This window comes from Zingiber officinale, chromosome 2B, assembly GCF_018446385.1.
Source record: "Zingiber officinale cultivar Zhangliang chromosome 2B, Zo_v1.1, whole genome shotgun sequence".
NCBI classification, from domain to species: domain Eukaryota; kingdom Viridiplantae; phylum Streptophyta; class Magnoliopsida; order Zingiberales; family Zingiberaceae; genus Zingiber; species Zingiber officinale.
The window spans coordinates 38,041,451-38,113,539 of NC_055989.1; the positions used below are offsets into that span (position 1 = coordinate 38,041,451).

At 40.3% G+C, this 72,089-nt stretch overlaps 1 pseudogene; it reads right to left on the reverse strand.

The window, feature by feature from the left end:
* Positions 1-12,656: 12,656 nt before the first annotated feature.
* On the reverse strand, positions 12,657-37,630 carry LOC122045596 (annotated as a pseudogene).
* Between the last annotated feature and the right edge of the window lie 34,459 nt (positions 37,631-72,089).

Here is a 72,089-nt window from a genome sequence, read left to right on the forward strand (position 1 = left end):
ATTGATAAAAATCGTTGTCAGATAATAGTTTTTTTTTTGTATAATATTTTAAAACTATTGTCTTTGATAAGAAATATCTATGATTATAAACAATTATGTTTTCAAGAAAAACTATTATATATTTAAAATATATATATACATTCAATTCAATATATATGTGCATCTTATCTCAACCAAAAACTGTTATCTAAGTACACAACTTATAAACATTCACTTCAGTTAAGTTTAGAAACTTCTACAATTACTACAAATATCTCCAACATGACCACAAGTATCCAATCATGACAACCACAAAAGATAAGACCATAAAATTAATTTTATACAGAAGCATACCACAACCTTTCTTCGATCCCTTTTCTGTATACTGATAATCTAGAATGTCAAAGACTTGCAAACCATGCTTTCTCCCTTTTCTGCAAAAGAAAATTATAATAGTCAAAAGAAAGACAAATTTGTGTTACTAGAAGAAAAAAAGACAAATGAAGCAAATATGAAGTTCAGTGTAAAATTACTCATCAGAAAAGGTACATGATATAACAACTACAAAAGATTTTCTTAAAATGGGAAAAGAGAACACAATGAATTGGTAAGATGAAGTTTCAAAATAATATATAAATCTTCAGTGTCTACCTCTAGGTAGTCTCCAGCTAAGGAATAATTTGCGTGCCTCAGATCAGCATATATTCACACCTGCATGACAAAAAAATGACAGTGGGGAAATTAATAATACCTTAATCCAATGATAGGGCCTTGTTGAACTAGTTTTCCACTTTTGTTCTGAACACCAAGAAAAGATGGAGACTATAAATGCAAGAAGAATGAAGTTTTAAAATGAAAGATTTCATTTTGGTATTTTGTTTCTCTTCTTCCAAACCATAGGATAGCATGAGTTGCTCCAACAGAAAAATCAAGCAGAAAACATTATGTCATGCAAAAGAAATCAAAAATAAAATCAAGAAATAAATTTCAGACTTAAAACTGGAAGGCATTATTTTCTTTCTTTATTTATGTTTTGGAGAAAAAGAAGTCACATAATATATATTCCTTGTCCGGTTCTTGATCAGCCAACCATTCCCCTGCAAGAAAAATGCCCATTACACATCTAATGGGAAACTATATCCATCGCATTTGGTTGCAAATTATTACCTTTAGCTTATAATAATCAAGCTTGATTTGATCCATCAAAATGGAGCATTGCAAGTTTTCCAACACAAGTTGGTAATTTTAAGATTATCATTTGTTTTATCCTTTAATAATAGTACATTTGCACTATAGCACTATAGAACTGTCTTATATTAATTACGCATTTTCCTTTTCAATTGTGCTTCTTGTGCAAGTAGGTCATCAGTATTACTTCGCCCACAACTACAAAGCACCCAATTCTTTAAGAAGAAGGCAGTTGAACAGAATCTTAGAAGCAGTTGCAAAAGTCATGACCAATTCAAAAGTTATCGAATGGAAAGGGAAAACAAAATTTAATCCTTTTTCTAATCAATCTTGATAAAGTAAAGCACTTGAACGAAGCATGATGGTAAAAGGAAGTTAGCACACAAAGACAGATACATCAAACACAAAGTGATTACATGAACAACAAGGATATTGGCTCTGGTGCCAAGGGATTGATCCTTTCTTTGCCCAGTGATCCACGCGCGGAGGCCTTTCAGCATTCTCCTTAGAGGTCTCACTTTCCTCACCTAGCAGCATTCCTGGTGACCATCTTTAGAAAAGGAGAAGAGGCCTTTGCTTCTAACAAGGGCATGTACTTCCCCTGCATCAGGAAACATGTACTCGATGTTGATCCTGTAGTGCTTCTCTATGGTATCAAAGAACCTGTATGTCTCAGGAATCAGCCTCCCAGTATTAAGGCTGAAGGCTCTAAATGGCTGACCAGTTAATTTTGCATATTCTATCAAAGCTACATCCTCTGCTTCGTTGTTCCAAAAAACTCCCGTGTCAGTTATAATCTTCTATCTAAAGGTTTCCAAAGACGAGAATAATCTATGATTCATACAAGAGCATAACAATCAAAAGCATAGGATTAACCTTCTTATGCTTATCCAACAAATTATTATCCTGAATCACCTTAAATCATAAATAAACAAATCATACTCTTTTACAGTGAAATATCTTAAATCATAAATATATGTATCAAGCTTTAAAACTTTGATACTATAGTCTTCAGCAAGACAACTAAGGAAGGGGACTCATTGAAAAAGTCACCTCTATGCATTCTCTTAACCAAGATGATCTGAATCTAAGAGTTCTTCTATATTGCTTGTTTAATCTCTCAAAGTGTTTGATTTGTTGATTTATAGACATTCTCACCCTTGCCTTAAAACTTAAATTGCAGTATCATAGTTTATCAAAAATAAAAATATGAATTAGAAAGGAAAATAATGTTGTACTAGACAGAAACGACATACTTTTGGTGCAAACTACAAATAATCAAACAAACAAGTGTTGTATTGAATTCATAAATAGTATTGTTTGTGTAATTTGTGGTATATTCAAATACAATCAATATCCAAAACAAAACGAGATCAGCAGATGCCAAAATAGAGAGGAGAAAATATGGCCAAAATAATAATAGATAAGAAATAAAACCTCTAAACTTGAAAGTAATGGCGATTTCGTTGTCGAACATCTCCAGAGCCCGATCTATGATCTCCAGCGGCGAAGCGATCTCGAGCTCCTTACCCAGCTTCTCATAATCGACGGTGTCTTCCTCTCCCACTGTGGCGCAGGATGCTTCCACCGCTGCCATGGCGTGGATGGCCGAATCAGCTCTCTTGGTAGGATCCAAGGCACGGCACGACCACGCCAGCATCATCCGCCCCCGAGACGGACGGGAGCTGCCGCTGCCAGGGGCGTAGCTATATAAAGATCAGGGGGTGCGGTCGCACCCCCTAGAATTTAAGAAAAATATTAATACTTGGAAAAAATAAAAGAAGGTATAGTCATAAATTTTGAAACTTTCTCGTCTTTTTAGTAAAAAATTTCAATTAAAACCCTTTTAGCCGAACGACTCGAACCTAATTTACTCTTTTCCTGAGTCAATTTTTTTTTCTGTCTATTTTTCTTCTTCCTCCTCTAATCCCGAACTTTTATTTTCCTCTTTTTCATTTTTTTCTTCCTCTAATTTCTTTCATATTCTTTTTTCTAACTCTAATTTAACCCGAAAAATCTTCCGCGGCATGTCACTGACGTTATAGCCCAAGTCGCTATTGTCGCACACCGATTGCTACCATCATCGCTGTCATTTGTTGCATGGTCGTCGTCTTCACTTGGCTAATGTCGTCGCTTCACAGATGCTCCATAAAAAAATACCTTTTAATTGAGGTAAAATTTTCTTGATTGATTTATTTCGCTTAACCGACGTCATTGTTTGCTGCCAGCATCACCGTCATCATTCGTCGACTCCGTCGCTTTGCACCTCCTGAGTGAAATTCCTAGCTACGCCACTGGCCGTTGTCGTTGTCGCTGCCACAACCGGTGCATCCTGCCGCTTGACGGATCCAACTACATAGATCTGACAAAAAAAAATTCAAGAATTTGAGAAGAAAAGAGGGAATCCACAGAAGTAGAGAGGCGCTTGTACCTGACGATTCTCATCCATACAAATCTATTATCATTTCATTTCCTGAATCGTTTATAAATTTACAAGAAGCAAAACAATAAAATATCATATATATTTTCATAATGCACATGGAACTTATCTTTAGTTGTTCTTGAAGTTGTTTTTGCACCTTCATCTATATTTTGAATGCTTCGGTAATTTGTATCCCACTGAAATAAGAATATGATAGTCAAAGAGAAGAATTTTTATTTTTTAAAAAAATAGATAAAATGACATTCTGCATAAGTTAGATGTGTAACAAAACAAAATATGTCAGTAACATAGCAATAAGAATATTCACTCAAAAAAGAGTGAAGGTAAAAAAGGAAAAGAAAAAAAAAGTGAAGGCATAAACTACGTAGTTATGAAGGAAAAAAGAAATAATATGAAAGAAAAATACTCATTTTTGTATATTTTTTCCATTCTCAAGTTATGAAGGACTAGTTCTCATATCATATATTCAACCAATGGTTTAGAATATAAGAAGGAATATCAGGATGGCTTCCTCACACACTGCAAAAGATCAAATGGTCATAATTAATTTTCATGAGAACAATAAATTAATATACAACAAAGAACAATAAGAAAGCAAAAGATCCATTTTTTTCTCCTTTGTCACTAACATGTTTTTTGAGATTCTTACATTGGAGTAAGCAACAGATTGGAACTTATTGATTCCTCCGTGTGGTAGAAAGTCTTCAATGCTTAGCCGAGGGGGAGGGGAGCTTCGTAATGTAACAAACTACTAGTACTGGACTTTTCCCCACCTTTTGACTCAAGTAGATTGAATCAAATGAGAACACAAAAAATGAAGATGCAAAATAAACAATTTTTACAAGAAAACATAAATGCTAATCAATTACTACGTCCTAGGAAAAAAGCAACCACATCAAACTACGATCCAAGACGAAGGATAATACATCGACGCAAGTTTACAAAACTAAACAAACGAATATATTTAACAAATAACAAAAGCAGCAACGTAGAAGCAAACTATAGAAGCGACGTAGAAGCAAACTATAGAAATCCCTAAAATAAATAAAATCTTACATGCTACAATGCACTCGAAATAAACTATTGCACAAGAAAAAAAGATCACCACAAATTCAGATTAACCAATAACACATCAAGTGATGAAAAAAAAACTCAGAAAATAGCAAGTTGAGGATTCGTGATGTTAATCGAAGAACAAAAGAATGGGCTATAAAACAACAGAAGAATATCGTACGAGGCCTTATGAGTCTGATGCTGCTTTGCCTATATGTTCCTGATCCTCTCGCCTCTAAAGCCATGGAAGAGCCTTTTTGGTAGAAGACTCTTGCAGAAAGAACACAGATAAAATGAGGATCGTGAAGAACAAGGAAGCCCTAGAGGCGGATGGATGTGGTGGAAGAAGAGGCCACGAGGCCCCTTGTTGTAGTAGGAAACGCCGAGGAAGGTGACGTCGTAGCGGAAGAGGTTGATGGGGGTGATTGTGTCACGGATGATGGACTAGGAGAAGGCAATGAGGAGCCTATCCTTGATGACGCCGACAACGTTCATAGTGAGCGCAGTGGTCTTCACGACTAGCAAGAAGATGGTGAGGTTGAGGGTGAAGGTGTAGAAGGAGTTGGTGCCAAAGATGAGAAGATCGGGGTGGAAGTCAGCCTGACCGCGGAGGAGGGGCAACTCAATCAAAGACCAGGGAAGGAGGAGGAAGAAAAAACATGGGTTAGGGTTCGCTGCGTGAAGAGATTGTATAAGAAGAGGGAAAGAAAAATGGGTTAGGGTTCGAGAAGGCTAAGGGGGGAAAACATGGCGCCAAAAATTTTTAACAGAAAGGGAAAGTAAAACACGGTTGCAATAAAAAATGCGAAGGGGAAAACAACGAAAGAATAAAGTCAAAGACAACTATTTATTAAAACCGTTATCTTTGACTATATAAAACAATATAAAAACACAACGGTTTATAAAACTGTTGCCTTAACCCCTAAAAAGTATTTAAAGACAACGATTTTAGATAACCATTGCAAAATATGTTGTTGATTTAAAATAAAATTGTTCAACAATAACGGTTTTCACAAAACTGTTGTCTTTTTTATTTTATGGGAGCTCAAAGATAATGATTTTATCAAAAATTGTTGTCTTTTATCAAATTCACAACAGTTTCTTCCAAAATTGTTGTCTTTGTAGTGTTGTCTTTTAACATTTTTGTTGCAGTGACTTTACTTTTTGCCTCTTTGATATCGTTGAGTATTTGACATCTAAAGTAAAAATAACTTGTCTGGCGGCAGCTGTTGGATGGCGTCACAAGAAAGAGCTTCTACGTTGTGGTTGACGGCCGTAGAGAAAAATCACAGAAACATAATCGTTAAGGAAACTTTTTTTTTTGTGGAAGAGAAACATAGAGATTAAGGAAGAGGAAAGAAAAACAAAGGGGTTGGTGGCCGAAGAAAACAGAGAAGAACAAGAAAATTAAAATACGTAGGAAAGAAGAAGAGGTTCGAGGGAAAAAATTAAAAAAGTTCGTTGTTTATTGGATCTTCACCTCAAGAAGTTGAGGGAAGATAAAAAAAGATGATTTTGATACTATATAAGAAAAAGAATAAGGAGAGAGCAAGAAATAATATGAGAGTAATAAAATCTATTGTTCATTGATATTTGCCCTAAGGATAATATAATATATAATATTCAAAAAATACTTGGTCAATTGACGAATTAATAAACAACAGAATTATTCTAAGAATAATTCTGAGAATTATTCTAATAATTATAATAAAATTATTAGAATAATCTAAATACTAATTTTGATTTGATTTTATAATTTAATTTAATCAATTCTCTTTTATATCTCCTAAACGCCACAATTTAAAATTCTTGACACACCCTTTTAAGTTCTCAAGGTACCCATTTGGATGGAATCCTCATCACTCTTTTTTGGTATCATAATCATCGACTTAATTTTACTAAGCATCGACTAAATATCGTCGGTTATCAGATCACACCTTCAAATGGAAAGACCTTTATTGTGTGAGTAGAGCTGCTAATTAATTAATTGAATAGTATTTAACACCATCTCAGTTGTGACTTGCGCCGCTTGCATCCTATATTTTTCTCTCTTTGATTCGTTGTCATGCAAAACCTCAATTGGCTGAACGAGTCCATGCTGTCCGAGATATAAACACAATAAAAAAAATCGTATTCTTTACGTGAATACATGTCGTTGTCATCACCTTGCGAAACATAGCGACGCATTTTCTGCGTCGGTGAACGCAGGAGCGTAGCTATATAAAGATCAGGGGTGCGATCGTAGCCTCCTGAAATTTAAGAAAAATATTAATACTTGGAAAAAATAAAAGAAGGTATAGTCATAAATTTTGAAATTTTCTTGTCTTTTTAGTAAAAAAATTTAATTAAAACCCTTTTAGCCGAACGGCCCGAACCTAATTTACTCTTTTCCTGAGTCAATTTTCTTTCTGCCTATTTTTCTTCTTCCTCCTCTAATCCCGAACTTTTATTTTCCTCTTTTTCCTTTTTTTCTTCCTCTAGTTCCTTTCATATTCTTTTTTCTAATTCTAATTTAACCCGAAAAATCTTCCGCGGCATGTCACTGACGTTATAGCCCAAGTCGCTATTGCCGCACACCGATTGCTACCATCGTCGCTGTCATTTGTTGCATGTTCATCCACTTGGCTAACGTCGTCGCTTCGCAGATGCTCCATAAAAAAACACCTTTTAATTGAGGTAAAATTTTCTTGATTGATTTCTTTCGCTTAATCGACGTCATTGTTTGCTGTCAGCATCATCGTCATCATTCGTCGACTCCGTCGCTTTGCCCCTCCTGAGTGAAATTCCTAGCTACGCCACTGGGTGCACGTGCAACTCAATCTATTTCAAGTGCTAATGAAGCAAAGGCATAACAGCCCAGATTTCTTGATCATAACAAAAAATGAATTAAGAAGGGATTATTTATAATTATAACTGGATTATGGCTGTGATGTGGTCGTAATTAATTATTATCTCTTTCTAAGTTCATCGTCTCTCTAAATTATAATTTGGATTGAAGTAGATGGTCGGAAGTTACTCAGAAGTCACATGGTGTCAGGCTGCCTAACCACTTGCTCATTGCCGGTAGCCTCCAAGTGACCTCCGACCACTCATCCTAATCTAAACTATAACCTAGAAGGGACGATAAACTAAGAGAGAGATTACAATTAATTATAACCGGATGATGACCATACCAATAATAATTATTATTAATTCATCCTTTAGTCTAATTTTTTATGGAGTAGAGGATCTGCTCCCAGGCAAAAGCGCTATTAACTTGTTTAACGAAAGGGAATAAGTGTTTTTAAAACCAAGCCAACAAATTGGATGATTCAAACGATTATCTCAGGAACCAAACATTTGATTAGTATAGTTTATTCAATAAAGTAACATCTATTAAGTGGCGTTCGTACTAAAAGGAATTCCAGAAATTGATACATCGCTGCGAAATTGAATTCCAGCGATTGCCCCTTATTTTTCAAGTTAGTACTAAAGGGAAGACTTGGCTTCCAAATTCAATGACTTTATATTCTTTACCTTATCTATTAAATTTTCTATCACGAGAATGAGAATAATAAAAGAGATATAACATAATTATTCAAATTTACCGGATCAAATTACCAAATTAAATCATATTAGTATTTGGATTATTCTAATAATTCTGTTATAATTATTCTCAGAATTATTCTTAGAATAATTCTGTTATTTATTAATTAGTTATTTGACCAAGTACTTTTGAACATTATATATTGTATTGTTCTTAGGGCAAATAACAATGAACAATAGATTTTATTATTCTCATCTTATTCCTTCCTCTCTCCCTATTCTTCTTCTTACATGGTATCAGAGTCATCTCTCTCTCTCTCTCTCTCTTTTTTTATCTTCCCTCAATTTCTTGAGGCGGAGATCGTATAAACGGCGAATTTTAAATTTTTCCCTCAAGCCTCTTATTTTCTCCTACGTGTTTTAATTTTCTTATTCTTCTCTATTTTTCAAAACAAACGAAAAATAGTTATTTTCTTCCGCTGCCAACCCCTTTGCATCTCTTTCCTCTTCCTTAATCTCTATTTTTTTTTTCTACTACCACCGGACAAGTTATTTTTTACTTTAGATGTCAAATACTCGACGACATCAAAGAGGACAAAAGCAAAGTCCAGACCGATGTCAAATTTGTCACATCGTTGGTCATACTGGAAATATATGCCCTAAAAGACTTGATTGGTCTAGGGTAAAATGTCATATTTGTCTTGGAATTGGACATTTTGGTATTCAATGTCCTAGTCCATTTGATTCAAATTTCATTGGTGGTCCTACAGCCTCAAGACAACCATCTATTTCACAAGTATATCCTAAAGTTCTTTCGTCTGTGCCTACTTGTGGTAAAAACCCAGAGTTCTCATCTACTGATTGGTATATTGACACTGGAGCAACTCATCATGTCACATCAGATTATAATATCCTTACAGACGTAATGTCATATTATGGCTCAGATACGGTGCAAGTAGGCGATGGTTCAGGTTTGCAAATTGCTAATCTTGGAAACACATATGTTCATTTATCTAATCGAACTTTTCACATGCGCAATGTCTTTCATGTTCCATCTATCACTAAAAATTTACTTTCTACACGCCAGTTTTGTCTTGATAACAATGTCATTTTTGAATTTCATCATAATCATTATCTTATAAAGGATAGAGGAACAAATGCTATTGTGTTTTATGGGAGAATCAAAAATGGCCTCTATTGTCTTCAGAGTTCTTCAATCAAAGCTTTTGTTGGTGAACGCACAAATAAACCAGCTTGGCATGCTCGACTTGGTCATCCTTCCCTTCGTATTGTTCAGTCAATCATCAATAGGTATGGTTTACCTACTTCTATTACCTCCTCTCCATCTTATTCATGTAGGGTCTGCATGGAATCTAAAAGTCATAAGCTACCTTTCTCTTTATCTGATCATGTTTCTAATTTTCCGCTTGAAATAATCCATTCTGATGTTTGGGGCCCTGCACCTATTTTGTCTAATCAAGGTTTCCAATATTATGTTACATTCATTGATCATTTTAGTAAATATACTTGGCTTTATCCTATGAGAAGGAAATCTGATTTATTTGATATATTTTGTAATTTTCAAATTCAAGTTGAACGATCTTTTAATCGTAAAATACTCTCTTTTCATTCTGATTGGGGAGGCGAATATCAAGCTCTCCATCGTCATTTTGTCTCTTGTGGAATTGTTCATCGAGTTTCTTGTCCTCACACTCCAGAACAAAATGGCTCTGCTGAGAGAAAACATAGACATATAATTGAAACTGCCTTAGCTCTTCTTCATCATGCATCAGTTCCGCGCAAATTTTGGGATGAAGCTGTTAGCACTGCAGTATATCTCATAAATCGACTTCCTACACCATTGCTCAATCATAAATGTCCTTTTGAAAAACTTTATAATCAAACCCCTGATTACACTTTCCTTCGAATTTTTGGTTGCGCATGTTATCCATGGTTACGCCCCTATTCTAAACACAAACTTGACTCTCGTTCACTACAATGTGTTTTTCTTGGTTATAGCAATTTGCACCATGGTTATCGTTGCTTGCATATACCAACAGGACGAATTTATATTTCACGACATGTTACTTTTGATGAGTCTTTATTCCCTTTTTCGGTAGCTTCTTCAATCTCTCCTCCAGATACAAGTGGCACCTTCTTAATGCCACCTAATATTATCAGAAGTGATGGAATTCTAGGTCCTGCTCCGGAGCTCTCTAATAACTCTCCTATACCATCAGAATCACCTCCGGTTGCTGCTCCAATCTTAGAAGTCTCGTCGATCGAAGATAATATGCTCTCTGGTTCCTCGGATAATGCAAGTCCGTCATCTACATCACCATGTCAGCCTACTTCCTCGTCGTCATCAACAAGTGATTCAGATGATAATGCTCCTCGTCGCATGCTTCCCATTAGTGATATTTATGAGCGTTGCCCACCAAATGCAACTCGATATCCCCTTCCACGAGCTTTAGTGGTTTCTTCCAAATCTATTGAACCAACCTGTTTTACACAAGCAAACAAGGATCCAAACTGGCGTAGTGCAATGGCTACAGAATTTGATGCACTTCTTCGCAATGGAACATGGACTCTAGTTCCGCACACTCCCTCAATGAATGTTGTGGGCTCTAAATAGGTATTCCGTCTTAAGCATCGAGCTGATGGTTCTCTTGAAAGATACAAAGCTCGACTTGTAGCTAAAGGATTTAGTCAACAGCCAGGTATTGACTTTAATGACACTTTCAGCCCAGTCATCAAAATTACATCTGTCAGACTATTATTATCAATAGTTGTTAGTTCTAATTGGCTTGTACGACAATTGGATATTTCAAATGCATTTCTCCATGGTCATCTTGAGGAAACTATATTTATGGAGCAACCACCTGGTTTCATTCATCCACAATTTCCATCTCATGTTTGCCAACTCAAGAAATCCTTATATGGTCTTCGACAAGCTCCTCGTGCATGGTTTCATCGATTATCTAATTGGTTACAAGCTCAAGGATTTTCTGGATCAAAGACTGACTCGTCTCTATTTCACAAATATAATGATGAAAATATGATATTTTTTCCTTATTTATGTGGATGACATTCTGATAACCGGCAATGATCACAAGGGTATCACAACTTTATTAAGTCTTCTCAATCAAGAATTTCCTACTAGAGATTTGGGTATTGTTCGTTTTTTTCTTGGTATTGAGCTTATTCCATATGAGGATGACTATCTTCTCTCTCAGAGCAAATACATTACTGGACTTCTTCAAAAAGCCAAAATGGATGGAGCACGTCCGGTCTCTACGCCAATTGCTATAAACAACTCTCCAACTTCATCCTCTCCTGCTCTATCTGATTCACAAATTTATCGAAGTATTGTTGGGGCCTTACAATATGTCACTATCACACGTCCTGATATTACTTTTGCGGTAAATCGTGCTTGCCAATTCATGCATGCTCCAACCGAACAAAATTGGGATAATGTAAAAAGAATACTTCGCTATCTCAAAGGCACTATTCTACATGGTATTATTTTATATCGCCAATCATCTCGAGATTTACATGCATATAGTGATGCGGATTGGGCAAGTTCTCCTGAAGATAGACGCTCTACTAGTGGTTATGCAATATTTCTTGGACGAAATCTTATCTCATGGAATTCGAAAAAGCAACCTACGGTATCTCGTTCAAGCACTGAGGCAGAATATAAAGCTATAGCAAATACAACGTCAGAAATTATTTGGCTTCAATCACTTCTCTCTGAACTTCATCTTGCATCAAATATTGCACCAAAAATTTGGTGCGACAATATTGGAGCAACATATCTTACAGCAAATCCAATCTTTCATGCTCATACAAAACATGTGGAAATTGATTTTCATTTTGTTCGTGAACGTGTGGCAACTCAGCAGTTATCCGTCTCTTATATTTCTGTTGAAGATCAAATCGCTGACATCTTTACTAAGCCACTATCCAGACAACGTTTCAACAAGTTAGCAAGCAAACTCAACGTCAGAGATCTCCCGCTGAGTTTGTCGGGGGGTAAAAGAGATATAACATAATTATCCAAATTGACCGGATCAAATTACCAAATCAAATCATATTAGTATTTGGATTATTCTAATAATTCTGTTATAATTATTCTCAGAATTATTCTTAGAATAATTCTGTTATTTATTAATTAGTTATTTGACCAAGTACTTTTGAACATTATATATTGTATTATTCTTAGGACAAATAACAATGAACAATAGATTTTATTATTCTCATCTTATTCCTTCCTCTCTCTCCCTATTCTTCTTCTTACAAATAGCATATTAAACAAAGCATGCATCGATAGCAACATATAAATGAGGTAGATTTGATTACTACGAACCCAGAATTGCAGAAAGAAATGAAAGAAAGGGAAGGGAATAATAATCTACTAGTGGGAAAATGCAAAGACAGACAAATACCATAATATCGCCATGAAGTGTCAAGCAATATCCTCCTCGTTATCGTACTCACATTCGTCATTAGCAGTGGCATCCTGGTACTGCTGGTACTCAGTGACAAGATCGTTCATGTTGCTCTCAGCTTCTGTGAACTCCATCTCATCCATGCCCTCGCCGGTGTACCAGTGCAGAAAAGCCTTCCTCCTAAACATGGCAGTGAACTGCTCGCTCACTCTCCTGAACATCTCTTGGATGGATGTGGAGTTGCCAATGAAAGTGGATGCCATCGAGAGGCCCCTTGGTGGTTTGTCACAAACACTAGACTTGACGTTGTTAGGAATCCATTCGACAAAGTATGACGAGTTTTTATTTTGGACGTTAATCATCTGCTCATCAACTTCTTTTGTGCTCTATCTTGCCTCTGAACATGGCAGAGGCTGTCAGGTAGCGACCATGACGAGGATCAGCGGCACACATCATGTTCTTAGCATCCCACATCTGTTGAGTTAGCTCAGGGACGGTCAAGGCACGGTACTGCTGAGATCCACGTGAGGTCAGGGGAGCAAATCCAACCATGAAGAAGTGGAGACGAGGGAAAGGAATCAAATTCACTGCTAGCTTTCGAAGGTCAGAGTTCAATTGCCCAGGGAACCGGAGGCAGCATGTCACACCACTCATGGTTGCAGAGATCAAGTGATTCAAGTCTCCAACTGATGAGAGAAACTAAGAGTTAATTTTCCAATTGACAAGTATATGATGAAGTATGCAATATTATTATGAAAAAAATACTTACAATCTACTCGATGTTTATGCATAATTGCCTAAAAACAGAATACAAAATGTAGCATCAAATAGTATACAAAAGACATCTGGCATCTCCTTTAACTTAATAGAGAAAAAAATGTAGCCTAAAACTAGTATACACTTCAAATTTTTACTAGTTGGCACACTCATTTGATGTTTAGGTGGGAAAATATAAGCAAAATGAAATTGTTTAAATAAAAGGAAAGGAAAAGAAATGGAATGAATAGTATTTTCCCTCTTTTTTTATTTCATTCCAGTATTATTTACTTGGATGGAATTGACCTATTATTTCCAACTCAACAGATTGGATGGAATAAAATTCTTTCTTACAGTCCGTTTCCTTCCAAGTAAACAAGAGAAATTAATGATTTTAGTTCCTGTCCCTTCTTTTTTTTTTTTGCCTACTTTGGTCCAGCTAAGACAACATTAGTTCATATAAATATCATATTTTTCTGTTAGGAAAAATACCAACTTCAGGCTCATAAGTTTGCAACAAGATCCAACAAATAAATGTCAGGGATTAACTTACAACTGGGAGTGGTTAATTTGAGAGTACGGAAACAAATATCATAAAGAGCTTCGTTGTCCAGCACCATACATTCATCTGCATTCTCAACTAACTGATGGATAGAAAGGGTCGCATCGTAGGGTTCAACAACAGTGTCAGAAACCTTTGGCGAAGGGAAAACGGAGAAAGTAAGCATCATTCTGTCTGGATACTCCTCTCTGATCTTTGATATCAGAAGTGTTCCCATTCCTGAACCAGTACCGCCACCAAGAGAGTGACATACTTGAAAGCCTGATGAGAAGATCTGTATTATAAGTAATTACTGTGAAAGCAAAGTCTAGACGAGAAGTTTACAACGATCAACAGCAAAGGCTGTTAGTTAGAGCCCTATAATCAATCATATGATGATTGTTATATGGACTCATTGTATCATATTATATAAAGACATTTATTTTGATTATTATACTTACTTGTATTGGTGCCAAATAACTAAGTATAATAACGTCCTTGAGTAGAAAGTTCTTATCTATATCAATCGATTGAGAGAATCGATAGTGAGATGATATAAAGAACACTACTCTTAATTATTCCTAGTCAAGTACTAACATTCAGGGACAATGTTAATGCGATGAGACTAGCATGTAGGTCAACTGGATGACTTGATCTCATAAGTCATGGATATAGAGATATCAAGTTGACACATGAATATGCATTGGAGAATGTATACTGAATGACCCGCCATGAGAAAGTATCATGGATCGTTATATGAGTGTCATATACTTTCTCATGTGACTATTAGTATGACTATCAGTCCTTGGACCTGAAGTCACCATGGTTTCCTACATAAGGAGTTACATAATTTGTCTTCGTCAAACGTCATCCGTAACTGGGTGGACTATAAAGGCGATTACTGGTATGTAACAAATTATGCGGAGGGATATGAGTGATGTAGATGGGATCTATCCCTCCTATATAACGGGAGTGACATCGTTATTCTTGATAGAGTGACACCACTAAGTGCATGGTCATGCCCAAATGAGTCAATATGAGATATTGAGCTCATTTAATTATAGTGAGTCTACTTGGAGTTCAAGATTTAGATTGATTAGAGGATGACACGGTCTATGCCTCAAATTGATCAATCTAGATGTCAGAGATAGAAGGACATTATCATATATTGTGAAGGGTCACAATTAGTAGTCACAAGATGATGTTGGATCTCAACATTCTTGTAACTTGGGTAGCAATGATGTATTGCTAGATGCCGCTCATTGTTTATGTTTCTAAATAAAATTTAGAAACATTAACGTTACAAGAACCTATTGGGTCACACACAAAGAACAAGTGGATGAAGATTAGGTTCATATGGTGAACCAATTAGATGAGGTTCATATGATGAACCAAAATTGGATTAAGAGTAATCCAAATTAGACTTATTGAGTTAGACTCAATTGGATTCAATTGTTGAATGAGTCTAATTAAGAGTTGATTCATTGAGTCAATTTAAATTAATGAATTGAGATTCATTAAATTGAAATTGACTTGAATCAAAGGTTGGATTTAACTCAACAAGGAAGAGAAGTGGTCAATTTTGACTTGACCAAATTGGAAGTTGAAACATCAAGTTTGACTTGATGAAATGACACTTGGTGAAGGTTGACTCATCCTACATGGCATGGCTAACCAATACATCCTTGCCACATCATCTCCACATCATCAAGGGAGAGCTAGAGGCATGGAATGCCAAGAGCCAAAGACCCTTGGCATTCCATGAGTGGCCGGCCAAATGAATATGTGATTCATTGGCATTGAATGATGATTTATTGGTTGTTGTCTTCTTCCTCCTTAGCTCCTTCTTGTTCTCATTCTCCTCTTGGCCGAGAGTTCTAAGCAAGGAGGGTGAAGGTGAGTGAGTTTAATCCAAGAAGAAAGGGTAAGTAGAGAGTTTAGAGAAGTGTATGAGAATCCTCTTCTTCTTTTTCTCTCCTTTCTTCTTCCAATCCCATCCGAGAGCCCTTGGGAGTGCTAGCACACTTGTGGTGCTCTCTTCTCCATCTAGAGTGGTTTGAGAATCACTTCTTGTTCGTGTGGATACTACTAGAGGTGTGTACACTTGAACACACTCGAGATCCGGCAACACTTGGACGAGCGGGATTTGCGAAGGGCTTCGCTTCAAAGATATACCTACTTTCTTGTAGATATAGTGTAGATCTAGGATAGGAAACATGTACACAAAAATTTTAATCTTCGCATGGATCCAGTGGCATGGAACTTCGGGGTTTCCGCAACGCAAAAAGCGATTTTTACGGCCCGAAAGTCCCAACAGTGGTATCAGAGCCACGTGCGAAGCGTGTACGTGTTTTATTTTGGTTTTTATGAAAAACTACAGATCTGTAGGTTTCTGTATATTTACTGTTTTTATGTATTTTATGGGTATTTTTCTCGTAGAAGCGAAGCAACAAGTGTTTGGTCACTTGTAGGCTTCGACTACCGAGAAACACCTTCCGAAACGGCAAGGTCTCGCCCAAAATGTTTCGGGACAGCGGCTAGGGCGCTGTAAGATCATCGTGGGACACTCGTGAGACTCATTTCATGAGAAGGGGTGCTGCCCCTAACCCCGCAAGGGGCATTGTCCCGCGATCGCACCCGAAAACCGCTAAACGGGATTGCCGAGAAATTATAACTCATAAAATTGTAAAAATAGTAGAAAAAATTAAAGAAATTTATGGAAATTACATAATTTAGAATTATGTATAATTTTTGTGATGGTCATGGCCCAAATACCCAATAAGATTGGACAAAATGTGTTGTAATTCATATTATGGTCTGCGCGCCATTTTGTGTGATGTGCGTGTTGTATTTTCTATGCGACCTGCACATCGTGTCTTTCTCTATTTTAATATTCCTGTTGTAAAATAGTTTTAGACTAGAATGTAACTCGAGTTTCAAATTTGTAATGTATAAAATTGGAGTGGTGGAAGGTCCACTCGAGGAGGAGTTACGAGGAGGGTGCGAGCAACACATGGGGATCAAAGGGAGGAGCTTGTAGAAGCTGTTGACCCTAGGTTGACCATCCGATCTTCTCATTGGCTTGAGAAGATCGTAGTAGGGCCATGACTAATCACAATTTAATTAATTGCTTGTGTGTGTATGTGATGCATGCTAGAGTAGAGTAATTAATTAGTGCCTTAACGATTAGATTAGATCTAAATTGCGTATATGATGCACCACGATTAGATTAGATCTAAATCGCGTATCTGATACACATCAACGATTAGATTAGATCTTAATCGCGTCAACTCAAAATGCCTACTATGCCGTGATACCCATCACTACCTCGATCACATGTTGTTGTTGAATCTGCAAAGCAGAGCAACGCATATTATCTTGGTAGGGTGCGAAGGGACAATCTTGGTCCCGCCTATCAATGCCTGGGTGAGTACAAACTCAATCAGATTGAATAAAACTAGTTAAACTCAATTGGATCGGGTTTAACTATAGGCATTTTCCAATGGTTGGTAGATATGTCAAAATCACATTTATATTAACTCTTCGACGATTTAGCCAAAGCTAACTCGAGTTTTAATATACATGCGGATCTTGATCCTATAAACAAGAGTTGCATAGAGATGTAATTGGTAATTAGTTACCTACCGATCATACTAAGTCTTGGGCGATTTAGCCAAAGCTAACTCAAGGCGTAGTATGATGTGGATCTTGTCCCACAAGAATTATAGCTAGTTGGTTAGAATCTAATGAGTGTGGTTTGACCACATCCATGACTCGATTCTATAAAAATTTCTATAATTCAGTGGGAGCATCGTTTAATTAAATGTCTAATTAAATGATTAGTGGAATATGATATTTATTTTCTGCATTTTTCTGTTGTAGATTGCCATGTCGACAAACACGAACACCTTCTCTCTGCGTTTTGTCCTCGATAAGGACAAGCTCAATGGAGCTAATTTCCTAGACTGGTACAGGAACCTGAGAATTGTTCTCACTCAGGAAAGGAAACTGTACATCCTGGAGACGCTCATTCCCGAGGCACCTCCTGCCACTGCCACGCGAGCTGACCGTAATGCTTATAAGAAGCATCAAGATGACGCATTAGATGTGTCTTATCTCATGCTCGTGACCATGAACTGATCTGAGCTTCAGAAGTAACATGAGTTGATGGGTGCTTATGATATGGTTGAACATCTTCGTCAACTATATCAAGGACAAGCAGGGCACTGGAAGAGGAACTGCAAAGGATACTTGGAAGATCTTAAGAAGAAGAGAAATAAGATTTCTACTTCAGGTATACATGTTATAGAAGTCAATCTCTCTATTTCTTCATTGTGGGTATTAGATACCGGATGTACTTCTCACATTTGTACTAATGTACAGGCGCTGAGAAATAAGAGGGCATTGACGAAGGGCGAGATAGACCTACGAGTAGGCAATGAAGCACGAGTTGCTGCTGTTGTTGTAGGGACTTACTATCTATCTCTGCCCTCTGGGCTTGTACTAGAATTAGATGAATGTTGTTATGTGTCTGCTCTTACTAAGAATATAATTCCAGTTTCTTGTTTGGACAAGAAAGGCTTTTCGTTTATCATAAAGAACAAATGTTATTCTGTCTATTTAAACGATATGTTCTATTGTAGTGCATCTCTGATGAACGGACTCTATATTCTAGACTTAGAGAACCCCATCTATAACATAAATACCAAAAGGTTCAAATCAAATGAAATGAACCAAACCTAGTTCTGGCACTGTCGCTTAGGTCATATAAATGGCAAACGCTTATCCCAGCTCCATAAAGATGGTTTGCTGGACTCATTTGATTTCGAATCATATGAGACATGCGAGTCATGCCTACTGGGCAAGATGACCAAGATTCCTTTTAGTGGATACAGTGAAAGAGCGACTGACTTGTTAGGACTTATACATAATGATGTATGTGGTCCTTTCAATGTTGCTGTCAGGGGTGGTTATAGGTACTTCATTACATTTACTGATGACTTCAGTAGATATGGTTATGTGTATCTGATGATACATAAGTCAGAATCCTTTGAAAAGTTCAAAGCATTCAAGAATGAAGTACAAACACAGCTTGACGAGAGTATTAAGATACTTCGATCAGATCGAGGTGGTGAATACCTTAGCCATGAGTTTCGTGACTATCTAGCTGAGTGTGAGATTCTATCCCAACTCACTCCTCCTGGAACACCTCAGTGGAATGGTGTATCCGAAAGGAGAAATCGTACCCTATTAGATATGGTACGGTCTATGATGAGTCACACAGATCTTCCTATGTTTCTTTGGGGCTATGCTCTAGACACAACAACCTTCATACTCAACCGTGTTCCATCCAAGGCTATGATAAAGACACCATATAAGATATGGACTGGGAGAGATTCCCAGGTGTCTTTTATGAGGATTTGGGGTTGTGAGGCTTACATTCGACGTCAAGTCTCGGATAAACTGGGATCCAAATCCGATAAGTGCTACTTTATAGGATATCCCAAGGAAACGAAGGGATATTACTTTTACATTCATAGTCAACACAAAGTAGTTGAGGCTAAGACTGGAGTTTTTCTAGAAAGGGACTTTGTTTCTAGAAAGACTAGTGGGAGTACGTTCAATCTTGAAGAAATTCAATATATGGACCATAGCATTGAAGCCTTGATGGAAGTTGAACTGGAACCACAAAGTGTTGTGGATGATGATATTGTTCCACAAGGAGTTGAGGAACAACAACCAGTTCAAGTAAACATACCTCTTCGCAGGTCTGATAGGGTACGTCGTCAGCCTGAGAGATACTCATTTCTCTTGTCTGATCATGATGACGCTATGCTCATTGAGAATGAGCCTACCTCCTATCAGGAAGCTGTGATGAGACCAGATTCTGAGAAATGTCTAGAAGTCATGAGATCCGAAATGGAATCCATGTACACCAACCAAATATGGACTTTGGTTGATCCACCTGAAGGGATAAAACTCATTGGGTGTAAGTGGGTCTTTAAGAGAAAGACTGATATGGATGGACTGATATATAAGAGTCGTCTGGTAGCTAAAGGTTTCAAACAAATTCATGGTATTGACTATGATTAAACCTTTTCTCCAGTAGCGATGTTTAACTCCATTCGGATCATGCTTGCTATTGCAGCATACCACGATTATGAGATCTGGCAGATGGATGTCAAAACCGTATTTCTAAATGGAAACTTGCTCGAGGATGTGTACATGACACAACCTGAGGGTTTTGTAGATCCACAGTATACTGGCAGAGTATGCAAGCTGCATAAGTCCATTTATGGACTAAAGCAAGCTTCTCGGAGCTAGAATCTTCGATTCGATGATGCAATCAAATAGTTTGGTTTTATCAAGAATGAAGATGAACCCTGTGTCTACAAGAAGGTTGTAGGGAGCACAGTTGTCTTCCTTGTATTGTATGTGGATGACATGCTACTCATTGGGAACGACATCCCTTTGCTATAGTCTGTAAAGACTTGGCTGGGGAATTGTTTCTCAATGAAGGACTTAGGTGAAGCAGCCTACATTCTAGGCAAAAAGATCTATAGAGATAGATCTAAGAGATTGCTTCGCCTAAGTCAGAGTATATACATTGACAAGGTATTACTACGGTTTTCCATGCAGAATTCCAAGAAAGGTTTTCTGCCGATGTCACATGGTGTGAGTCTTTCGAAGACTTAAAGTCCCTCTTCTAGAGAGGAGAGAGACCGCATGGATAAGATCCCTTATGCTTCAGCCATAGGATCTATCATGTACGCCATGCTATGTACTCGTCCTGATGTTTCGTATGCTTTGAGCATGACGAGCGGATACCAGTCAGATCCAAGTGAAAGTCACTGGATAGAAGTCAAGAATATCCTTAAGTACTTGAGAAGTACTAAAGAATATTTCTTGATATATAGAGGCGATGATGAGCTAGCTGTAAAGGGTTAAAGTGATGCTAGCTTCCAAACTGACCAGGATGATTATAGATCGCAGTCAGGGTTCGTGTTTTGCTTGAATGGTGGTGCTGTGAGCTGGAAGAGTTCGAAGCAGGACACAGTTACTGATTCTACAACAGAGGCCGAGTATATTGCTGCATCAGAAGCAGTAAAGGAGGCAGTTTGGATCCGTAAGTTCATTACTGAGCTTGGGGTGGTTCCTAGCATAGCCGATCCGATAGAGCTCAATTGTGACAACAATGGAGCAATTGCACAGGCTAAGGAGCCTCGCTCACACCAGCGGACCAAACATATACTACGGCGCTTCCATCTCATTCGAGAGATCATCGATAGAGGAGATGTGAAGATTTGCAGAGTACCCACAGAGGCTAACATAGCTGATCCCTTGACCAAGGCTTTGGCATAGAGAAAGCATAATGGACACACTAGGTCATTGGGTATTAGACCCTACACTGATTGACACTAGTGCTAGTGGAAGATTGTTAGTTAGAGTCCTAGAGTCAATCATATGATGATTGTTATATGGACTCATTGTATCATATTCCTATGTATATAAAAGTATTTGTTTTGGTACTTACTTGTATTGGTGCCAAATAACTAAGTATGATAGCGTCCTTGAGTAGAAGGTTCTTATCTATATCAATCGATTGGGAGAATCGATAGTGAGATGATATAGAGAACACTACTCTTAATCATTCCTAGTCAGGTATTAACATTCAGGGACAATGTTAATGTGATGAGACTAGCATGTAGGTCAACTCGATGACTTGATCTCACAAGTCATGGATATAGAGATATCAAGTTGACACATGGGTATGCATTGGAGAATGTATATTGAATGACCCGCCATGAGAAAGTATCATGGATCGTTATATGAGTGTCATATACTTTCTCATGTGACTATTAGTATGACTATCAGTCCTTGGACCTGAAGTCACCATGGTTCCCTACATAAGGAGTTACATACTTTGGCTTCGTCAAACGTCACCCGTAACTGGGTGGACTATAAAGGCGATTACTGGATATGTAACAAATTATGTGGAGGGATGTGAGTGATGTAGATGGGATCTATCCCTCCTATATAACGGGAGTAACATCGTTATTCTTGATAGAGTGAGATCACTAAGTGCATGATCATGCCCAAATGAGTCAATATGAGATATTGAGCTCATTTGATTATAGTGAGTCTACTTGGAGTTCAAGATTTAGATTGATTAGAGGATGACACGGTCTATGCCTCAAATTGATCAATCTAGATGTCAGAGATAGAAGGACATTATCATATATTGTGAAGGGACACAATTAGTAGTCACAAGATGATGTTGGATCTCAACATTCTTGTATCTTGGGTAGCAATGATGTATTGCTAGATGTCGCTCATTATTTATGTTTCTAAATAAGATTTAGAAACATTGTCAACGTTACAAGAACCTATTGGGTCACACACAAAGAACAAGTGGATGGAGATTATGTTCATATGGTGAACCAATTGGATGAGGTTCATATGATGAACCAAAATTGGATTAAGAGTAATCCAAATTAGACTTATTGAGTTAGACTCAATTGGATTCAATTGTTGAATGAGTCTAATTAAGAGTTGATTCATTGAGTCAATTTATATTAATGAATTGAGATTCATTAAATTGAAATTGACTTGAATCAAAGGTTGGATTTAACTCAACAAGGAAGAGAAGTGGTCAATTTTGACTTGACCAAATTGGAAGTTGAAACATCAAGTTTGACTTGATGAAATGACACTTGGTGAAGGTTGACTCATCCTACATGGCATGGCTAACCAATACATCCTTGCCACATCATCTCCACATCATCAAGGGAGAGCTAGAGGCATGGAATGCCAAGAGCCAAAGACCCTTGGCATTCCATGAGTGGTCGGCCAAATGAATATGGGATTCATTGGCATTGAATGATGATTTATTGGTTGTTGTCTTCTTCCTCCTTAGCTCCTTCTTGTTCTCATTCTCCTCTTGGCCGAGAGTTCTAAGCAAGGAGGGTGAAGGTGAGTGAGTTTAATCCAAGAAGAAAGGGTAAGTAGAGAGTTTAGAGAAGTGTATGAGAATCCTCTTCTTCTTTTTATCTCCTTTCTTCTTCCAATCCCATCCGAGAGCCCTTGGGAGTGCTAGCACACTTGTGGTGCTTTCTTCTCCATCTAGAGTGGTTTGAGAATCACTTCTTGTTCGTGTGGATACTACTAGAGGTGTGTACACTTGAACACACTCGAGATCCGGCAACACTTGGATGAGCGGGATTTGCGAAGGGCTTCGCTTCAAAGATATACTTACTTTCTGTTGGATCGTGAAGTGTCGATAGAGGGGGAGGGGTGAATATCGATTCGAAAAAACAACGTTGAAAAGAGTTAAGCGCAGCGGAATTTAAAAGAACAGACACAGTAATTTTTACTTCGTTCGGAGCCTGTGACAACTCCTACTCGAAGGACCGTACTCCGTGAGTACTTTCGTTAGGCAATCACTATCAATTCGAATGATAATTACAAAATAATTAAGTACAAGAATTGACAGAATTAAAATACCGACAAGAGAAGAAGAATTAGACTTAAGAAAGCGCTTTGTCGGAATAGCCTCACGGCGTCGCAAGAGCGTAGAGCAGCAGAGCAAGCAGTAGATTCTCAGTTGATAGTTGTGTCTTCAGCTCTGCCTCCACCCCATCTTTTATATGAAGCTCGAGGCACCCTGGATCCCTTCCGGGCGCCCTGGTGAGACGTGGCAAGTCCAACCAGCGAGCTCCAAGTGGCGACGCGCGATCAGGATAATTTTTGCCTCCAGGGCGCCCGGTGCCTCCCGGGCGCCCGGACCTCCGGGCGCCCGGACCACCTTTTTCTAGTGAACAGCTTTCCTGCAAAACAAGGTTAGTCCGAGACAAATAGATCCTGCAAAATAAAGTGTTAGCATAGTTTATGAGTTCAGTATAAGAAGTATGACTTAGATTCCGCCTTTCCGAGACCGGAATCTAGTCACGATCTCGACTTAGATATCCGAAATGGATCTAAGCCGGATCGACGCCTAATGTTCCCTTCTCGGGAACGCGTCCTCACAGTCACTCCCTTTCAGTGACTTACCTTTACTTACCTGCCAGACGTCCGGTCAGCCCTTCGACCCGTCTGGACTTCTCGCCAGCTATCCGGTCAGCCCGTCGACCTAGCTGGACTTCTCGCCAAGCGTCCGGTCAGCCCTTCGACCCGCTTGGACTTCTCGCCAGCTATCTGGTCAGTCCGTCGACCTAGCTGGACTTCTCGCCAAGCGTCCGGTCAGCCCGTCGACCCGCTTGGACTTCGTGCCAGACATCCGGTCAGCCCGTCGACCTGTCTGGACTTACCCTGCACACTCGATCAGAGTGTTAGATAACAACAAACTAACTTAACCTGATTTGTCATTCATCAAAATCTGGGTTAAATCGTTAGTGCTAACCGCATCAACAATCTCCCCCTTTTTGATGGAATGACAACCTGGTTAAGTTAGTGAAAACATATGCAAGTAACAACATGCATTTATGTGGTTTTTAAGTTAGTTTGTATTTTCAATTTGATTTAGCTAACTTAACCACCTAACTCTCCCCCTTTGTCATTCATCAAAAGAACTAATGTCAAGTAAGCATAAATACAGACTTCAGATAAAATAATAAATAATGTCAAGTTAATCTGGGGAGTTTAAACTTTTGAAAACTTGTTTAAAGCATTAGCTTTTAGCTTTTAGAAAATAGCTAAGTTTAGATAGTCTAATTTTCAAACATAAGTGTATAAGTTCTAAATTTCAAAATCAAGTTTTAAATTTTCAAAACACGTTTCAACTTTGAAACGCTTTTCAAACATAAGTTTTCAAAATCAAAATTCCAAAACTAAGTTTGAAAAATCTATTTTTCAAAACTGATTGAAATTTATTTTTCAACACTAAGTTAAATCAAATTATCAAAATTAAGTAAAATCAAATTTTAAGAACTAGATTTTTAAATTCAATTTTCAAAACTAAGTTAAATCTAATTTTCAAAATCAATTTTCAATAAAAAGTAAAACCCAATTCTTAAAAACAACTTAGTTTTATAAGAGTTAGTTTTCAAAAATACGTTTAAAAAATTTTTAAGAAAATATTTTTCAAACACAAATTTTAAAATATTTTAAATAAAGGGAAAATTTTAATTAATTCCTCCCCCTGAACCTAACATAAAATTTTGAAAATATTTGCTAAAAATATTCAAAGTAGATTTTTTTTTTTTAAATGAGGTAGAATTTTCTAGAGAGATTTTAAAGAGAAGATTAAAAAATAACGCTTAAGGAGATAATTAAAAAAATAAACCTCCCCCTGAATTTGATACTCCTTTAATTTATTAATCCTCCTTATTTATTACTCCCCCTTAATATAAAATTTTACAACCGTAACATATTTTCGTACCTAAGTGTTTTAGGCGATTGTATAATTATCTTTATAAAGTTGTTCATTTAAATTTGACTAAACGTAATTAACGTTAGATTCAGTTGAAATAAGTTAACCTTTAGTGTAATGTTAAGTAAGATTAATTCAATAATTGATCAATATTAATAATTTATTGATTAAATTTTGCTTGATTCAATAATTTAATATAATCTAAATTTTCTATTAATTGATGAAGGTGTTAGTTATAATTTAACTTTTCATTTACTTCCTTTTAAGTTGGATTAACTTAGTTTAAAGTTGGTAGTAATTTGAAGTTAAACTCGTTATTAAACAAGGTTAATTAAGGTTCAATTTAAGTCAAACTTTAATTATGTTTTAATAAAAATAATTAATATTTTAAAGGTTGATTAAAAAAATGACTTAGAGTAATTTTAATATTTTTAATAAGGTTAAACCTAGGTTCTAATCAAATCAAGCTTAGTTCTCAAATAAGGTTAGATTTAAACAATTAGTTATTTACTTATTAATTACTTGATTAAGTTTAAAGTCAAAAAAAAATTTTAGTTTTAAGTTTTATCTTAGGTATGAATTTAAAGTTTTAATTCTAAGTTATATTAAGTCTTAAATTTAAGTTTTAAATTTAAGTTTTAAGTAATTTAAGTGCCTTAGTATTAAAATAATTTTTAACTAGATTTTTTTTTTTAATAATTAAAGTTGATTTTTAAAAGTTTTGAAATAATTTTTTTTTAAAGTATTTTTTAAAGTAATTTTGAGAGAAATTTTTTTAAAAATAATTTTGAAATAATTTTTTAAAATAATTTTTAAAAGAATTTTTAAAATAGTTTTAAAAAATAGTTTTTTTTTAAAGGATATTGAAAATAGTTTTTAAAGTAATTGTTTAAAAAGTCTTTAAAAGAATTTTTTAATGAAAAAGAATTTTTAAAATAATTTTTAAAAGATTTTAAACTAATTTTTAAAAGAATTTTTAAAGTTTTTTTAAAATGATTTTTAAAAGAGTTTTTAAAATAATTTTAAAAATGTTTTAAAATAATTTTTAAAAGAATTTTTAAAATGCTTTTTAAAAGAGTTTTTTTTAAAATAATTTTTAAAATGTTTTAAAATAATTTTTAAAAGAATTTTTTAAAAGAGTTTTAAAAATAGTTTTCAAAGAATTTTGAAAATAATTTTTAAGTTTAGAATAAAATTTTTAAGTTAAATATAAAATTTTTAAAGTTAATTTAATTTTTAAAATAATTTTTAAAGTTAATTTAATTTTTAAAATAAATTTTAAAGTTAATTTAATTTTTAAAGTTAATTTATTTTTTAAAATAATTTAGTTTTAATTCGAAATTTAATTTTAATTAATTTTAATTTAATTTGAAAATTAATTAGCTTAAATTTATTCATCTCACCCGATCTAGATTATCAATCAGGGAATCCTATAATTTTGTGAGATGAATTAGATTTAATTACAGAGTTTGGTTTAACTTGTGTTAGATTCAGGTTTAGCTTTGGTCTCAACAAATAGGCATTCTTCGGATAAACTTCTAAGCTTGGTGAGTCACTTGGACATCATTAGAAGTAACCAACCCTTCGAGATTTTCCGAATAGTCCTATCCACGGAGCTTAGTGTTGGTGCAACCTTAGGTCAAGGTTGACCTGGTTGACCTGACTCGAGTTGACCTGAGTCGAGTTGTATTTTGATGTTTGACGAGAACATGATGGGAGATTGTTGGTGCAACCTGTTGGAGCAATCCCAATGGTTCGTGGGACCATGTGTTTTGGTGTTTGTGCAAAGGGTTTAAGTTAGGTTTACCCTTGTTATTTGATATGTGTACTTGAGTTGTGCAGGACTGCAGGTGACACATGTGACTCAGGTTGACAGCTTCGGGTTCGGTGAAGGATGGAGCATCCGAGGGACCATGGACAAGGCAGCAAGGACAATGGCCGAGGGAAGCGATTTCGAGGCATACGCGAAGGATGGCATTGGAGAAAAGCCGCGGGCTTAGATGCATCTGAGGGACGAGAGCCAAAGGAAGTAGGCTTGAAGGCAAGAGGTCAAGGCTGCAAAGAAGAGTCAAATGAGTCGTGAGGGTACGAGTGCATGAGAGATTGTACTCGGAGTAAAATCCTAGTTCTAGGGTTTTACTGTAGCGGCACTGTAGCAGTTACTGTAGCGCACTGTAGCAGTTACTGTAGCAGTCGACTGGTGTATGGAACAGTCGACTGATGCACTGTAGCAGATAGTCGTTGAGAGAGCCGTTGGGCTGGCATCAGTCGACTGGTGCAAGGACCAGTCGACTGGTAACGGGCAAATCAGGTTCTGATTTGTTCCAAGCTCTATAACAAGGAGCTTGGTATGGCCGGCCAAGGCGACGAAATTAGACTTGGTTAAAGCCTAATTAGTAGTCACCAAAGTGCTCAAGGTTCCCTTGTGTCCAAGTATTGTTGGTGAGTGTTGTGGTGAGGTTTCTCCACCCACAAGGAGGTTGAGCAAGCCGGAGTTTGCCGGGGACTAATCCACCGACGGATTGAGGGATCGTCCACCTTACGGACACGCCGTGGAGTAGGAGCAAGTTATCTCCGAACCACGTAAACGAACGTGTTAGCGGTTTGCATTTCCATTCTTGTATTTAGTGTTTAGCTTTCTATTTGTTTGTATTAGTTTGTATTTCCGTTGCGCACTAACAAATACGTAGAAGCGAGCGATTTGGGGGTGCCGTCTATCCAACCCCCCTTCAAGCCGGCCACCGATCCTCCAACAAGTGGTATCAGAGCGAGGCCGCTCTCCGTCGGACTAACCACCGAGGAAGCAAAGATGACCGGCTTGATAGATCCGCCAAAGTTCGAAGGAGGAAGCTTATGGGACATCACCTTTTGGATGGTGAAGATGAAGAACTTCTTCGAGACGGATTGGGACACAATGATGGTGGTGGAAGAGCCATTTGAAGTCCCTAAAGACAAGAAAGGGAAGAAGCTCCGACCACGACATTGGACGGAGGAGCAAATCACACGGTCAAAGGCAAACGATAAGGTAATATCAATTTTGGTAGATATTTTGCCTTCTAACGTGTTAAGTGATGTAGGTGAGTATGAAAATGCCCATGAATTATGGAGCAAAGTGAAGAAATTTCCATGGGAGGAATTTTTGCCTACACTAGAAGAAGAAGAAAAAGAAAAATCCGAAGAAACGGACTTAGTAGCTCAAGAAGAGGAGGTGGAGCAAATGGAAGTTGAGCCATGCTCAACATCCGAGGAGGAGAAGGAAGATGAAGCATCATCAACATCCTCAAGGGTTGAAGAAGAATCCAAGACGGATGAAGAAGAGGTCTTGGAGGTCAACCTAGTGAGCACTTCCACCGAAGTCAAGTCAAAGGACCATATCATTTGCTTCGGTTGCAATGAAAAGGGCACTACAAGAGTAGATGTCCTATGGGTAAGAAAGAGGTAAATTCTAAACCCATTCAAGTTGATTTGAATACTAATGTGGGTTGTAGAAATGATGGTGCCAAGAAGAAGAAGGAGAAGAAGCACATTAGATGCTTCACTTGGGGTGAAATAGGGCACTACCACACCAAATGCCAAAGAAGAAAGAGCTCAAGAAGTTGGCGCATTTGAAGATGTGGGAAAAGAAGTGGAGGAAGAATGGAGGCTCGAGTCAAGGGGGAGCTCCAAAGGTAAAGGGCAAGGTAAACCCTAGTTTAAATTTGAAGACAAATTTAAATTCCTCCATGCATGCTAGGAATAATGTTAATCATTATATGCCCATGCAAAATTTTGGATTTAAGTATCATGATAGGAATAGGGTTAATGTAGATCAAAACCCTAGGAGGCCAATTCATGAAAAACCTAGGAATGGTAGACCTAAGGAGGCCCAAGGCATTAATCCCAAGAAGGGGAGACATATGCCTAGAAAGGGTAGGTCTAGGAATGTCCAAGGTGGACATGTTGACTCTAGGTTTATGAACCTAGAAAGGGAGAATCAAGCTTTGAAGGCAAAGCTTGATGGTTTAGAAAAATTCCTTAAGAGATTCACTATTGGATCTAAAGGATTAAATATGGTGTTGGGTAGTCAAAAACCCAACAATGATAGATCGGGCTTGGGATACCGATCTAGTCCCTCCAAGGCCAAAAGGAGACCATGTGCTAGAGTGGCACATGATAAGGGCAAGGGAGAGTCATCCAAGGCCAATAAAAAGAAATATGCTAGGGTTGCATATGATTATGGAAAGGATGATGTGTCCAAGGTCAAGAAGATAAGGAGATCTTTTAAGGGACATCATTGTGGTATGGTCACAATAGATGAGTCACCTAGGGAGGTGACTAAGGTAAAGAGCTCTAGGGAGAGCTCCAAATGTCAATTTGGGACCCATGGCCAATGGATCTCAGGTGGGTTCTACTTGGGGGTCTAGAGGGGCCATGGAGTGTGCCAAATGGTTTAGAGACGGACTTGAGTCTCAAACCTAGGGATTTGGCACACATGGATTATGTTTCATGCATGGAAATATGACATTAAGGGTCATATTGCATGATAATTGGTTTTGGATGTATATATGCCATATAAACCAATGCTAGGGATGCATTGTGGGTTGGTATGGGCAAATACATCAAAAGGAAGCCAAAACTAGGACTTTAGGTCAAGGTTCAATTGAACCATTTAGCTAGTTTTGGATTTTGTGTCAATCTTGGGATTGGTGATAGATACATTTTGTAATGTATTTTTCCCAAGTAGACAAGAGTACAATAGACCTCTCCACAAAATTTGGAAATTTTTGGAGGTCTAGGGAATTACTGGTGCATTTCTGAAGTTGGCCTGAAAAGGCTGATTTTTCAAGAAATAGGGTACCAGTCGACTGGTGCAGATACCAGTCGACTGGTAACAGTATTTTTGAGCACAGAATGTCTGATACCAGTCGACTGGTAACAGTAGATTTCGACCACAGAATGCTTCTGTAAGGTTCTGTCGAAGGGGGCAGTCGACTGGCACTTGGGGCAGTCGACTGATACCAGTCTGAAACTGTTTTCAGCATTGGTTTGTGACCATGTCAACTCACTTAGATGTATGGGATCCAAGGGGGATTAATACATGAGTTTAGGGTCAGTTTGGATGAGAAATTTTCAACAATTGGGATATTGTTGGAGAACTTTTTGGGTGTTAGGCAAAGGGGGAGAAGTAAGGTTTAAATTGGGAAAACCTTTAGTGCATTTGCGTAGGGGGAGCCTTGGGATAGGTTCTTAAAAAGCCTTGTGATAAAATCCTAGCTCAACGGGGAGCTTAGGTGTAGGGGGAGCCTTGTGATAGGTTCCAATGCATGTTTTTTCGACGGTTGCCAAGTGTGTAGCCTTGGCAACGTAAGTCCATTCGGCGGTTGCCAAGTGTGTAGCCTTGGCAACGTAAGTCCATTCGGCGGTGTAAGTCCAAGTGTGTAGCCTTGGCATCGTAAGTCCATTGTTTTAGCATGTTTATTTGTTATTTGTTTTCCCTAACTTAAACGTATTGCCAAACACCAAAAAGGGGGAGATTGTTGGAGCAATCCCAATGGTTCGTGGGACCATGTGTTTTGGTGTTTGGGCAAAGGGTTTAAGTTAGGTTTACCCTTGTTATTTGATATGTGTACTTGAGTTGTGCAGGACTGCAGGTGACACATGTGACTCAGGTTGACAGCTTCGAGTTCGGTGAAGGATGGAGCATCCGAGGGACCATGGACAAGGCAGCAAGGACAATGGCCGAGGGAAGCGACTTCGAGGCATACGCGAAGGATGACATTGGAGACAAGCCGCGGGCTTAGATGCATCTGAGGGACGAGAGCCAAAGGAAGTAGGCTTGAAGGCAAGAGGTCAAGGCTGCAAAGAAGTGTCAAATGAGTCGTGAGGGTACGAGTGCATGAGAGATTGTACTCGGAGTAAAATCCTAGTTTTAGGGTTTTACTGTAGCGTACTGTAGCAGTCGACTGGTGTATGGACCAGTCGACTGATGCACTGTAGCAGATAGCCGTTGAGAGAGCCGTTGGGCTGGCATCAGTCGACTGGTGCAAGGACCAGTCGACTGGTAACGGGCAAATCAGGTTCTGATTTGTTCCAAGCTCTATAACAAGGAGCTTGGTATGGCCGGCCAAGACGACGAAATTAGACTTGGTTAAAGCCTAATTAGTAGTCACCAAAGTGCTCAAGGTTCCCTTGTGTCCAAGTGTTGTTGGTGAGTGTTGTGGTGAGGTTTCTCCACCCACAAGGAGGTTGAGCTAGCCGGAGTTTGCCGGGGACTAATCCACCGACGGATTGAGGGATCGTCCACCTTACGGACACGCCGTGGAGTAGGAGCAAGTTATCTCCGAACCACGTAAACGAACGTGTTAGCGGTTTGCATTTCCATTCTTGTATTTAGTGTTTAGCTTTCTATTTGTTTGTATTAGTTTGTATTTCCGTTGCGCACTAACAAATACGTAGAAGCGAGCGATTTGGGGGTGCCGTCTATCCAACCCCCCTTCAAGCCGGCCACCGATCCTCCAACACAACCTTAGGTCAAGGTTGACCTGGTTGACCAGACTCGAGTTGACTTGACTCGAGTTGTATTTTGATGTTTGACGAGAACAAGCTTGGGAGATTGTGGGTGCAACCCGTGGTCAAGGTTGACCTGGTTGACCCGAGGTGAGTTGACCTGACTCGGAAAAGTCCAAGCAGGGAGCTTGGCATGGGAAAAGTCCAAGCAGGGAGTTTGGCACGGGAAAAGTCCAAGTATGGAGACTTGGCACGGAGAAGTCCAAGTTTGGAAGCTTGGCACATGGGAAGTCGGAGAGGGCTCGGTAGCTCGTTCTCCGGACTGTGGTCAGAGAGGGCTCGGGAGCTTGTTCTCTGGACCGGATGTGGAAAGTCCTGGTGAGTGAAGCCAGGCAGACGGAAAAGTCCTGGTGAGTGAAGCCAGGCAGTTGGAAAGTCCTGGTGAGTGAAGCCAGGTAGTGGGAAAGTCCCGGTGAGTGAAGCCGGGCAGATTGGAAATCCTGGTGAGTGAAGCCAGGTGAAAACCCTAGTGAGTGAAGCTAGGTGAAAGTCCTGGTGAGTGAAGCCGGGCAAGGGAAAATCCAGATGGATCAAGGGTGATCGGACATCTGGTGTTGAGAAGGTCAAGTAGGTCAAGGGAGTGACCGGATACTTGACACGAAGAGAAAAGTCCAAGTGGGTCAAAGGGATTGACCGGACATTTGGTGGGGAGTCTTAGCAGGTCAAGGGAGTGACCGGATGCTAAGCATGATGTACCAACAGGTCAAGGTTGACCGGATGTTGGTTTGGAAGGTTTGAGACTTGATTTGGGCAAAAACCAAGCTCTGGATCGATCTGGGGACCGATCCAGTGATACGGCTGATCGGTCTGGTGACCGATTAGTAATCAAACAGAATGATTCTGTGGATTATCTAATCGGTCTGAAGACCGATCAGGAAGCAAACAGAAGAGAAGAAGGAGAAAGGCTGATCGGTCCAAGGGACCGATCAGACTCCTCCTGGACCGATCAGGACATAGCTTGATCGGTCCAGGCTTAGCCTGATTGGTCCCCAAGACCGATCAGGGACAGTGTGGACCGATCAGGTTGGAGCCTGATCGGTCCAGGACTAGCCGTTGTGAGTGACAACGGCTAGGTTATTTCGGGCTTCTGTGTTCTATTCTTTTTGCTTGCAGGTTCGCAGGTTGGCTCAGGATATCAGAGGTTATAAGAAGAGATCGAGGGGCTGCTGACTACTTCTCTTCTTCTTCTTTCTGCTCGAGTTGCTGTTCTTCTGAAAGCTGTGCTTGAGCTTTGCTGAGCTCCGAAGCTTCGGGTGAGCTTCCTACTGGTTTTCTAGCTGATCTTGGATCCGAGAAGTTGCTGCTTCATCAGGATTCCAGTCGACAACGAGAAGGCAAGCAAAGGGTTTTACATTTCGATTGTTCTTGTTTGCTTTCTCTACTGTTGTACTCCTTATTGCTGTTGCAAAGTTTTTGTGGCGAGGTTTCTCCACCCATAAGGAGTTTATATTAGCCGGTTTTCCGGGGACTCATCCACCGACGGATTGATAGGCTTCGTCCACCTTACGGACACGCCGAGGAGTAGGAGTTTCATCTCCGAACCTCGTTACATCGACGAGTTTGAGATTTGCTATTTTCCGTTGTCGTTTCTATTATTTATTTCCGCTGCGCTAACCTTGATTTGTAGAAAGAAACGAACGATTTGGGGCGGCTATTCACACCCCCCCTCTCTAGCCGCGATCATCGATCCTAACACTTAGTACTAAACCTTGATCTATCTAGTTAGGATCCGTAAGGGGTAGCTTCAGTCAGTTCCACTTGGCCAAATGCACCAGATCGAAGCCATATCTTTCTAGACATGCGATGCTCAAGCTTCCCCAACGTACTATCATCCAAAACTTCACCAGTACTACTTGTCAAGTTAAACTTTTGTCTCTATTTATTCTATTCCTAACTACCCTGCCAGGTAGTTTACTCTTATTTTACCCTTGTCGGGTAGATTAATTTTAGAGGTGACAGCTATTCTGGAGCATCCCCTGAATTATTGGCCTTTAATTTAAGATTTTTGTATAATTAGAGTTGGTTTTAGTTAAGTTTTAATGTTTAATTTTAAATTTAAGTTTTTAATTTTGAATTAATTAAATTGGTCAAATTGTCTTTCTTTAAGAGAGTGTATTTAATATTTGAATTTTCTTTCAATTTCAATTTTATTGGGTTAATTGAATTATCTTTCTTTAATAGCTTATTATTAATTGTTAATTTTGAAATTTCTAGATTATTTTTGTTTAATATGTTATCTTTAACATTTAATTTTAAGTTTGTTAAATTCTGTTTTGATTTTATCAAAATGTTTGATTTTATCCTTATATTTTCTTTGCCTTTTAAATTGATATGGTTAATTGAATTTATTAGATTAGTTTTATCTTTAAAGTTTAATTTTTTATTAATTAAATTATCTTGGTTTTGGATAGCATTTTCTAGACTAATTTTATCCATTTTCTCATTTTTAGTATTAAATTCAAATTTATTGTAATGTTTGACTTATTTATGTCTAAATGCTCACCTAATTTTAAATTTTCTGGATTAATTAAATTATTTGAATTGATTTGGTCATTGTTCTGTTTGACCAAATCAAGGTTGATGCCAAATTGATCAGAGTCTTGATTGACTTGATCAAAGTCTAGATTATTTTGTGATTTTGAATTTAAATCATTTAAATCTAGATTATCATGCATCATACTTGGACTAATTTCATACTTATCATCATGCTGATTATTTAAACTACTATTAGCAGGGGTATTTTGGTAAATATTACTAACCTTGAGCGCAACCCCTAATTCAGTAGGCTTCTCCGTTGGATTTGACTCGAGTCCATATTTGACTTTAACTTGATCTTCTAGCTCCATCGGCATCTCGTGAAGCTTGATCAACTGGGTCCACAGCTCATATGCATTCTTGTACTTTTCTAATCTGCATAAAATATTGTTAGGTAAAGCATTACAAATAATGTTACTTACCTTTTTTGTTCAGTTCCGAGTTTTGAGAAGGTTTCCTCAAAATTAGCATATAATCGATGTCTACGTTTCCTAAGAAGCATTCCATTAATCGCTTCCAGTAGTTGAAGTTTTCATGATCGTATGGTGGTGGTTCGCAGGGGTTTCGTCCTTCTAGAAGAGTCATAATTTCCGACAAGAGAAACAAACAAAAAATCCCAAGACTTGGTCTTGGATTAGCAGTGCAGGAGAAAGAATATAATATTGCACTAATTTCGAAAAATAATAAAATATTAATAAAAAAATATTATTCCAAAATTTTGAAAATGTAATATTTTATCAATACTAAGCAATGGTGAAAAGATGATGATGTGTTTTTCAAAAACAGTTTTGGATGGGAAAAAACGAAAGGCGTAAGGTTTTATTTTAAAGACGAACGATATCTAATTTTTCTTTAAAAAATACCCCTCTTTGCCTGACTGGTGGTTGCACCAAATCAGAGCGGTACCTGCTCTGATACCACTTGTTGGATCGTGAAGTGTCGATAGAGGGGGTGAATATCGATTCGAAAAAACAACGTTGAAAAGAGTTAAGCACAGCAGAATTTAAAAGAACAGACACAGTAATTTTTACTTTGTTCGGAGCCTGTGACGACTCCTACTCGAAGGCCCGTACTCCGTGAGTACTTTCGTTGGGCAATCACTATCAATTCGAATGATAATTACAAAATAATTAAGTACAAGAATTGACAGAATTAAAATACCGACAAGAGAAGAAGAATTAGACTTAAGAAAGCGCTTTGTCGGAATAGCCTCGCGGCGTCGCAGGAGCGTAGAGCAGCAGAGCAAGCAATAGATTCTCAGTTGATAGTTGTGTCTTCAGCTCTGCCTCCGCCCCATCTTTTATATGAAGCTCGGGGCGCCCTGGATCCCTTCCGGGCGCCCTGGTGAGACGTGGCAAGTCCAACCAGCGAGCTCCAAGTGGTGACGCGCGATCAGGATAATTTTTGCCTCCAGGGCGCTCGGACCTCCGGGCGCCCGGACCACCTTTTTCCAGCGAACAACTTTCCTGCAAAACAAGGTTAGTCCGAGACAAATAGATCCTGCAAAATAAAGTGTTAGCATAGTTTATGAGTTCAGTATACTAAGTATGACTTAGATTCCGTCTTTCCGAGACCGGAATCTAGTCACGATCTCGATTTAGATATCCGAAATGGATCTAAGCCGGATCGACGCCTAATGTTCCCTTCCTGGGAACACGTCCTCACAGTCATTCCCTTTCAGTGACTTACCTTTACTTACCTGTCAGACGTCCGGTCAGCCCTTCGACCCGTCTGGACTTCTCGCCAGCTATCCGGTCAGCCCGTCGACCTAGCTGGACTTCTCGCCAAGCGTCCGGTCAGCCCGTCGACCCGCTTGGACTTCGTGCCAGACATCCGATCAACCCGTCGACCTGTCTGGACTTACCTTGCACACTTGATCAGAGTGTTAGACAACAACAAACTAACTTAACCTGATTTGTCAGTCATCAAAACCTGGGTTAAATCGTTAGTGCTAACCGCACCAACACTTTCTTGTAGATCTAGGATAGGAAACATGTACACGAAAATTTTAACCTTCGCACGGATTCGGTGGCATGGAACTTCGGGGTTTCCGCAACGTAAAAAGTGATTTTTGCGACCCGAAAATCTCAACAAAGACACGTATCAGGCGTACGAAAAAAATACACTAAATGATTCCGTGATACGATGTTCCCTGTAACCTTGCCCGCAATGACAATTTATAACAAAATTGAGACACCACCACATCTAACTTTGGTTAAGAGGCACCCCTATGAGGTGGTCAAGTTGAACAAGTTACATCAATAACTCAGATTTTTTTATATATATGAACAATATACATTTATGATTTTTTTGTTGTTGTTGAGCAAGACACTAAAAGAAACCAGAAATGAAACTGAGAGAAATCTTGTTTGTGGAAACCGACCATCAATGTATCCACAAGAAAACATCATATAGAAAGAAGATAAATGATCATACCCTGTAAACAGTCACAGTTTTCAGCCTCCTTTCTCACCACATCGAGGACTGAATCAATATAATGAGCTCGGCACCTTCAGTGCAGTGGCCTTTAGCCCAGTTGTTTCCAGCACCGGACTGACCAAATACAAAGTTATCTGGGCGGAAGATCTGCCCATATGAACCAGTTCTGACACTATCCATGGTACCCGGTTCCAGATCCATCAGCACCGCCCTAGGAACGAACCTGCCGCAGGAGGCCTCGTTGTAGTACACATTGACACGCTCCAGCTGCAGATCTGATGTTCCAGGATACTTCCCAGTGGGATCGATCCCATGCTCATCACACACCACTTCCCAGAACTTCGATCCGATCTAATTGCCGCACTGGCCTCCCTGGACATGGAGGATTTCTCTCATTTTTGCCTAAATTAGATAAATGAAACAAGATTAACGCTAGCACTCGCTAAAAAATCTACAATGAAAAACTTAATCGAAGTTTGAACTCACCTCCAGTAAGCAGGCAGATAGTGAGAAACAACAGATCCAAACAAGTTTCTCAAATATCAAACGAATTATATATTAGATTAAACAATAACTTCCTCGTCCAAAAACAAATCAAGTAAAACAAAAAAAGGGGGGGGGGGGGACATCATCGAACACGCATAGATAAGAAAATCGATAACTCGAATTCTAACTTGATGACAGAGACGACAAAAGTGAGTGTGAGATCGCTACAACATCATAAATAAAACTTGAATCTAGTAGCTTCAGGGAATCGGGATGAAGGATTCATCATCAGAGCACTCAAATCATCCTTCGTAAGAGCATCCATGATGACACCAAATATTTCCTCCAAATATTTATGGGGCCCACTTTCTTATCATCAATCAAATATCTCACTTATCAAATATCCCAAAACTCACAATAAAATATCCCCTTAACCAAATATTTATGGACCCCACCTACCAAATATTTTTATCTCTCAATCATAACTTGTGGGGCCCACTTTCCTACCACCCACAATGAAATCATCGGGCACAAAATTGTGCCCAGTGATTTCTATTCTCTTTTCAAATATCCCCATAATGGAGGATATTTGAGAGAGGGAGATATTTGAAGAAATATCCCCTCTAAATATCCCCTATTGGAGATGCTTTAAGAAGAGAAGAACGGCTTACTGACGAGGAGAGAGACCGGAACGGTTTCGAGACACGACCTTGAAATGGCTCGAGGAGAGGGGCGGTGCTCTCCAAGGGGGTTTATATAGTGTACATGATATGGGGATGAAAATCAAAAGATATGAAGTTGGATGAAATCCGACCCTTGCATAAGGATACATATGACCCATGCATAAGGATTTTTTAGTTCACATATTAAATTAATAATGAATATTATTTTGATAATTTTAAAAATAAGGATAATTTGAAAATTAAAGATGCTCTTTTTATTTTATTTTTTAAAATGTTTATAATTCATTTCTCATTAAAAAAGAATAAAATTATCATACTGCCCTCATTCATGTAGAGAGATTTTTCCTTAGAAAACGGTCATCGGTTCTTGGCCTCTTGCCACTAAAGCCTGTGAACCACGCAAATAAGACAAGCAACTGAAAAAAAAATAGGTTGAGTAATCTCAATACAAAACTTATGCATTCTATTCAATTCTTAAGAAATTATAAACGGAATAGATAAAATTACGGAAGCGTACCAGAATCCATAGTATGCAATTGATTTTGGGCAAGATCTTCAATTTGCAGATCTTCCTTAGTATCCAGGGAGTTTTGTCGATGAGGAAACAAAACAAAAACGTCATCTGCAAACTGGGATCATAACCCTTATTTATAGAAACATAAGTTTGTCTATTTCTAATTTGACCCCTCAACAAATTAGAAATTACACATAGTATCCACATTAATTTATTCATAACAATTAAACCCTTAAGTCATATTCCTTAATCATAAATTTGATCATATTAAATCATGACTTATTTAATTGATGATATTAGACATTTATAATTACAATTATGGTTCCAAAATTCTAACAATCTCCCATTGGACCATATGTGTAAACTTATAAATGTTAACCTTAATGAGCTCATAACTTTTGTCATCATAGCTGTAGGGTTTCCTTAACAATCTCGTCCATTAATTATATAGACATAGGATCAATGTAGTCTTCATTGTATCTTTCACAACTAAACCATCAATGGTCACGTATATCAATATAATCAAATGACATAGATCAATTATGAATATGCGACATGAAAATTATATACAAGGTGATCTATTCATGTCAATTTTCAACTGGTCCTCCTTATAACCAAAGTGAGATCAAAACTTTAACTTAAGTTATACAAAGTGCAATGAAGTAAAATTGAACTTTATATCTGATCAGATAATTTCTAAATACATATGTTTCATCAACATAACCAAACATATATAGAAAACATGTATAGTACAAACTCCCACTAGATCTAGATTTCACCAAACTGAATAACACCCATATGAGTGGTATGCTCATAGAAGACATTGGGCGATAAACCTTTTGTAAAAGGATCTGCTATCATGAAGTTTGTGCCTATGTGTTCTTTCGAAATCTGTCCACTTTGTACTCTTTCTTTCACAACAAGGAACTTGATATCGATGTGCTTCGATTTTGTCGAGCTCCTATTGTTGTTAGAATACAATACAGCTGATCAATTGCCACAAAATAACTTCAGTGGTCTTTCAACCTTTCCCAAAATACGCAGCCCAGTGACAAAATTTTTCAGTCATATTCCATGATTAGATGTCACGTAACATGCTATAAATTTTGCTGCCATGGTGGAAGAAGTTGTTAATGCTTGTTTGACACTTCTCCAAGAGATAGCTCCGCCGGCCAATAGAAAAACATAGCCTGAAGTGGATCTCATGTTATCTTGGCATCCTGCAAAATCAGAGTCAGAATATCTCATGATCTCAAGAGTATCTGACTTCTTATATGTGACCATATAATCAATTGTTCTCTTTAAATATCTCATTACCCTCTTTGTTGTTTTCCAATGATCCATTCCTGGGTTGTTTAAATATCTGCCCAATACTCCAACAATGTACGTAATATCCGGATGCGTACAAACTTGAGCATACATAAGACTTCCTACAGCCGAAGCATAGGGAATCTTTTGCATTTCTTGAGTCTCGAGGCTTCCTTTAGGGCATTGTTTAAGACTAAACTTGTCTCCTTTAGCGACTGGGGTATTACTTGGTTTGTAATCTTGCATGTCAAATCTTTTAAGCACCTTATCGATATAGTTCTTTTGCGATAATCCAAGAATACCTTGAGAACGATCTCGATGTATTTGGATTCCTAATACAAAAGATGTGTTACCAAGATCTTTCATTTCAAAATATCTAGATAGAATCTCTTGGTATCATTTAGCATACCTATATCGTTTGTGGCAAGCAAAATGTCATCAACATATAGAACCAGGAAGATATGCTTACTCCCACTGAACTTATAATACACACAATCATCTACCACATTTACCTCAAAACCAAATGAGATGATTATTTGATGAAATTTATAGTACCATTGATGAGATGCTTGTTTTAACCTATAGATGGACTTCTTAAGTTTACAAACCATACTCTTTGGATCTCCTAATACAAAGTATTCTGGTTGCACCATATAGATTGTTTCCTCAATATCTCCATTGAAAAAAGCTATTTTGACATCCATCTGATGGAGTTCCATATCGAAGTGTGCGACAAGTGTCATGATTGTCCTTAAAGAGTCCTTCGTTGAAACTGGAGAAAAGGTCTCTTTAAAGTCAATCCCATATTTCTGAGTATAGCCTTTAGCTACAAGACGTGCTTTATATCTTTCCACATTACCATTTGAATCCCGTTTGGTTTTAAAAATCCACTTACAACTAATGGGTTTCACACATTATGGTAATATGACAAGTTCCCAAATATTATTGTCTTGCATTGACTTATACTCCTCATTCATTGCCTCAATCCACTTTTGAGAATTTGAATCTTACATGGCTTGACGAAAGTTGATCGGATCATCCTCTGTCATACCATCATTTTCCTCATGTTCTTGAAATAGTACTATGTAATCATCCGAAATAGCACTCCTCCTTTCTCTAGTGGACCTTCGTAAAGGCACTTGTTCTACATCCACTGGTTCTTATGGTTGTTGAGTTTGTTCTTCTAGGAGTTGATTAACAATGTCTTGTTGTTCTGGTATTGCATCCTGATCACTGACAGGAATAAAATCCTGATCATTATTAGAAGCAATCATAGGAATATAAACTATTTCCTCTTGAAGAGTAGTGGGAATCCATTCCTCCTCAAAGACAAGGTCAGTTACTTTTTCCCCCAAACTCAATATTCTCAAAGAACGTTGCAGTTCCCGTCTCAAAGATGGTCTTTACTTTAGGATCATAAAACTTATAGCCCCGTGATCGCTCAGAATATCCAATAAAGTAGTTACTTACAGTTCTGGAGTCCAGTTTCTTTTCATGTGGTCTATGCGGTCTATCCTCAGTTGGGCATCCCCAAATATGAAAATGTTTGAGACTTGGCTTTCGCCTTGTCTAAAGCTCAAAAGGTGTTTTAGTAGCTGCTTTAGTGGGTACTCGATTTAGAATGTAAGCTACTGTCTTTAATGCTTCTCCCCAGAGTGACATTGGTAAGGTTGAATGACTAATCATACTCCTTATCATATCCTTAAGAGTTCGATTACGTTGTTCAGCTACACCATTCATGCTTGGTGAGCCTGGCATGGTGTACTGTGGGACGATTCCACACTCCTCTAGGTATTGAGCAAAAAGTCCTGGACGTTGCTCACCTGAATCGTCATATCTACCGTAGTATTCACTACCACGATCAGATCTGACTTTCTTAATTTTTTTGTCTAGTTGGTTCTCAACTTCAACCTTAAATAATTTGAAAACGTTCAATGTTTTAGCCTTCTCATAAATAAGAAATAGGTATGCATACCGAGAATAATCATCAATGAATGATACAAAATATTATTGACCATTCCAAGAAGGTGTTGGAAATGATCCACAAACATCTGTATGTATTAATTCTAATACTTCTGTAGCTCTATATGCACCCTCTTTCTTTCTTTTGATTTGTTTTCCCTTAATGCATTCAACACAAACACTTAGGTCTGTAAAATCAATGGAGTGTATAATTCCATCCGATACAAGTTGTTCAACTCTATTTCTAGAGATGTGTCATAAACGTTTGTGCCATAAGGCACCTGAGTTTTCATTTTTAAATTTACGCTTAGTACCATGTGATTCCACATTCAGGGTTTCAATATAAGAAGCATTTATATCAAGCATATATAGATTGTCATAAATTATAAGTGAACCGGTTCCAACAATAGTAGAATTAATAGATAAACTGAACTGACCGTTTCCAAACGAACAACAGTAATCTAATTTGTCCAAATGAGAAACAGAAACCAAATTCCGTCTAAATGACGGTACAACAAAAGTATCTTTTAAGTCTAAATAATAACCAGTCACCATAAGAAAAAAGCTAATAGACAACGCTTTTAAAGCGTTGTCTTTGTGCCTAAAAAAGCGTTGTTAAAGACACTGTTGTTAAAAGTCTGCTCAACGACAACGCTTTTAAAGCGTTATCGTTTGTAGCAAAGACAACGCTTTAAAAGCGTTGTGTATTTTTTACAAAAACATCATCTTTGCAACGCTTTAAAAGCGTTGTTGTTTTTGGCAAAGACAGCACTTGTGCAACGCTTTAAAAGCGTTATCTTTTTAAAATAAAAAAAATTCTATTTACAAAATCATTTTTTTATATTTACAAAACTATTAATTTTCTTTTACCATGTCTAGATTTGAATTTGACATATAAAATAACATTAATTAGCTCAACTAATGATTTCAAACTCGTACCAAAACAATAGAATTCAATTACAAAGTATTAGTATTTACAGGAGAATTCAACTATACACAAAGACTAAATAGTTCTGTTTCAAAGTAGATAGTGACATTCGAATTTAAAACAAAAAAAAGCACAAAATAGCTAGTCGACCTCGAAGACAACGATCTGCATGCTTTCTTATACTAGATATACTGATCAAAAAGGATTGTCGGCTTGAGACTGGAACAAAACACCTACCACTGTGTATCTGTCACAGAAAACAATACCATCAGTATTATGCAAAAGAAATTTTCACTCTTAAAGTTGAAAACAAAGGTCACAGTTCACACCATACAGCAATGAGAAAATTTGGATTGAGAAAGACAGAAGAAAGAAATGGATCTTTGGCAGGTAAATCAGTGCACAAGAAAAAAGGCAACCAAAGCCACACATGATTCTATACATAGAACCTAGAATGATATCTTGGATTGGTTTTATATTTTACAGGCTACATTTCTTTAACATGCATATTAATGCTATAAATCACATAGATATATTCTTCTTGCATTACTGAAATTCCTTCTCATTGTCAAATGTTTGACAAGATAATAAGTAGTCCTCGTCTATTGAAAAAGCAACAGTAAGATACATCTACATACTATATTATTTGTCATTCATTGCATATCATTCTTTGTTTGGCAAATCATATAGCATAAAACACATTCTAGTACATTCACCAGCCATGCTCACCAGGCATCCATCAATACAAATTGTTCTAAACATATGGTAAAGTCTCACAATGCATAAAAAAACGTTGTTTTCTTAGTAGAAGATAACAAAGAATATATGAACAAAGAAAATTCAAGTATCAGATAATAGACATGAAATATGAAATAGGAGAAAAAATAAGATTCAAAATATAAACCAATTCAGCATGCTTACACAACTTCTAGAAAAATAAAAGAACTAACAGATTCAAGATAAGAAGAATTTGAGCAGACTGAATTCTTAAAAGAATTATTACAGATGAGATAATCATCTAATGACAAACTATCAACAATTTGCAAGGAAAAGTAGGAAACTCACTTGTTCGTAGTCTGGATTTTTGATCCAATCTAACCTAGAGCATGGAAAGTAAAAACACATCAAGTAAACATCTAGTGAAACAAAAACTAGAGCATGTAACAAAACCTAAACTAATTGCATTCAAATAAAGAACAAACATCATAGGAACACTAAACTAATTGCATTCAAATTGCATAGCTTAATGCATCTAGCAATTTGAGTGAGCATAAAAGTTAAACAATGCTGAGGCAATTTGTGATAAAAAATACATACCTTGCTTGGAGTAGAGGTAACTGATATAACATACCATCCGAGATTTAGCCAATATTCAAAAAGGCTTAGCTCAAATGATACATCATGTCAGACCAAGAGAATCCCTTACTGTTGTGAAATGCCTGTGATCGGATAGATGTGCTAGCATATCATATTTATAATTTACAACCAAAAATAAAAAAGATAGGCTTCCAGGTAAAAGGTTCATAAGCTTATATAAGTTATAAAGGAATGACTATGAAAAGAAAAGGAATTGTGGGTTAAAATAAGGTCTTAAACACTCATCTGATGTTATGCTGCCTACTGGGAATCACTAAATACTTGCTTTATTTCCACAACAATAGGTACAACTTCCTAAGGATCATAGTGATAATCCACCAAGAAGTCATTAACTAAATGGCCTGATCCATCATCTCCTTTATAAGTAAGCCTTCAATAAAATAACTTGTGGACCAACACCCCCATCCTAGAAACAGAACCTTCAATGCACAAAGAAACAAACCAAGGTAACAAGTCCTGGGGAGGTAGGAATACCACCATAGGCTCATAGTGAAGGTACACACAATGTTCCATATTACCCTAATATCATCTTGGTGTTAGCAATTATTGTATGCAATTATTTTTGTATATTTTTTCTACTGAATTAATTATTGTATAGCAAAGAAATATTAGTTTATATTTACAGAAGACTAACTATTCCTCTTCTTAGCTCATCCATGCTGTACTTTAATAGTTGAGATTCTCTACAAACTTGTTTTATTTTTAATGTCATGTGAATGAGAGCGTGCGGGGAATACTAAGAATGATTAAGTGAAGAAACAAAGTAGGATTTAAATGAGACAGAGATTGATGTTAAAATAGACTTGAAACTTTGTGTTCATTAGAACACCTATGACCTGACGCCAGCTCTCTGCTGTAGTTTGTATAGAATTCAATGAGAGAGATTTAGAACTACCCCATAAAAATATCCATCTTTGTTTGCCACTTCAATGTCATATGGGTCTACGTACATAGTCAAATCTCTAGTTTCAATATGCAGAAAGAGGTCAATTTGGGTTTTCTATAGTTATGATAGTTTCACAAAAAGAAGCATATGAAGAATGCATATTTTTCAAACAAAAAGGTTTTCAGTTGCTTGAAGAATGCTAAATCCCTAAATAAAAGGTGGGAAAAAAATCTTAACAATATAGGAACTATGTATTCTCATATACACAGCATCAGATCTGGGACAAATTGCACTCGCCATTGGCATGCTTTTACCTACTTCCAGATTGATCTACAATCGAATCACCACACTTCAAAATTTCTAATTCAAACCCTGAGTTACAGGGAGGCAGGAGAATCTCGAAACAAATGCGGAAAATCAGTAATGAAGCAGGAAGCAACTGACCTCTGAGGGGCGAGGCGGCCAACAGCGCAGCCACGGAAGAGTTGGATCTCGGCCGCCTCAGCCACCGCAGCAGAAGGGAGACAGGCATGCGTTGTGAGGAGGAGGTTACGGTGGATGAGGAAACCAGTGCCTGCGACGCCGTCGCCGCAGCCTCCAGCGACGGAGATAGACGCGAGCGCGAGGCCTTTGGACGAGAATATGCTGTCCTTCATCCTCTCCGATCTTGAGAAGAGACGGCCGACGGTGGGAGGTCGCGTGCCCTAGCCCCGCGAGAGGAGATGTCGCGAAAGCACTGTGTCGTCGCATGGGTAAAAGGAAACAAAGTTTTCTCCTCCTTTAACTGGGTCGCCCATATTGTGATGAAGATGGATGAAGATCCAGCCGTCAGATCTTGAGATAAGCGGTCTAGATCACTTAAGATTGAGATGATAACTTGACAATAGACAACGCTTTTTAAAAATCGTTGTCGTAGACACTAAAAAAAAGGCTAATAGACAACGCTTTTTACGAAGCGTTGTCTTTGACCCGTAAAAATCACTAATAGACAACGATTTTTAGAAAAGCGTTGTCTATTAATAAGAAAATAATGAAATAGACAACGCTTTTCACTAAAAGCGTTGTTAAAAAAAAAATAGACAACGTTTTTTAAAAAGCGTTGTCGTTTAAGTGTTGTAGAATCCCAATTTTCTTGTAGTGAGTGTTTAATAACAATCTAAATTGCCCTATTGCTTCCACCTCAACCAACTTGCCATCACCCACATAAATGAATCTTTCAGCATCAGTTGACTTTCGGTAGCTCAGGCAACCCTGCATTGAAACACTGATGTTAGTAGTAGCACCAGAATCTAACCACCAAGTGTTTCGAGGTACTGAAGCTAAATTTACTTCAGAATAAACCAAATTGAAAAATATACCCTTTTTCGCACGCCATGCATGGTACTTAGGACATTCTTTCTTGACATGATTAGGCTTGTTACAGAAGAAACAACATTTCTTGTCAGTATCTTGCTTTTGTTTCTTCACATAAGGACCTTTAGCAGCCTCATTCTTTCTTTTCTTGCCCTTATCTTTAAGAGTGCTTGCCAAATAGGCACTTTCAGCCTTGATTTGCTTCAACCTCTCTTCCTCTTGAACACAGTATGAAATGAGCTCATTAAGAGTCCATTTCTCCCTTTGACAGTTATAATTGATCTGAAACTGACTAAACTGGTTCGGAAGAGAAATAAGACTAAATGCACAAGCATGTCATCCGACAATTCAAGACTAAGTGCCTTCGATTTTGATGCAAGGTGGGACATTTCCATAATATATTCCCGAATATTTCCCTTGCCTATATACTTCATGGAAATCAAGCTCTTCAGAATTGTGCTTGTTTCCTCCTTATCGTTTTTGGCAAAGCGCTTTTTAATTTCATCGAGATATTCTTTAGCTTTGATGACACTATTAGACACTGCACCTATAAAAGTCTCAGGTATGCCGCATTTGATGATCATAAGACTCATGCGGTTAGAGCGATCCCACTTCTCATATTTAGCCCTCAGTTCAGAGGAACTAGTATCTGTAAGAGAAGTGGGTTGCTCTGTCCTAAGCGCAAGATCTAGATCAACGCAGCCAAGAACAATTAAAATGTTCTCATTCTAATCCTTAAAATCTGTACCATTAAGGATCGGCACTGAACTTAAGTTTGCAGAAATAGTGGCAACACTTGTTGAAAAGAGAACACAAGAATTATAACATAAATAACATGACCATTTTGAATTGATTAAAATAAATGATAAATCTCATCTAAAGATACCTAGTGCAATAACAATATTAAATCTTTGGACAGTAATATTATTTGCAAACGGTACTTTTGTTGTAATAATCAAATACTAACAATAATGTATGATAAATAATAAACCTATCTTTGAATCGATTTATTATATGCATGAAACATAATAAATAAAACCTGATAATTGTTACTTGTTTATTATCACAAGTAAATGTATATTTTGTTAAGTATAAATCTTCGTTTGGGTCGATTAATGCTCACATAAATATACACATTTACACTTTATTTAATACTTTAATAATATCTTAATATTTTAAATAAAATTAAATTCAAATAATAGAGATCACTTTGGTGACATATAATTCAAATTAATTTAATTTAAAATAATAGATATTTAGAACCCTTATAATCCAATTAAATTATATTATAAAATAATTTTCATTATTTTATCTAAATAATAAATTTAATGGATTATCTTTAAAGGGATAATGTAAGGACAATTATTTTACCAATTTAAGGAGATGGATAAGATAATTTATTTCCTTAATTAAATTAGTTTATAATATTTTGATTCCCTCCGGAAAAAAACGCACCAATTTTTTTTTTAATATCAAAATAAAATTTTTTATGAAATTTGGCAAAAACAGTTTCTTCCCAAACGTTGCCTCACTCCACATTCCACGTTTGCCTCACTCCACATTCCACGTACGTGGCTTTTGGAAATTTCGAAACTATGCAACTGTACATCATCCACGCCCCTCCATGCAGCACGAACCGCCACAATCGTAGTTGTCGATCACGATAGCTAACCGACGGTATACCGGGATAGTTGCCAGCCCTTTCCAATGTCGGAGCACCGGGCAATAAAATTGCTGGAGTCTGCTTGCACAGAAACAACTCAGTCACAACCAACTCGCCATCCTATCTCGGAAAACTACCTCCAACATGACGTTGTCGTCGGTGGCCCAATGTTGGCCATCTGCGCTTGCTCGCGATGAGCAGAAAACACGAGAAGCGACGTTTAGCATGTTGCCTATTATCTTGGATGTCGTCGCCAGCCTAGGATATCGGTTGCAAGTAACCTCCCATGACGCTTTCCTTCTCCGGTGGAATTTGCGATGTTGTCGTAAATTTTTCCAACCGATTGTGACACAGAACAATGCAGAAAATCACGATGAATAAAATCACAACATGATATATCATGAACCAAAATTGAGATTGCACAAAAATAAAATTTTATACCCAAAATAAAAATTTTCCTTCAGAATTTGGAATAGAAGGTTCTGATACCAATTGAAAGAAAAAATAAGTTGAGTAATCTCAACACAAAACTTATACATTCTATTCAATTCTTAAAAATTATAAATGGAATAGATAAAATTATTGAAGCGTACCAGAATACATAGTATGCAATTGATTTTGTGCAAGATCTTCAACTTGTAGATCTTTCTTAGTATCAAGAGAGTTTTATCGATGAGTAAATAAAACAAAAGAGTCATTTATAAACTGGGATCATAATCCTTATTTATAGAAACATAAATTTATCTATTTTTAATTTACCCCCTCAATAAATTAAAAATTACACATGGTATTCATATTAATTTATTCATAATAATTAAATCTTTAAATCATATTCCTTAATTATAAATTTGATGATATTAAATCACTTATTTAATTGATGATATTAAATAATTATAATTATAATTATAATTATGTCCTAAAATTCTAAAACAACAACAACAGTAGGTAAGCGTTCGTATGTGACAAGCCACTCAACAGGTAGCAACGTGTGACCTGAGCTGCTTCTCCAGCAGAGATTCTACTCAACACTGTCAGTTCCGCCGATTCAGTCACTGGAACTGGCGCATGCAAAAGGCTCCATAGCCAAACCGCAATATCACGAACAGAAACAGTGACTCCACTCATGGATTTCATCACGCAGAGATTTGGGTGGTGGATCACATCCACATGGCAACTTTGCGTAGTTCAGAATTTAAGCATATATTACAGACTTCTATGTCAAATATGCTCAAGCTCACGTCAATCAGCAGCAATGCTAAAAGAGACGGAGCAAAACCATTTGACACTTTCAGGAGGTGGCGTTAAAAAAAAAAGAAGAAGGATTATAATATTATAAAATAAGAATAGATACGAGTATAAATATTATTTTTAAAAATAATATTTAATTAGTTGAATATTTTTTATCAGAATAAATTAATTATTTTATGTTTAGAAGAAAATATGAGAAAAAAATTAAATAAGAAAAAAAATTTGAATGGAAGAAAAATATAATGAGAGAGAATGATAAGAGAGAAAATGTGATGGGAAATAATGAAGAGAGGAAAGGTGTGACGAGAGAAAATGAAAAAAGAGTGTGATGGGAAAGAGCAAATGAGAGAGGATAAGGAGAGAGAAAATGTGATGAGAGAGAAAATATAATGGGAGAGAATGAAAAAAGAAAATGTGGCAAAAGGCGATATCGCTCGCCCCCAGCGCCCCCGCCGCATCACGCCCAAGGTCTTCACGAGAGAGGTAAATCACGGTAGCTGGAGAAGTTAGTGCGCAGTGGGAAGAGGTGCACAGGGACCAGGGAATTATGCCCTGACTACCTCGCGGTTTGAACTCACGCTCTCAAGTGGCAAGCTTCTACGCACTAACCGCTCCAGATAACCCCATGATTAGAGAAAAAGAGGAGAGAGTGTGTGCGATGAGAGATATTGAGAAGAGAAAAAATATGACGAGAGAGAAAGTGTGATGAAAAAAATAAGGAAAAAGAGTGTGATGAGAGAAAGAATGGTGGCAAAAGACGACTACGCTCGCTCCTAGCGCCCTCGTCAACCCATCCCAAGACCAACACGGAGGAGGTAAATCACGAGTGACTACTAGGCTTTGGAATAGTGATTAGCGCATAAGGGAGACATTTACCTCGGCTGTAATGAGAGAGGATGATGAGAGAGAATGAAAAGAGAGAAAGTGTGATGAGAGAATATAGAAATAGTATATTGATCCGGTGGCAAGAGCCCGGGACCCCCTAACGAGGGGTCAACGCCACGTGGAGGTCAAATGGCCAAGTAGCCCGCCGGAGAAGGGTGAGCCGACCGGACTTTGAAGAAATGGATAGGGCCGATCGGCCGACCAATGGACATTCAGTAGTAAAAGGCGCCCTGACCGGGTTGGGGTTCCGACGCTCAATGAAACAATGCCTCAGAGCCGAGAGGAAGTCACTCGCCTGGAAGTCTCCCCGGCATCTCAGCACAAGCGACAGGCGAGATGTGAGGGGCGTGCCGTCCGGCCGGCGTAGGGGATGAAGGCCGTCCGGACGATGTTCTCCATCCGGCCGTCCGGACGTAAGCCCCGGCCGGCGGTAAAGGAGAACAGGAACATCTCCTGATAGCCGTCAAGTCACATGACTAAGCCATACTCCTAGTCTGACAACGGGATGTCTTGTTGTCCCATCGAAGGCGCGATGAGACTGTTGCAGTATGGCGTCAGGTAAGTTTTCTGACAGGCACACACCGAGGCATGGGCTGCGGATACGCACGCGCCTCGATAGGCGTGTAGGAGCTTTTTCATCGCCCTATATAAAGAACCGTAGACTTCGCCGGAGGTACGCATTCTACAAGCTTGGGAGCTCCTTTTTCCACTACTTACCTGACTTGAGCGTCGGAGGGTCGCCGCCGGGAACCCCTTCCCGGCCCGACTTCTGTGCAGGATCGCCGGAGCTTCGGAGGCCTGTGCCATCGACTAGGAGAGCGCCACGTGCCCAGCGTCCCTTGGTTCGGCGATTCGGACAGGATCAATTTGGCGCCGTCTGTGGGAACGCTCCTGCATCCGATCGGAAACAATGGACGAGGCTGGACGACAACACGCGGTGACACTTTCGACTGAGGAACTCGACGCTCTGATCGAGATAAGGGCCGCCAAGCTTGTGGAGCAAAAACAGAAGGCAGCAGCCGAGCGGCCGGAGCAGCAAGCAACTTCAGCGTCTGGCGGCCGAGCGGAAGCACCACCTGCCACCGTCGCATTTCATCGGGCTCTGTTCCGCACCCCTGAAGCCGTGGCAGCCCACCGGGATAGGGGATCTTCTTCGGATGAAATGCCTAGACGAGATAACAGAAAGGGGAAAGCCCCCCGAGCGGACGTATCGCCCGAGCGGATCAATCGCCAATTTTCAGAGGCTATCCTACGAGACCCTCTGCCAAAGCACTACGCGCCTCCGACGATCGGCGAGTACAATGGGACAACCGACCCGGATGATCATCTGGGTAAGTTCGATAACACAGCTACTCTCCATCAATACACAGATGGAGTAAAGTGCCGAGTTTTTCTTACCACTCTCTCGGGCTCGGCTCAACGGTGGTTTCGGAGATTGCCGGACGGATCCATCACAAGCTTCAAAGATTTCCGAACGGTCTTCCTCCACCATTTTGCGAGCAGTCGACGCTACCAGAAAACGAGCGTGAGCCTGTTCGCCATCAAGCAAGAAGCCCGTGAATCACTTCGAGCTTACATCCAGCGGTTCAACCAAGTGGCGATGGACATCCCAACGGCCACCTCAGAAACCATGATGAACGGCTTCACACAAGGCCTGGTGGATGGGGATTTCTTCCGATCGCTCATCCGAAAGCCGCCCCGAGACTATGATCACATGCTACACTGGGCGAACGAATACATCAACGTGGAAGAGGCACAAGCGGCCAGGAAAAAAGAAATTTCAGCCGAGCGGCCCCCTCCGTCCGAGCAGAAACAACATGCCGCTCATCAGCCACCCAGAGGACCGAGGGCCGAAGCAATCAGAGCCCCCCATGTCCGATCCCACGTGCAAGAGGTAGCTGCCGCTCGGCCAAAGCCAAAGAAGAAATGGACCCCTATGTTCTGCTCCTTCCACCGAACGGATACGCACAACACAAGGGATTGTCGAAGTCTTCCCTTCGTGTCTCATCCCGTACCCCGGAATGCCGGACGACGGTCTCCCTCAGTCGACAGGCGATAGAGAATTCATGAAACCGATCGAACGCGAGCTGATAGACGACAGCAACAGACTCCCGACCGGCACCGATCCCCAAGGCAGGAGAATTGCCGAGCGTCTAGAGAACGGTCTCGACCGTCCGCGCGGGAAGAGGAAAATAAAAGCAATACCTCCCGAGGCGAGATCAACGTTATTGCTGGCGGGCCGACCGGAGGAGACTCTAATAGAGCAAGAAAGGCGAGCGTCCGGCAGCTCCAAATCCATGCCGTTGGCTGTAGCCAAGAACGGGCGAGCGGACCGGAAATCAGTTTCGGGCCAGGGGACTTGGAAGGAGTTGAAGTACCCCACGACGATGCTCTGCTCATCAAAGCGGTAATAGCCAATTACACAATTCACCGCGTATTTGTTGACACAGGGAGCTCAGTCAACATCTTATTCAAGAAGGCGTTCGATCAGCTGTAAATTGATCGAGCCGAGCTGTTACCCATGACAACTCCGCTCTACGGGTTTACGGGTAACGCAGTTCAGCCGGTCGGACAGATCCGGCTGGCTACCTCGTTGGGAGAAGAGCCGCTCAGGAGGACAAGGACAACAAACTTTGTGGTGGTCGACTCTCCCTCGTCCTACAACGTCATTCTGGGACGACCGGCGCTCAGCGAATTCCGAGCGGTCGTCTCAACCTTCCATCAGAAGATCAAGTTCCCCGTGGAGGGAAAAGTGGGAGAGGTACGAGGAGATCAGTTAGCAGCTCGGTGATGCTACATCGAGATGGTCCGAACAGAAGCCAATTCCGCTCGGAAGGTGCCCCGGATCGAGGTAAATGCCATCACCGAAAAGCCACCCTCTTTAATTTATGAAGAAAAAGAGGAAGTGCAGATTCACCCATCCCGATCGGAGGCCACAACTTTTATTGCGTCCGATCTGGAGGAGAAGCAGAAAGAAGAGCTGACCCAATGCCTCCGACGAAATCATGATGTCTTCGTCTGGTCGACACATGAGCTGCCCGGAATTTCGCCGAGCATAGCGCAGCACGAGTTACATGTCCGACCGGACGCTCGGCCGGTAAAGCAGAGAAAAAGAGATTTCAGCGCCGAGCAGAACGTCATCATCCGGGCGGAGGTGGAGAAGCTTCTGGAAGCCGGCCATATACGCGAGGTTCAGTTCCCGAGCTGGCTGGCGAACGTAGTATTAGTCTCCAAACCGGGCAACAAATGGAGAGTGTGCATAGATTTTCGGGATCTCAACAAAGCTTGCCCGAAAGATTTTTATCCTCTGCCCCGGATAGACCAGCTGGTGGACTCTACGGCCGGCTGCGAATTAATCTGTATGCTCGACGCCTACCAGGGCTATCACCAAGTGCCGCTCGCCCGTGAAGATCACGACCGACGGCACTTATTGCTATAATGTGATGCCGTTTGGATTAAAAAACGCGGGAGCCACATATCAGCGTTTAATGAATAAAGTGTTCAGAGAGCAGATCGGGCGGAACCTAGAAGTTTATGTGGACGACATTCTCATAAAATCCGTCCGAGCGGCAGATCTCTTCAAAGACATGGAGGAAACCTTCCGAACGCTGCGCAAACATGGAGTCAAGCTAAATCCCCAGAAGTACCTGTTCGGAGCAAAAGGGGGGCGTTTTCTGGGGTACATAGTGACCGAGCGGGGAATCGAAGCAAATCCCAGCAAGGTGAAAGCCCTACAAGACATGCCGCCCCCAAGAAATACAAGGGAAGTACAACGTTTGACCGGTCGGATAACCGCTCTATCCAGATTCATCTCCAAAACGGCCGACCGGAGCCTTCCTTTTTTCAAGATCTTACGCAAAGCTACAAAATTTTACTGGGACGAAGAATGCGACTGGGCGTTCGAAGATTTGAAGGCATATCTGAATTCGCTCCCGGTATTAGCCAAGCCGACTATTGGTGAGCCACTTTGTATTTATCTATCCTCGACCGAATAGGCAATCGGCTCAGCATTAGTGAGGGCGAGCGGAGAGGAGCCTGTGTATTTCCTTAGTCACATTTTAAAAGATGCTGAATCTCGCTACACTGGGCTCAAAAAGCTAGCTTTCGCTCTGGTCCTCGCCGCTCAACGCCTTCGTCCATATTTCCTGGCGCATACCATTATTGTCAAAACCAACAGCCCGCTCGGAAGTGTCCTACTAAATCCGGAGGCATCCGGACGACTCATTAAATGGACGACGAAGTTAAGTGAATTTGATATCCAATACCAGCCCCGCTCGACGATCAAAGCACAATCCTTGGCCGATTTTGTGACTGAGGTCCAAAGGCCGGAGCCGGAAGCTATGTGGAGAATATATGTGGATGGGTCGTCCACTCGGCTCGGAAGCGGAATCGGAATATTGCTGCTCTCCCCACAAGAAGAAAAGATGCACCTATCCGTCCGACTGGATTATAAAGCTACCAACAATGAGGCGGAGTATGAGGCCCTCATAGCTGGCTTGCAGGCCGCCCGGCATGTGGGAGCCGGTCGGGTAACACTCCACTCGGACTCGCAGTTGGCCGCTCAGCAGCTCTCTGGTACCTTCGAAATCAATAGTGCTCGGCTCAAGCTTTACGCTGAAGCCTTCGAGAAGCTCAAAGCTGATTTTCGAGAAGTTGTTGTTCAGAAGATACCCAGAGCAGAAAATCAAGCGGCCGATGAGCTAGCCAAGCTCGCGAGCTCAATAACGCCGGTCGCCATTCAGCAGCCAATTGAAAAAGTACTGTTGGTGGCACACGTCGACCGGATGGAAGGCCTCACATTTCCAAGCGACTGGCGGACGCCCATCATAGAGTTCCTCCGCTCGGGCGCCACACCATCCAATGAATATGAAGCCCAGCTGCTAAGGAGGAGAGCCGGTCGGTTCACACTCATCGGCGATCAGCTTTATAAAAAGGCTTTCTCACGCCCGTTGTTGAAATACGTGAGCTCGGAGGACTCGGCTTACATCCTCCAAGAAGTACATCAAGGATCGTGCGGAGGACATCCGGGCGGACGAGCACTAGCTAAGAAGATCCTGCTAGCTGGATACTTTTGGCCGACTTTACAAGCAGATGCCGATCGGACAGTGTCAATGTGCCTTTCATGCCAAAAGTACCATAACTTCAACCACCGACCGGCGGAAGAAATGAAGGCATCAACGGTTTCATGTCCGTTCGATCAATGGGGAATGGATATTGTTGGTCCATTCCCGATGGCGACCGGGCAGCGAAAATTTTTGCTAGTGGCGGTTGATTATTTCTCCAAGTGGGTGGAGGCCGAGCCGCTAGCCAAGATCACCGAACAGATGGTCAAAAAATTTATCTGGCAACACATCATCTGTCGGTTCGGCATCCCTCGCCGCTTGGTCTCAGACAATGGGCGGCAATTCACAGGGAAGATGCTAGAGGATTGGTGCAAAAGCTACGGCATCGAGCAACACTTCACGTCAGTGGCTTATCCCCAAAGCAACGGTCAAGCCGAAGTGGCCAATCGGGAAATTCTTCGTATTTTGTGCGCTCGGCTCGACCATTTGGGAGGAAGTTGGCCAAATGAAGTGCCGGGCGTCTTATGGGCCATCCGAACGGCTCCAAAGGAAGGGACTGGCGTCATGCCTTTCCACTTGGTGTATGGCGGCGAAGCGGTCATTCCTGTTGAAGTCGGAGTCGAATCCGCTCGGATCCAAAGTTATGACGAGGGCAACGTCGAGAGGAGGAACGTGGAGCTGGATCTGGTCGAAGAAGAAAGAGCCAAGGCGTCCGTCCGGCTGATGGCGTACCGACAACGGATGAAGCAAAATTACAACCGCCGCGTAATCCCCAGATCATTTCAGGTCGGCGATCTCGTCTGGAAGAAAGTCAAGCCGGTCAGCGATGTTGGCAAACTGGAGGCACCGTGGGCGGGCCCCTTCAAAGTTATTGAAAAGCTCCACTCGGGCGCATATTATTTGGAGGATAAAGCCGGGCGGCAGCTAGATCGACCGTGGAGTGCAAATCATCTCCAGCCTTATCGAGCTGGATGAAAGGTGCACGAATGTAATTCATTTTTGTGTATATGCTAGTCGCCTGTGTACTTGTAATGCAGGAAGCAAAAAGATGAAAGCACATTGAGCATCCTCCACCGAACGGATTACTACGTGAAGACCTCGTGCCGTTCGGTCGGGGCATATAAATATACGAGACGAATGCTCGAGGATGAAGACCCCGCGCCGTTCGGCATGGGGAATTGTATCCGAGCCAAAGGCTCTATATTGAAGGCCCCGGACCATTAGGCCGGAGGTATATTAAACGAGCCGCACGCTCGATATCGAAGATCCTTCGCCCCTCGGCAAGGCATATATAATCAATTAAAAGTTAACCAGGAAGACCGTCGAGCTCCGACGTTAAATATCGAGAGACGAGCCGGCGTCTATAAACATCCGAGCGGAAGACCGTCGAGCTCCGACGTTAAATATCGAGAGACGAGCCGGCGTCTATAAATGTCCGAGCGGAAGACCGTCGAGCTCCGACGTTAAATATCGAGAGACGAGCCGGCGTCTATAAACGTCCGAGCGGAAGACCGTCGAGCTCCGACGTTAAATATCGAGAGACGAGCCGGCGTCTATAAACGTCCGAGCGGAAGGCCGTCGAGCTCCAACGTTAAATATCGAGAGACGGGCCGGCGTCTATAAGCGTCCGAAGGAAGACCGCCGAGCCCGCGTTAAATATCGAGGCAGCCGCGTCTATAAATGTCGGCGGAAGACCGCCGAGCTCCGGCGTTAAATATCGAGAGACAAGCCGGCGTCTATAAGCCGAGCGGAAGACCATCGAGCTCCGGACGTTAAATATCGAGACGAGCCGGCGTCTATAAATGTCCTAGCGGAAGACCGCCGAGCTCCCGTTAAAATCGAGAGACGAGCCGACGTCTATAAATGTCGGGCGGAAGACCGCCGAGCTCGGCGTTAAATATCGAGAGACGAGGCGGCGTCTATAGCGTCCGGGCGGAAGACCGCCGAGCTCCGACGTTAAATATCGAGAGACGAGCCGGCGTCTATAAATGTCCAAGCGGAAGACCGTCGAGCTCCGACGTTAAAAATCGAGAGACGAGCTGGCGTCTATAAACGTCCGAGCGGAAGACCGTCGAGCTCCGACGTTAAATATCGAGAGACGAGCCGGCGTCTATAAATGTCCGAGCGGAAGACCGTCGAGCTCCGACGTTAAAAATCGAGAGACGAGCCGGCGTCTATAAACGTCCGAGTGGAAGACCGTCGAGCTCCGACGATAAATATCGAGAGACGAGTCGGCGCCTAAAAACGTCCGAGCGGATAGCCAGTCACATGATGCAATCAACGATAGCTTGGTTATACGGCTGAGCGGCTCGCTTATCAAAAATGTACGGAAAAACCCTTTGGGGGTAAGGCACAAAGAAAAGGTGGGTCAGGGGAAGTTAGGGATATTAGCTTGTAAATGCCGAGCGTTTACGTTCGAAAGCCTAGCAGCTGCGCGGTCGCATGATAGATGTCATTAAGACGATCGAATTGAGCCGGACAGAAGCGTGGTGCCGAGCGGAAAGGATATAAAGAACACTTTGGCGTGACAACGGAAAAATGCCTTGCTAAAACAGAAGTGAAAGGTGCAGAAGGTCATCTATTACTCATTAGGTGAATCAAATAAGTCATTACAGAGATAAGTTGAGCCGAACGAAGGGAATACAAAAAAGTTCATAAAAACGCTCCTCACACATCAAAATCAAAAAGAGCGTCGGGGATGGCGTCCATCACGCTCGCGAGGTCCTCGGGGGGGATGGTCAGCTCGGCAGGCAGGTGGCCTTTGGTCTTCAGATAGCCCACCGCCGCCTTGATCGCCTCCTCGAAAGTGAGGGATATCTTGTCGGTAAACTTCTCTCCGAAGTCTTCCGAGCGGAGGAACGCCTTCCTCCCTTCTTCGGAGCGAGCCGACTCCCCCTCTTTATATTCTTTGAGCGCGGCGTGGCAGCGTCGCTGGCGGCCTGAAGATCCTTCAAATCTCCATCAAATCTTTGGAGATCGGCCGAGCGGCTCTCCTTCTCGGTGGCTAGCAGGGCGTCCAAATCTTTGATGCATTGTTCCAGCCCCCTGATCTCCACCTTCATGTGGTCCATATCATTGATGGCCTGTTGCTTCCGAGTGGTCGCCGTTTTGATCTCCTTATCTCGTTGCTTGATCATCGTTTCAAGCCGAACGACCTTGCTCGCCAGATCGGAAGCCCTTTTCCGTTCGGCATCCAGTAGTTTCTTGGCCTTCTCCAGATCGGCCGTCGACGGCCCGGCACCCCCCGCAGCTTTTTATTTTTTCAACTTGTCCTCCAGTTCGGCCAATCGATCGCTAATGGCGATCTGCTCCACCCAGTTCTGCTAGCAAATGTGGGCAGGTTAAAAACATAATTTAAATACGTAAACAAAGAAACAGAGCATACCCCGGTGGCCTGTTGTAGATTGCTGTCGCCGAGCTGCCCGGGAGTCATCTTGGCTATTCGACGCCGAGCGTCCACCCAAGCTTGGGCCAGAGGGTCTGTCAAGGTAATCTGTTGCTCGGGGACCACAGGCCGATCAGCAGCAGCCATGTACGCCTCTGAAGGAAGGCGCAAAACGATTTTAATTAAATTTTGGCCGCTCGGCTCGCTCTGGGAAGCGTCGGCCTTACCGGACGACCCACCGGTGGACGAGGAGGGAAGCTCGCCCAAGCGCTTGATACGGTGCAAAGTTCTTGAAGGGCTGGATGGCGGCACCTCAGAGCTGGCCCTCGGAGAACCATGAGGAGTCGGAGTACTCTCGAGGGAAACCGTCCCGGACAGCACCGGTGCATCCGTGCCCCGCTCGGGCTGTGGATCATCAAGTGGAGTCGAGGCATATGCGGATTCCGGTCGTCGGCATTTCCGAGCGCGTAGCGGCACATCATCGGCCGAACGGCCCTCCACCTCGGCTTCGGTAGGATGTGCTATGTCGCCCGCGGCCTCATTGTGAGAGGCAGGGGCGTCTGAGGCTTCGGGGACAGTTGGTGTCCCCTCACCTTCTTCGCCGGCCGTATCAGTTGGAGCAAGGCCCCGTTCGGCGGCCTCCTTGTTCGTCACCGCCTCAATCTGAGCGGCCTTCAGTTTGAGCTTCTCGGTAGTTTTGGCGCGCCACATGACTTCAGTTGCAGGAGCAAAGAATAAATCAGTTAGAACAAAACAAACGGGAAGATAAGGAAACTTACTCATGCTGCAGGGCAGATCGGCTGTGGTAGAGGACAAGACGAATATGTGCATCACTCCCGGGAGGAGTAGCTTGTCAATATGATAGCGCTGGCCAACTAGCCGTTCGGCTGCATGAAGGTAGGCCGCGTCACCTCTAAATTTGCTGAGCTCCGGTTGCGATGGCATCGCCGTCTGCCACTTGGTGCGAAAGGTTGGCCGCTCGGAAAAACGTATATAGAAAAAATGCTCCTTCCAATGTTTGTTGGAGCTCGACATATTATCAAAAAGGACGAAGCCTATCCTAGACTGGAAAACAAAGGTGCCCCACTCGGCTTGCTTGGGATAAAAAAAGTAGTGGAAAATTTTTGGTTCTAAGGGGATGCTGTTCAGTTTGAATAAAACTATCACTCCGCTCAGCAGCCTAATAGAGTTGGGAACTACCTGGCCGAGCGGAATGCGAAAATAATTGCAAACTTCTAAGAAAACTTATGGGGTGGAAAACGCAGTCCGGCCAGAAATTGGTCTCGGAAGAAAACAACAGTGCCGGGCGACGGATCGTGAGGCCGATCGGCCGGTGTGGCTAACACTATTTGGTGGTCGATCGGCAGGTCATAGGCTCGAGTGAGGCGCAAGGCGTCCTCCTCGTCGAACCGGCTTTCCATGTTCGAATACCAAAGACCCGGAGCACTGCCGGTCGGCTGCGAGGTGCTAGTCATGGTCGACAAACAAGGATACGGGACTAAAAGGGAAGGTTCAAGCAAGGAATGGAGGAAAACCGACTGAAGAAAGCGATTAACAGAAAGAAGAAAACATTGGGAACGAGAAGGAGGGTCTTACGAGCAAGAAAGATGATCGACGGAGGCCTGGGGGTTGCCGAAGAATTGGGGGTGAGGTCGCCGGAGAAAAAAATGAGCAGAGGAGCGCCGGAGAAAGATAAAGCAACGAGGCGGCGGAAACGGAGTCGCGGACTTTATATCGCCGCCCGGGAGCAACCTCCACCGTCCGTCCCAGGTCGTCGATAACGAGGTCATCATCCAGCCGTCCATTTCAAACGGCGGCTGTCCCATCGGAAGTGACGGCACCGCCATGCTCTGACAAATGCATGATCGCCATGTGTCAGCTGGATACTGGCCGCATTTAATGAGCTCCCCTTACCGTGCGCAGTGCACGTGATGAATAGTAGGGGAGAGCATAGGACATGGAGTCCAAGAGACCACAAGGCACGGACCAGATATCGCCGAACGGGCGAGCATCATTAGACCTGGCCGAGTGGCCCAATGCAGTTATCGTTGTTCTGCCAGATCGGCAGTCCAGTCAGTCGGACTTCGCCTCCTTCGACTAAACTCGAGGGGAAGGCAAGTGATCCGGTGGCAAGAGCCCGGGACCCCCTAACGAGGGGTCAACGCCACGTGGAGGTCAAATGGCCAAGTAGCCTGCCGGAGAAGGGTGAGCCGACCGGACTTTGAAGAAATGGATAGGGCCGATCGGCCGACCAATGGACATTCGGTAGTAAAAGGCGCCCTGACCGGGTTGGGGTTCCGACGCTCAATGAAACAATGCCTCAGAGCCGAGAGGAAGTCACTCGCCTGGAAGTCTCCCCGGCATCTCAGCACAAGCGACAGGCGAGATGTGAGGGGCGTGCCGTCTGGCCGGCGCAGGGGATGAAGGCCGTCCGGACGATGTTCTCCATCCGGCCGTCCGGACGTACGTCCCGGCCGGCGGTAAAGGAGAACAGGAACATCTCCTGATAGCCGTCAAGTCACATGACTAAGCCATACTCCTAGTCTGACAACGGGGTGTCTTGTTGTCCCATCGAAGGCGCGATGGGACTGTTGCAGTATGGCGTCAGGTAAGTTTTCTGACAGGCACACACTGAGGCATGGGCTGTGGATACGCACACGCCTCGATAGGCGTGTAGGAGCTTTTTCATCGCCCTATATAAAGAACCGTAGACTTCGCCGGAGGTATGCATTCTACAAGCTTGGGAGCTCCTTTTTCCACTACTTACCTGACTTGAGCGTCGGAGGGTCGCCGCCGGGAACCCCTTCCCGGCCCGACTTCTGTGCAGGATCGCCGGAGCTTCGGAGGCCTGCGCCATCGACTATGAGAGCGCCACGTGCCCAGCGTCCCTTGGTTCGGCGATTCGGACAGGATCATATATGTTGGGAGAGATTGAGCAGAGATAATGTATGATAAGAGAGAAAGTATAATGATGAATGAGAAGAGACAAAATATGATAAGAAAAAAAGTGTGATGAGAAAATGATGTGAAAGAAAAATTGAATAAATATATTAAAGATATTTTCGTCAAAAACTTAATTCTCATTTTCATTTTCATGGAGGTGAATTTCATCAACACCTAAATTTTTAAGTTTCATTCTAAAATTTTAATTCTATTCTCATCAACCAAATACAAGATTTAAGAATAAATTCGTTCCCTCATTTCTAAACTCCTAAATCAAACACCTCCTAAAACTCGAAAACATAGGCTAATATCATTTGGCACTTCACTCACACAACTCGGCGGCCGGTGAACCCACCAAACTCTTTTAACACTCTACTTTTGAAAATTTTCTCACCAAATTAAGTATCATCATGGCAAATCAATCATTAAATTCATTCTTATCCAGTCTGGTTTGTTAGTAAATCTCTGTCACTGCTAGCACCTTCAATCATTGAGAAAGCGAGCCTTAGCAGTGAGAACTAGAGGTTGTTGTAATGTAATTAAATACCTTGATGACAAGCTGAACAATGGAAATGGATGAACAGAATATAGTCCCTTCGAATGGGTCTAGTGATTAACGTATGAGATATTATCATAATAAGGTTTGGAGTTCGAATCTCGGTAAAGCCGAGGTAAATATCTCCCTTATCATTATTCCAAAGATTAGTAGTCGCCCGTGATTTATCTCTTCCGTGTTGGCCCTGTGACGAATTGACAGGAACGCTGAAGATAAATATATTCATCTTTTGTCACAATGGATGAGCATACCATAAGCTTAATTTCCAATAATTAAAGCTTAATTTGCTAGTTTGGAATTCGTGTGGCTTGCTAGCATGGTGAGAGTGCACCACATGGTGCCAGCCAAGAGTTTGGCATGGCAATTCACTAGGTCTCTCTCTATATATTTTTTTACTTACAGAGCTTATCCCACCATGGAGACAAATCAAACTCTCCGGATATAATCTGAGTGAACTCTTATTACTTAGGAAACTCTCACCTTGAACTTCTGCATGTTAGAATAGACTTACGGTGTATTTTCAAACATCAGTCCAGAAGCTATTAAGTAGATTGCGCTAAAATTAATTTATTTACTGAGTGAAAAGCTAAAGGCGATAATTAAGCTACTCAAGTGGAGGGAATCACGCCTAACAGTTGGTCTAAGTTGATTAAGTTGCGACCTTGAATATGAATTTAAAAAAAAAAAGGGAAAATAAATTACATGAACCCATAGTGGGACCCACACAGGACCATGTGGTAATTACACAAACAACACACATGACAATCATGTGATCTACTGGAGTTGAGAAACAATCATTCTATTATTTTTTTTTTAAATTAAGAAATTCCAATTCCAAATAAAATCTTGCAACACAATTTTCATTTCAATAAAGGACCCCTTCTCCCATTCCAAATTACCTCAAATTCAAGAAATATTCTCGACCCTTAAGTGCACATCTCCTCTCTAATTCTCTAAAAAAAATTCAAGCATTAAAGATTTGTCCATTATAAATGGTCAATTCAAATAGTTTTGATGTTGGCAATAAGTTTAAGTTGTTTTGGACTAATGACCTTATTTTGAATTTAATATATACTTTAACACCTAGTGTACATTGAATCAAAGACAGTGTGGGAAGAAACTGAACTAGAGTTTGAGAGAAAAGGGACATCTTCATTCTCTGATGATTATGTGATACATGAAAGACATCATTGGAAGAATCTACCGACTAAAAATCTCATTAAAGGACTTCCTACTTTGTTTTCTTCGGTGCATGCTCTAATCTAAGTTTTTCTATTATTTCAAACTTGTTCCGAAGTTAACCCACCAGACTTCTAAGCATCTAAAACCTCAAAACCATCCAAACCATGGTTCGTAAGAAAGATCGTGATAATCGTTGTGGATTTTATCATTTTAACTCCAATATCATTTTACAGAATGATCGCGATGTTGATTTTATATATATATAAAATTCAGTTTCAATAAATTTAATAAGTAAATTAATAATAACAATAATAATATTATTAAATTGATTAATATAATATATTAATTACAATAATAAATGTTAATATATATAATTTATTTAGAAATTTTCTACATTTAAATAAATTTTATAGAATACTTTTAGGAGATAATTTTATTAGGTTTGATTAGAATTATTTGAAATATTTAATTAAATTAGGAGGGGATTTTTTATATAGTTTTAATTAAAACCTAAGTCTCGATTAAAACAACCTCCCTTCGTCTTTGTATCGTCGCACACACAGTGCTTTCCTCTCCATCTGATTCGACATTGCTTTGCTTGTCGGCAACATGCTGCTGTGAGTCGTCGTCTAAGAAGAGGCCGCAAGCGGAGTGTTGTTCCACCGACATCCGACCCGGCGCCACTTTGCTCGCAGGCAACCACTCACCGTGAGTCATCGCCAAAGAAGTGTTGGATCGAGAAGCGCTATAGCACTCGTGACTTTCACTCATTTCGGAATCTCAAAACTTGAGTAATAAACGCAGCGAAAATTAAAATAACAATCACACACAAAGACACGAGGAGTTACTTGGTTCGGCGCCTGTGGCAACTCCTACTCCAAGGCCCGCGATCGTTGATCGCTTCCGGTGGGCAACAACTATAAGCTCGAAAAGTTATTACAAACTAATTACAATTTGAACTATAAAGAAAAAGTAGTACCGACAACAAGAATATCAAATCTGAAGCTCGGGGTTGTCGGGATTATATTGCAGCACTTCGGGATCATCTCGTTAGCAGCTTGTAGCGTAAGGATTGCTCGAAAGTTGATGTTTTGAGTTGCTGGTCGAGACTCCCTTATAAAAGGTGTTCAAGGCACCTCCATCAAGCTCCAAGGCGCCTTAGACCCTAAGTTTTATCCCGTTTGATCGTTGTCGATCAGGCTTTGACCGCTGCTCATTATCCACCTGAAGGCGCCTTCAATGCCGCTCCAAGGCACCTTCGAGTAGTGATCCAAGGCTCCTTCAGTCCCCATGAAGGCGCCTCCAGTTCCTCTGCACAGCTGGCTTCGGCTTGCACCCGAGTCGCCTCGAAGCTCCATGGAGGTGCCTTGGACACTGTTCATCCGAGGTGAAAGTTACTCCTTTGTTCCTGCAAAATGTGTTAGTCCCAAACACATACCCTGCAAAACAAAGTTAGCACACAATAGACATAGTAAATAAAATATTGATAGTCTCCAGACTATCCTGGGTCTGACTTCGGATTTCCAACTGGAAACCCTAGGTCGACCCGACGCCTATTGTTCCCTCTGCGGGGAACGCACCCTCACCTACTCATCTCAGGAGAGTTACCTGTTGCCAGTGCGATCCTCCAGATCGACTGGACTTTTACTCGGCGCTCGATACTTGCGGACTTCATGTTGTATGTCCGGTCCTCGACCCACCCAGACTTCTACCTGGTTCGCGACGCCAGGATTTTAACCTAGGGTTACCGCCCCCTAAGATTTTTGCCCGAAGCTTCGACCCGCCAAGACTTTTCGCATAGGGTTACCACCCCCTATGACCTAGGGTTACCACCCCCTAAGGTTTTTCATTTGCCTAACCGTAGCTAGGACTTTCCTGAAACACTCAAACATACACATTAGATAACAATTAAACTTAACTTTGGATCCCTTTGCCATTATCAAAACTTGAGTTCGATCGTCGGATGCTTCCCGCACTAACAATCTCCCCCTTTTTAATTATGACGACCGAAATTCAAAGTTAAGTAAAAAAAATACAATAAAGATAAGCATAAGTGAGCATAGGCATAAATAAAACATAAGCACATTAAAGCTCCCCCTTAACAAAAATTTCTCCCCTTTTACAAAAATTTCTTTAATTTCCTTTGAATTTTCTTATACTCTCCCCCTTTGCCATATATCAAAAAAAAAAAAGAAAAAAAAGAAAAATGAGTATAGAAATAAGCACTTAGCTCTTTTAAAATAAATTTTCTTGTTAAATCTAAGTTTGAGATATAATTTTCAAAGTATTTTATTTTATTTATTTTTTATTTATTTATTTTTAAAAATTTTCAACTGACTTTTCAAATGCTTTAAAATTATTTTTCAAATGATTTTTCAAAGCATATTGAAGGGTTTAAATGAAATTTTCAAATAATTTTGAAGTCGATTTTGAAATGAATTTTCAAAATATAATTTTTCAAATGATTTTGTAATAATTTTTCAAAGTATTTTGAAATGGTTTTCAAATATTTTTTTTAAAGATTTTTAAAAGGATTTTAAACAATTTTTAAAAGATTTTTTTAAAAAGAATTTTAAAAGGTTTTTTAAAAATATTTTTAAAAGAATTCTAAAAGATTTTTTTTAAATATTAATTTTAATTAAGTAAGTTGATTCATTTGATTAAATTGAATTTATTTAATTAACTTAAATTTATTTTAAGATTAATACTGTTGATTCAACCTAGATCCATCTCACCCAATTCTAAGTTATCAATCAGATAATCTTAAGTAATTTTGTGAGATGGTTATCTTTAATTTAGGTTATGTCTAAGGATTAATTTACATTTGAGTTAAACTTAGGTTTTTCAATTAGTCAATTAAATATACATTTCAAAGATTGGTTCCTAGTCAGTGGCGAGGCACTAGGCCTTCTTGGGTATGGGAACATCCACCACTTTCTAGACAGAGCCGCTCAAAGAAATTACATATTTAATTTTCTTTTTGAAACCCCTAAATTTAACTAACAAGTGTAAATTACGCCTAGGTCCTTAAACTATCTAAACATGCATAAAAAAAATAAATAAATAAACAAGCATCAATCAGTTCTATCTGTTGGTAAAGATGATTTTTCTATTGGCTCACCCTGGATCATAGCCTCGATATAGTCTATTAAGGTAATGGATCTGATCCTTGGGGACCCAATATTGTCCAAGTCTAACTTGATTAACCAAGTTTGACCTAGGGACCCATGCTTGAATTATGTTTCTATTATTTCTATTAACTAAGGATAGATATGATTTATATTTACTTTTGGTTTTGAATCCAAGTCCGGACTTGTTGTAAACGACTCGTTGTTTTCCAAGAATCAGATCCAAATTCTTGGAACCCATGGTGAACCGTTCCAACGTATCCTTGAGTTCTTTAATTTGAGTTTTCAAATTGGATTTCTTTTCCTCAAATTGTTCGACTTGAGTTGAGTTTCCAATTTGAACTAGCTCAGTTAAAGAACTCAAGTCAGTCGCTTCCTTAAGGGTTGCTACCTCTTTTTGGAGTGACTTGACCCGAACGTTAGATTTAACCAACTTTTTTAACAAGTAAGGTACTAATTCTTGCAATTCATCTAAATGAGTTTCGACTAGTAGGGCACTTATAGTGGGGTTCGGTCCTTCGGAAACGGATGCAGATCCGTGGCTTCGCTCGGACTCGATTTCTGACTCGCTCTCAGTTTCTGAATCGGTTTCGACAATGTTCGCTTGCACTGGTAACGCGAGGAAGCTCGTCGGTTATTCTTCATCAGTCTCGGATTCATCTGATGACTCGGACCAAGTCGCCTTCAACACCTTACACCTTCCTTCTTTACTTCTTGTTTGGACAATCTGGCTTGTAGTGCCCCTTCTGGTTACAGCTGTAGCAGGTGACTCTAGTCTTGTCCTTCGTCTTTGTTTGAGTCACCTTTTTCAGCTTGCATATCTTCCGTACGAGCTTTACCAATTCGGAAATAGCCTCGTCATCATCTTCTGCGTCTGATTCGTCTTTGGACTCGGGTTTGGTTTTGCGATTTACTTTAGCTTCCCGAGTTCTGCTTGTACCTGCAATTAAGGCAATACCCTTCTCGACCGGGCGTGCATTAGTCTGCTCATGCAATTCCAATTTAGAAAAAAGTTGATCTAATTTTATTGACGAGAGATCCTTGGATACCTTGTACACATCTACCATGGATGCCCACAAGGTATTCCTCGGAAAAGCGTTGAGTGCATACCTTACAACGTCCCTGTTCTCCACCCTTTGGCCGATCGCATAAAGCCCGTTGACTAGGTCTTGTATCCGGGTGTGGAGTTGGGTAGCCGTCTCACCTTCCTGCAATTTAATATTATACAATTTATTCAAAATTAAATCGCGTTTACTTACTTTAGCGTCGGAAGTGCCCTCATGCAGGTCGATAAGCTTCTCCTATAGCTCTTTGCGCTTGAGAAGGGTCCAAGTCTGTTGAGTTCTTCTTTTGTAAGTCCACATTGTAGCGTGCAGGTTGCTTTGGCATCGGCTTCAACCTTCTTCTTTATACTAGCGCCCCAGTTGATTCATGAGACTAGTTCTCCCGCGCCGTCACATGAAAGTTCGAGACCAGTCTGGATAATAATCCACATCTCGACTTGCATCTTGAGGTGGTATTCCATCCGGTTCTTCCAATAGCCAAAGTCGTCTCCGGTGAAAAGTGGGGGTCGGGCTGTACTGAAGCCTTCTTGGAGAGCCATGGAAGCAGAATCTCACATACAAAAAAAACAATGGAAAAGAATATCCCAGGACTTAATCCTGGATTAGTAGTGTGGGAAAAAGATAGAAATGAGAATTTACGAATTTTGAGAAAAAATAATAAAATAATAAAATAATATTAAAATAATATTAAAAAAATATTACCACAAATTTTTGAAAACGCAATATTTTGCTAATACGGACTAGTAGTGAAAAGATGACAGTGAATTTTTCAAAATTAATTTTGGAGGGAAAAAAACGAAAGGCGTAAGGTTCTATTTTTATCCTAAACGAACGAAAAAGCGACAAAAAAAAATGCTCGAACGGTAGTTGTACCAATTCAGAGCAACCCCGCTCTGATACCAATTATTGGATCGAGAAGCGCTAGAGGGGGGGTGAATAGTGCTCGTGGCTTTCACTCGTTTCAGAATCGCAAAACTCGAGTAATAAATACAGCGAAAATTAAAATAACAATCACACACAAAGACACGAGAAGTTACTTGGTTCGGAGCCTGTGGCGACTCCTACTCCAAGGTTCGCGATCGTTGATCGCTTCTGGCGAGCAACAACTATAAGCTTGAAAAGTTATTACAAACTAATCACAATTTGAACTATAAAGAAAAAGTAGTACCGACAACAAGAAAATCAAATCTGAAGCTCGGGGTTGTCGGGATGATATTGTAGCACTTCGGGATCGTCTCGTTAGTAGTTTATAGCGTAAGGATTGCTCGGAAGTTGATGTTTTGAGCTGCTGGTCGAGACTCCCTTATAAAGGGTGTTCAAGGCGCCTCCATTAAGCTCCAAGGCGCCTTAGACCCTAAGTTTTATCATGCTTTGATTGTTGTCGATCAAGCTTTGACCGCTGCTCATTATCCACCTGAAGGCGCCTTCAATGCCGCTCCAAGGCGCCTTCGAGTAGTGATCCAAGGCGCCTTCAGTCCCCATGAAGGCGGCTCTAGCTCCTCTGCACAGCTGGCTTCGGCTTGCACCCGAGGCGCCTCCAAGCTCCATGGAGGCGCCTTGGACACTGTTCATTCGAGGTGAAAGTTACTCCTTTGTTCCTGCAAAATGTGTTAGTCCCAAACATATACCCTGCAAAACAAAGTTAGCACACAATAGACATAGTAAATAAAATATTGATAGTCTCCGGACTATCCTGGGTCTGACTTCAGATTTCCAACCGGAAACCCTAGGTCGACCCGACGCCTACTGTTCCCTCTACGGGGAACGCGTCCTCACCTACTTCTCTCAGGAGAGTTACTTGTTGCTAGTGCGATCCTCCAGATCGACTGGACTTTTGCTCGACGCTCGATGCTTCCAGACTTCATGTTGGATGTCCGGTCCTCGACCCACCCAGACTTCTACCTAGTTCGCGATACCAGGATTTTAACCTAGGGTTACCGCCCCCTAGGATTTTCGCTCGAAGCTCTGACCCGCCAAGACTTTCCGCATAGGGTTACCACCCCCTATGACCTAGAGTTACCACCCCCTAGGGTTTTCCATTTGCCTAACCGCGGCTAGGACTTTCCTGAAACACTCAAACATACACATTAGATAACAATTAAACTTAACTTTGGATCCCTTTGCCATTATCAAAACTTGAGTTCGATCGTTGGATGCTTCCAAGTAAGTCACGTTATTTTGTTTTGGTTGTTCCGTTCTTTTGCCATTATATCATCTGAGAATGATGTTCCAAGTAAGTTATGTTATTTATTGGAACTTTGGAACGGTGTGAGACGTTCCTTTACTGGAATGCCTAGAATGTCCATTCCGATGAACCATGATCCAAACGCCTACAATCATGCTCAACTTTGGCTTACCTCTTACCCCAGCCTTTTCACTACCCACATCCTAACACCTTGCTCAGTTCATCCCTCCACCAATTTGAATGAACTCCACATAACACTTCCATCTTACCTACTTTAGCTAAATTGAATTCAATTGGAGCAAGGTCAACCAAACTAGACCAATTTAATTGAACTCTTAGTATTTCCAATGATACATTTTACTAGTGTTGTAGAAAGAGATATACTTTTGAATCTAGCACTCTTGTAATGTGGTGATCATTCCACAAGATGAGTTCCAAAGGCATGATTTTGCTATGTCGTATTATCTATCTATTATTGAATACATTAGTATGAATGTTGTGTAGGTGCAGCGGAGGCCGGCAAGAGGGGGGTGAATTGCTCCTGAAAAATAAAATTATACCCTCCTCGGATCTTTCAACTCAAAATTGCAATAGTAAACAATAACAATTAAAAGGTAGAAAAAGAAAGACATAAATTTAACCTGGTTACAACCAAGGAGGTTGTTAATCCAGGGCAATGAGAAGCACACTAAAAAGAATCTCCTTTGCTGAAGGCGAAGAAGCCTTTTACACTCTAACGACTCAGAACTATTGCTAGGAATTGCATATAAAGTTGAATGTAGAAGTTATCTTTAATTCCTAGCTCCAGGGGCCTTTAAATAGCCTCTGGAAATTCTATCACGAGGGTCCAAGGCGCCTTTAACAAGGTCCAAGGCACCTCCAGCTCAGTGAGTGGATAGAATTCTATCCGGTGCTCGAACGGTCATTCTGACCTGGCTCAAGGTGCCTTCAACAAGCAATGAAGGCGCCTTCAATGCATGTTCAAGGCGCCTTCAAGGTTCCTGCATGGCCCAATTTTTGCATAGCCCAATTTCTACATGGCCCAATTTATGCATAGCCCAATTTCTGCATAGTATAAATAGCTTCCAGCTTCTCTTTTTTCCTTCGCTTTCACTTTCGAAGCTCCGTTCTTTTGGGTGATTGCGGCCAACCGGAATAGGGCTCACCCGAACCCAATTCCTGGCCTTCTCCTCGAGAAGGCTTCCGTTCGGCTTCTCTTCCCTCGAAAGCTGCGCACGTTCTTCTCGCTCCACCGGAGTACTCTTCCGCAGCTCTCTCGTCCTTCGGACGCACCGAGCCCGTCGGCTCCCTTCCCGTGCCGTCCTTCTCGCTAGCTACGTCTTCCGCTCGACTTCCTGCGCTCCTAAGCTCCTGCACACTCAAACACACGGATCAAACACAAAGCAGGACCTAACCAACTTGGTTGATCACATCAAAACTACCACGGGGTCTAACATGTTGTGTTTCATGATGTGTCACACTACACAATTAATAGTGTTGGTCGCTATTTGGAATTTCATTCTGCTTCCTGTGTACAAAAATTTGTACAAACACAGAACTTTCCTAACAACCTATGTGTTCCTCATGAGTTAAACTTGAATTGGAAACGGAACTTAACATTCTTACTTCAAGTTCAACTCATGTGTTCTTCAGTAGTTAAAACTTGGATTGCAAAAGATATTTAACATTATTAATCCAAGTTCATCCTATGATACAGAAGTTGATTAAATATCTATTTCAAGGATTGACTTCCAGGTTAAATATGGTGAGACACTTGGCCTTCTTGGGTATGAGATCATCCACCACTTCCTAGACAAAGCCTTTCAAAGAAATTGGAAATTTAAACTTCTTACAGTAACCCTAGATTTAACTATAAAGACTCAATAGAAGCACAAGATCAAAACACTAAAACGAAACAAAAAAATGAAACACGAAATCGCTAGCCTCTTGTGTTGGTTTTTTAGGATCCATACAAAGAACACAAACTAATTAATTTGAAGCGGAAACAATTAATTAGTTATACCTTTCTTTGTAAACAAAGACCTCTTGATCTTCTGCTGTATTCCACTCCTCCTCTTGGACGTCGTGTGGGTGACGATCTACCAAGATGAAATCCACCTGAACCACTTCTTCTCCTCCAAGAAAATCCGGCCACCAGAAGGCACCCTCTATCTCTCTTTTATAATTATTGTTCATGGTAAAAAAGGAAATTTAATAACAATTAAAATCTCTCATTTTTAAATTTCTTATTGTGATGGCTATAAAAGGAAAGTTTTAAAATTAATCTCTCTCTTTTAAACAATGTAGAAGGCTATAAAAAAAAGGAAAGATTAAAATTAAAACTTCTCTTTTAAATCATGGTTACAAAAAAAAAAAGTTTTATCAAAAATTAAAATCTCTCTTTTAAACATTATGGATAACTACAAATAAGGAAAGATTTTAACAAAATTAAAATCTCTCTTTTAA